Source organism: Misgurnus anguillicaudatus, chromosome 13 (assembly GCF_027580225.2).
Source record: "Misgurnus anguillicaudatus chromosome 13, ASM2758022v2, whole genome shotgun sequence".
Taxonomy (NCBI): Eukaryota; Metazoa; Chordata; class Actinopteri; order Cypriniformes; family Cobitidae; genus Misgurnus; species Misgurnus anguillicaudatus.
This window is the reverse complement of record NC_073349.2, coordinates 13466270-13531185: the sequence shown is the minus strand read 5'-3', so window position 1 is coordinate 13531185 and position 64916 is coordinate 13466270. Positions and strand designations below refer to the sequence as shown.

Here is a 64916-nt window from a genome sequence, read left to right as displayed (position 1 = left end):
CGAACATGTCTACAATAGCATTTGATATTTCCACCCCTTCTAAAGGTTTCACAGCTGCATGAATAATTAATTTGCTTACTTTTTTTGCATTTCTATTATATTTGTCCACAAAGCTTAACCTTTATAAATAAATATGCATTGTAGTACTTGCTGCTGTAAAAAAATGAAGCATGAAGTGTAAACAACTTAATCTACTTGATAAAACGTTGAAAAAAAACTTTGAAATTGTTTAACTTAATTTGTTTACAATGCATATGAGAAATTCTGTCATAATTTTCTCACTCTCATGTTATTACAAACTTGTATAAATTTCTTTGTGCTGATGAACACAAAGAAAAATATTTTGAGGAATGTTTGTAACCAAACCGATCAGAGGCCCCGACTTCAATAATAGGAAAAATAATACTATGGAAGTGACTGGGTGGACCTAACTAGGTGGACCGTTTTAACCCTTTAATTGCCTGGGTTTTTATATTCAAAGCTGTGAATGATCAGAAATTTATATTTCTCAGCAAATATACATTCTGACTACTGAAATGGATGATCTGAAAACATTAGCCGAGCTTTTTCATAAAGTGACAAATCAACCATTTGGTACAGCACGTTTTTGAAAAATTATATAAAAAAAACGTTTTTTCATGGAACCATAACATAATTTTGTAATGTTAGGGCTCCTACAAAAAATGTCAAAAAATATGCTTTCCTTGCAAAATTTCACCAAGAACAGTTCACATGGCAAGAATGATTTCTTTGTCTCTTACATCCATCTAAGAAGAAATGTTGTGACAAGTTCTGTTGATTGACACCCTGACATCTAGTGGATTTTTTGGTATAACTACCTTAAGCAAATAGTAGAGATAGCTCAGCTTATAGGTACTCTTTTCAATAAAATATATTGACAAAAATGTGCTCAACCATTTGGATGATAGTTTGGAGGTAGTTAAAGGGTTAAGAGGACAGACTCTGGGATATATAGTGATGTAGTTGAATACTTTGTAGTGTGTTTGTGCTAGTGACATGTATTCGTATTTTAGCTTTGTCAGGTATTTTTATAGCTGATCGGCTTTTAGAGATCTTCAGATCCCATGCAGAATCTTGTTTTTGACATTTAAATGGCAACTCACTTCTGGAAACAGCAGGACTACTCTTTACTTGCTCTGCAGGTGACGAAGGAAAAGGAAGCATGCTGCAGGTGTATTTGTTTTCATAATAATTTCATGCAAAAAAGAACAGAAATTGTGATTGTATCATCAAAGGGGAATGCAACATTTCTGGAATGAGAACTTGGAACAAGATCAATGCCTATTTAGGGCATCTTTATTTTTATGTCACATGCATGAAGTCAGAGCCGGCCCTAGACCTTTGGGGCCCCTAAGCACAATTTGGTCGGGGGCCCATTTGACCGAAGTAAGGCCTAAAGAAAAGAAATGACTACCTTATAACTATACTGTACATATTATATCTACTATGTTTTTTTTATTTTGTCTTTTAAAATATGTTTTTTAATTATTCTATGTATACTGTATGTTAATGATGTACACTGCTGGTCCTGAGTACGTTCTTATGTGGCAACATGTAGCCTACAAAAAAAGACCTTGGGGTGGTCCCGGACAGGGATTATCTTAAGCCAGGACTCTGCCTTAGTTTAATTAGAAAACATAACCAATTTTTACAAACATGCCTTACTAAAAACATTATTTGTGTGCATTTTGAGGCAAAACAAATGGCACTGGTGTATTTTAAGATATGTCAGTGCAAGCTTTTTTCAATTTGGACAGCTCTTAGCCTACTTTTATTTTAGTCCATGACTAGTTTAATTTCTGTGAGATCTTGATTTGAGTTCCATGTTTGATGTCTAACAGGAAAAATATAATACCACTGACTGAACTGAATAGCAGTGCAGTGCAACGAACACACCCTGATGAACTTGCTGAATAAAAAGACGCATAAAGTTATTTTCACTGACCATCAAAGAAACATCTTTAATTGACACCAGAGTTTAAGAGGCACAAACAACAGCCTACATATATATATATAAATAGAACACTTAAATGTTTACATTTGTCAAAAAAACAACATTAACCATAACATCTAAAACACCACAAACAAGATAAAAAGTAGCTAACATTCGATATACTGTAACAACGGCTTAACTATATATTATCTCTTACGTAAATAGCATAACAAAAGTTAATAGGCTTGTTTGATATGAGCTAAATCTGCGCATAACCGATCACCGGTGATCAGCGCGAGATGCGTTTTTCTTGACTTATGACATTCATATTTTTTTATTAATTCCTTTAAACTTTTGTATTGGCGTTGGATTAGTTGTACTGTGAGCTGTTTATATTTTACACAAAAACGAATTTAGACTTAGATTACATCCCAACATTTACTAAGTAGCCTTCCAGTAATGAAGAGTTCACCTTTGTTGATTCTCCTTATAAACATCTTAATGTAAATGCATTTGTTGGTATTTCAGTTGCGTCTATTTAATCCGCGATAAAATACGCGATCTCTTCCATTGCTGATGTTTACAGACCACAACAAAGCGAGATTCATGAAGCGTCCGGCTTACCTACAGTTTTTTCACTCCTCACCTTACTGCAGCCGTCTGCACTCCTCTAAATTCCAGGCAAGGCAAGCTGAATCTAAAACAAGCCTTTTCTGACAGACATTGATCAGGTGTTGTGTGAAATCATTGGGTCAGTCAGGGTCAAGATTCGCGGGGAACTCGCCATAATAAATAAATAAATAAAAACAACTGTGCTTATTATGATGCCGGATAAAGAGCGCTGTAGATACATTTCTTTTTATTTATTTTATGTTACTTTTGATGTATAATTTTTTTTCAACCACTAGCTGGCAGTGACTCTATGGGGCCCTCTGCTGGCCACGAGGCCCTTTGCGATCGCAAGGGTTGTTTAGTGGCTGGGCCGGCTCTGCATGAAGTAATGAAATTGTTTTTGGTGTTCTGTCGCATGGGTGCTATCATGTGTTGCAGGGCCTGAATTGGGAAGAATCGTTTGTAAAATAGGTGCAGCAGGACTGCAAAACCTCTATATGTCAGCGTAAAAACTTAAACTTTGTAAATGTTTAATATGTTTTGTTTAATTCAAATTTTAAGTTTTATGTCGTAAATTGTTTTCGAGGTACCACCAAGGGATGCACAATACACAAGTTACATTTGCTGTAATTGGGTAAATTATGTGGTTACAGGCTTGCAAACAAAACATGAGACGTACGCTTTATGTTTTTGGTGATTAAATGTTCTGTCATTTTAGTTCATTCATTCTTGTAACAATGAGTCAATAATTACTGTTAGACACCTGCCAGCGATTGCTAAATCGATGGTAGATTGCACCTGTTCACACAAAATGATAAATCAGAAACAAACAGCCTCTTTCAACCAACCCATCCCCATCCCTCACATACACTTTTACTGATTCATAAAACTATTGTCATTATAACAATTATAGGAACATCAGATCTCTAACTACATTTTGTGCAAAACCACACCATATAAAATGCATCGACCAATGTTTTAGTCTTTATTCACTTTGATACCTCATACATGCGTATACATGCATATTGTTTTGGTTAAAGGTTGTTATACTGTAGGTTTAGGGTTAGTTATATTGTCAAGAGTGTAGTTTAAATGGGATACTTTACATCTAAGTACAATTTAACATGTATGCATGTATGTACACAATCTTTACATTTTATCATTTTTCTCTGGAAAGAAGTCACCAGGCTGTGGGACCTACAGTGAATGCCTTTATTTGGTCAGCATAGTCATGTTGCATCTATCCACCCTCATGTAAACGTAAAGGACTTTAATGAAATCCTTTACTATCACTGAATCTGGTCTAAGTGGTCAGCTTCTTAATATGGGATCGTTGGATCTAAGACAAGCCATGTGGAAAATCCAATAATGGTTCTTTGATTTGCACATAATGGATTTATTCTCAGTCACATCATGTTTGAATCAGTGAAATGAACCCTGAATGACAAAGCGGCAGAACCTGACACAGGAGAAAGAGAAATTTTGACATAGAAATTAAAAGTTAGTTTACGGCCACACTGTTAAAGAACATTGGTCAAAAAATATACCCCAGGGGCCTCATTTATCAAGCGTGCGTACGCACAGAAGTGTGCGTAGGAACAGTTTTACGCAAAGTGTGGAATTTATCAAATTGCACTTATACGTAGAAATCTGTGTAAATATACGCACACCTCTGAGTATGCGTACGCAGAGCATCTAGTGGTAGAATAGCGATACTACATAGGACCCTGTTCCAGTGAGTAAAGAAGTGTCTATTTTTTATCCACAAGCAGGTGTTAAAAATTATTAATGTCAGTATGGTAACAGCAAATAATTATAATGATTTATTTGTGATATGTATCTGTAACTGTGAAAGCTCTACATGTGATTTGTATAAATGAAGTCTCCGACAAATGCTTGACACAGTGCAATGGCTTATCTTGCGTTATTGGAAGACTTGGCAAATAATACATTCCGCCGGTAGCGCGTTTTCAAAGATCGCGCCAATGATGCTGGTTATATATGCTGCTGTCCAAGGTGGAAAGTTGTCTGTCCTCCTCCAGTTGCACTCGTTTCACGTCGGTGTGCTGTGACGCGTTTTTTTGCTGATAATTTAATGTCAACCCACTTTTTTATTTCTGGAAGTGTTCTCTCCTCATATTCAACGGAATTAAACTCAATGGTAACATGTAGATTTGTTTTCTTTTGTTAGTCATTCCTCCCGCACTAAGTAAACCAAACAGGATGTGTTATTAGGATTTAACCTCATCCAGCAGTAACTCAATTTCTGTGTCTGTAAAATTCCTCTTTTACACTCTCTTTGTCATTATTGCGATGAGGGAAAAAGCACAACCACGTGACATATAACGGGAGGTGTTGTCACCATATATGGTTCATTGGAGGCGTTTCGGAATGCAAATGACTATGAACGTGCACGAGCATGGAGCTTAAGAACAAGTGGGATTTATCATCAAGCATTACTTACTGATGTGCGTACGAACCACGTGCGCACGTTTGATAAATCCCGATTTTTTTTGTACTTAGGCACATTCTAAATTTCATTCGTAGGTACAAATATAAAACATTTTCTACGCAATGTTGATAAATGAGGCCCCAGGTGTCTCTGGGGCAGGACCCTTTATATTCATTTTTTCTATACTTTGTCTCCTCCGTGGGTAGATTTTCTCCAAATCTTTCTCTAAAATGGTTTAATTTGTTCTAGCAAACACGTAGCACAAATCTAGCCAGCTGTGTTTTGAAAACACAGTGAATTTGTTGTTTACAGAAACTTTAGGCCCGTCGCGTTTGAAAATGTGTTGTTTGCTACTTCACCCATACGCATCGTCATCTCTTAATGTGCATCTCTCGAACATATATGGGTTAATCTCTCAGGTTTCCATTCTTCCACATCGAACGTTTTCAAAACAATTCCCCACGTTATTACGAAGGATTGAAAGCTAGCTTACTACAAAAAACTGTTCAATCCAATCATAGCAGTGGGCCTTTAGTTCCAAATCTCAATGCGGCCCGCACATCAAAACAGAGCGTTTCTTCAGCCAGCCTCAAAACCAGGGTACAAAATAGTCTATTACTTATTGCTTTTGATGTTTATGAATGTAAAAAATACGCAAACATCATAAGTAGACCTTAAACAACAGTATAAAACAATATAAATCCCAGATTTACTGCACCTGTTTAAAAAATGCTGCCTTTTTCTTTGTGTTATACTAAATTTCTTAATATTCCCAAAAACAAATACGGCAAAATATATATTTGATCACGTTAATGGTATCTGCTATTGTCAGTACTGTATGGCACTAAACACTTACAAATTTCAAAAAAGTATATGTTTAGGCCTCAAAATGTCAAAATTTTCACCAAGAAAAAGTGGTGACAAATTCAAATTGTAATAAACATCTGCTGGGGTGTTCATAACATTTTCCAGCAAAAATCATTCAATTATCTGTGTCATTAGTAGAGTAGGGGAGTAGTTTGACTCATTAATTCTTTATAAACAGCCAAAGCCTTGGCACAGCAGTGAAACACATTTACTGTAATGAAAGCATTATAAGAGTTATTTTTACAGGTCAATTAAAAAGGGCAATGCTAAATAAAACAAAGCAATTAAGCAGATTTGAAGTAAAAGTATTTGATGAACGTTTAATGTGCTGAAAGCCAGTGGCGGCTAGGACTGCTCATCCGACGGGCGCATATTCAAAATATGTGTTCGGAGTGTCGTGTGTTGCTCGTATTTTCAAAATATGTGTTTGTTATGTCATGTGAACCATGTGCATCACATGTTTTGTCAAAATGTTTATGATAAAAGAGACGCTCATATTCACAAAATACACACAAGACACTCCCTTAACAGTAAACTCTGATTAAACATGAGATTATGCGAGTATCTGACAAACGCAAGCTTTTCTTATCATAAACCCTTTAGACGCGTCTGCAGCAGGCACTTATGTTGACAAGACACATGATGCACATAGGATCTCTCGACGCACAGAACACATATTTTGAAATTATGAACCACACACATGACGGGCTACATACATGTTATGACGAACTTCGCATCGAGCGCCCTCGAAATAAGAAGTCACCGGCCGCCACTGCCAAAAGCATTCGGTTATTATCATTATGTCATTATGTTTTGATGGAGGTTTGCATCTGAACTCCTCAGTTGTAATGTGGAAAAGGTGAACAAAGTTTTTGCAAAACAAAGTGTGATGCAATGCAATAGTTATCAGCTGGAGTGAAAACTGTAGAGCATGTCTGACTTGATCAGTTCTCTCATTTCTTTTCATTCTCCTCAAACTTTCAGATCTAAGAAAGGTAAATAAAATCAGAGCTCCAGAAGAGATGAATGTTTAAACATTGCCTGAAGTTCTCATGTTTTGAACAACAGTCATGCATCTGAATAGAAAGTGACTGTTTTTGCCATAATGCAATTTCAGTAGATAAATATCACATTCTTTTCCCTTTTCTCTCTGTAACACAAATACACACGCACGCACGCACACACGCACGCACGCACACACACACACACACACACACACACACACACACACACACACACACACACACACACACACACACACACACACACAAACAACCCTGAGAGGTGTGTGAGGTAAACATGAGATAAAAAAATTCTCCTCTTTGAAAATGTGTATCAATAGAGCCATTAGAGTCCATAAGACCCTTTGACATGCATGCAGATATTGGCAGATATGGTAATCGTTCATCCACATCTAGTTACAGCACATGGTTGATGCTATTTTGCAACATAAAATTGGTCTTTTACTTCAGTTCTGCTTTTGTTTTCATCTCATAAATAAAAAGAGGCCATGACACTTGAAAGTAAGACGATATGATGAAAGTGAACAACAGCTTCAGGAAGTAAAGATGACAACAATTCGAAATGAGCTATATACTAATTTTCAGCCTTGTTTTATCTGCACTTTTGTATATAAGAGTCCTTATTGGACGACGCAACATTATTTGTTCCAGTATCATGGAGTTAATAATCATTCAGAAGCATTTTTACTGCTCTTCACTTATTCATAAGAGTCTCTTTTAAGTCACACAATTGGTTCTTGAACACTGGGCACTTTAGTTTAGCACTCTTATTATTATTCATTGCTTCCATATGGATACTGGTCTGTGCATTGCGGGGATGGACATGTATTTTTATATAAAATAAAATAAAATAAATTGGATCAGTCTTTTAACTTTGCAATGGGAAGTGTATACTTGTTGTGCCACTTAGGCTCTTATATAGAAGTAATAACAAAAACTACAAAAGTTGTTATTGTGGTGGTACCCTTTCAAAAACTACAACTTTGTATCTAAAGCACAAATTAGCACATTACAGGTACCTCAATGGTACATATCAGGACCTTTTTAAAGGGGTGTGTTTTTTGGATGTAAGGAGAAGAAAGTCAGCCTTATGGAAACGTTTTTTGGAAAGAGTTTTGCTTGAAGAAAGAAAAGTGAGCAAATTAGAACAGGATTTTAATATTTCCCTATTCTTTTACATTCATTTGTGGTAAGATAGCACTGACAGCTTCAGGTTACAAGAGGCACTTTGTGTTTTTATCTAAAATCAGATCAGACACAGAGATGGTTTATCCCACTACTTGATCCAATTACAGGACTCTCTGCTCTTTAGCCTGAAAGAAACACACTGACAAATGGTTCAAGAAATAGTATCTATGATGCTCAGAGGTCGTTGAAAACATGATGAGCCATGATTCATTAGACTTCACTCTTCTTTTAGATGGCAGGTTATTAATTTACATTACAGATTTAAGGAATTGCCAGAATGCCACTCCGTTGGATTTCTTCCTCTGAAATCAGAAAAACTTTTAACTTTTAACCTTAACTGACCAAATAAGCTGTATTTGAAAAAAAGAAAATTAACTGTTTGACATTACTTCCATTTCCTTCTTACACATGCTTATGATTTGATTCCTTTCCTCTCTGTCTTTCCTGTTACAGTATATTAGAATATATTTACAGTTGCGATCTGAATGGGAAAATTTAGTAGGCAATTTAGTAGGAAATCTGACCTACTTGAATAGGATTTTGAAGTGAACTATTGTCTCGGGCCACTCAAAAGACTTTTTGTAGATGATCATGTTAAGTAATTTAGTACAGCGGTGCTGTTAGCGGTTTCTGTGTGTGCGTGAAGTTTTGATATATAATGTAATTAACTATGTCTAGGCAGATTTCAATTCATAACATGCACACCTGGGGTGTTTTTCAAAGTAATAATATTCGAAGACTTCAATCTCTTCACCAGCGATTCATGATCTCTTATAGCCTCTGTCCTATTTGAATACATTGAATCCTCATTAACATACACAAACACTCCTACTTCAAATCAAATTAATTTCTCTCTCTCTCTCTCTCTCTCTCTCTCTCTCTCTCTCTCTCTCTCTCTCTCTCTCTCTCTCTCTCTCTCTCTCTCTCACTTGTCTAGTTATAATTGTGGCAGAGGCTCTTGACCTCTTCCCACACGACTTTTACTGTTTGTGTCGCTATTGTCACCGGTGAGAAATATCTATACAGCTCTGGAGGCGTTAATTGACTTATAAAACAAACCGAGCTGCCACTACATCTGTCTGTTTGGAGTCCTGCTCAGAAGGCAAGTAAAGATCACAGTGATACGTATTGACAGACTCCTTCGTTTTCATTGCCTCTATCTCTTGCTCTCACATTTTTTTTACTTTAGGTACTTAAAGATCAATGTTGGGGTAACGCATTACAAGTAACGTGCATTACGTAATAAAATTACTTTTCTGAAGTAACGAGTAAAGTAACGCATTACTTTTTACACATTAATATCTGAGTTACTTTTTTAGATTAATTAATTAGATTTAAAAAATGATGTACTGAATAAAAACTAAACATAGTCACATTATGCACATACACGCCTGTGTGGGAACAATTTGAGTCAGAAACTGAGATGGCAGGCCAGAGCTCGAAATTTTTGTGATGAAATACGCAATTTCTGAATTCAGAACTTTTCAAAAACACCTGCAAGGCCTGAAAGAGATCAAGCCTCAGCCAAGAAAAAGTAACGCAAAAGTATCTAAAAAGTAACGTAAGCATTACTTTCAATGAAAAGTAACTAAGTAACACAATTAACTTATTATTGTAATGCATTACTTTTAAAAGTAACTTTCCCCAACACTGTTAAAGATAATAAATACAAAGACTACATGAAAATGGCAAAAGACGCAGGGATATGGTGACCACTTTAACTGAAGGGAACACATTTACTACTTTTTGAGGTATAATCTGTAGATTATATAGGCTACATTATCAGTGCACTGTACAAAAAGGTCAAAAGCTGTCACTGGGACAGTACCCTTTTAAAAGGTCCGACTATGTCCAATTTAGGTACAAATAACTTACATGAGGTGCCAATATGCACCCTTTAGGTACTGCCCCAGTGACAGCTTTTGTATGTTTTCTCTGAGAGCGTACACACATAAATAACTAAATGGACATATAAATTGGCTATATGAACAGTAAAGACAGGCTTCATAGAGGCCATCTTTATGAGACGTCAGGCAGTCTGAAATGAGCTTGAAATCCACTTCGCTTATACAGCAGTTTGTGTTGTTCAATATGCTATAAGTCTTTGTAAATCAATACACTTTTTACAAAGGCAGACAATTCCAAATGTTCAAGAAACTGCTATTTGATCTGGGAATGCAGTCTTTTTATTGTCTTCTGCTTTTAGACAACAATTATAATTTCTGACTTCAGTTGAGACCTTAAAGGCAGCAATTGTGAAAAAACAGTACCACAGTCGCAGAGTTCTCAGAGAATTCAACCTAAATATGTATTAGTCATTTGATTTAAAAAATTTAATTGAACACACTGCATTTAATTAAAGAATTGGCATATCAGTATTTGCTGAGATAAAACCTTTTTGTGCCGAATGAATTCATTTAATTGACTTTACGTAAAGTGGTTTTAAAAAAGCCAATATTTTATTTGTTTAATTTCCACACCATTGAATGTACTGATTTGCTTACAGTGCAGATATTTTTTTCCCAAAAGATTTGTGCAAGATTTAAAGGTGGGGTCAGTGTAAGAATTAATTCTCTGTTCCCCACACCCACTGTTTTTCACTTTTTATAAGTATAATGCAGTTGTTTATCATTTTATATTCCTCATATTTTTATGATTGAGCAATAATCGCTTTCACATGTCCTACTTTAAAAGTACCAAGCTTTTGTAACTTCTCTATATGGTTTCGAACCTTGTTATAAATGGATTAGTTCAGATTAGGTCAGCATCTGTTGTACTCTTGTGTACCCAAAGTCCGTGGATGAACTTCTCCTTATGGCCAGTGTTGATCAAGTCACATAGGCCTATCGAACCCCATGACTTGTCCAACTCCTTGGGGCTACTTCTCAAATTTATGAGACATCCTAAAATGTCTAGTTTGCAAAAACATTGGACATATGCTTAGGAGTTATATCTGCGGAGGGATTATGTGACTCATGCCAGACACCTGCATGAGTGGTCTCATCCTGTCCCAGGTGACTCTTGTACCGCTATATATTGAGATGCTTTATCAATAAATCTTTGACTATGATTGGAACAGAACCTTGCGTCTGCGTCTTTCATAGCCCCTGATCAGACTTTCTGCTGCTCGGCTCAGACCTCCAGACAACAAAACATATCTCTAGACCTGATTAGAAAATATAATCTAACAGCCAGTAAATTGGAAAATGCTAACTTTAGCCCGATAGTACTGAAGGCATACGATCCAGCTTCCTGCAAATCGGCATCCAAAACCACGTCACCTTCAAAACGTATGAGCAATGTTACTTGACAACATCATGTGCCATTCACAGGTGAGAAAACTTTATAGTTGGTTTACATTCTCGCTCACAGTGTCTGCACACAGTGCCGTTTTTAGGCATAGACCAGAAGTGGTGATTGAATAGGGTTAGAGCTAGAGAACCAGGGGGTCGCCTAGGACAGTGGTTTTCAAACTGGGGGCCGGGGCCCCCAGGGGGGCCGCGAGATGGTGCCAGGGGGGCCCCAGTTTTATGACATTTTATAAAATACATTAATTTATCATGAATTCTGTGTAATTAAACCTTAAAAAATAAGGCTACTAACCAAAAGCACTACTTTTTTGTATAATTTAATAATTTTTTTAATGAAAAAGTTGAGTTTTAGAACAGTTTTTTGTCACAAATTTTCTTTGGGGGGCCGTGAAGGAATGCACCGTACACAATGGGGGCCACATGCTGAAAAAGTTTGGGAACCACTGGCCTAGGAAGCCACCAGCTGAATTTAGATCAGTTAACATAGTGATTGCTATAGGAATGAGAAGACTTTCAACCAGTAAAAGTTACAGTATTGTAGAAAACCACCTATTGCACCATTACGATCAGTTCATATTCTATGTGCTATTTTTTTTGTCCATATACAAACTGATAATCATCGATTCGCACTGAGTCCTGAATTAAACATAAAATAACAGTTTTAAAGAAAAAACATGTTATCTAGCTTTTACTGTTTTTGTTCACACATGTTTGAGCTAAGTTTTTAATGATTCATTCGACACACGCAGGTTCACAACTAATCAATATCTTCTTTTGTTTCTTATATGTTGCGTCAGTGTGATGGAGAGATCACCATTATTCCAGTCATGTTTTTAATCGTGGGTGTAGAAAGAGTTACTACACGCACAACATGTATGGGTTTACATTTCTCTGCTTGTCTTAAAGGGACAATATGTAAGGTTTTGCATTGAAATATCCAGAAACTACTAGCACGGTGTAAAATATTTTTTTTTACATGTGTACTTATCCCAAATGTTTGAATCCAAAAAATGTGCAGTTCCGCCCCTCTTCATAGGGGCGCTTATCAATGCCGTCATGTCCATGACATCATTGGTTTCTGCAGAGCCGGCGCCAGACCATAGCTAAAAGGGGGCACGCGGCTTCCAACAGGGGGGCATGCAATCAGCAACAATAACTTGCAATAACAAGGCTGAACAACAACAAATACAGTGCAAGCACTCATAAAACACGTTGCTAGTATCAAGTCACATTAATATTAATAAGACGTAATGATGCATGAATCAGAGAAACTGCTCTATTTTAATTTAAAAAAGCATATATCAACTATATTTTCTTCATTTTATAACATTAAAAGTTATGAAACATATCATGTAATTTTTTTTAGTTATTCTTGATATATATTAAATTAATAAAACACCGTGTAAGGGTGCACAACAACCTCTTTGGGGGGGGGCACGGCCCATGAATGCCCCCCCATGACGCCGGCTCTGGGTTTCTGCTTTTGCTCCCATTAAAACCATTAGTGTGTTTAGGTGCAACTTTTCCATTTGATTTCTCAATCATGTCAATTCTTGCAGCACTGCATGAAGTTCAACAAGCCTTTTGACTTCATGTGACACTGTGCAGATTGATCGGCATATTACATTTTGCGAGAGTATTGTTTCGTGATAGTTTGATTTCAAGTCTGCCCAGTAGTAGTAGTAGTAGTTCACATGGAGAAGTATGCTAAATGCGGAAGTAGTCAAACAGAAAATTTAGCAAATAAGGTTATGCTTTCCATCTCAAGAGGGGACGGATGATAAACCATCTCCAATATGTAAGGAATAATTGACGACGGGCTGTTGAATTATAAGAAAATAATGCACACCAAAGGTAGTTCGCGTCATGCCGTTACACCGCGGTTGTGCATTATTTTCTTATGATTCAAAGGACCGGAGTCAATTATTCCGCTTATACCACAGTTACCAAAAATTTTGCTCTGGTGCCTATTTTAAAGACATTTTAAAGGTTAGGTGTGCGGTTATTGAAAAATAATCAACATGGAACATTTCTAAACCAATCAGAATAAGGCATTCAACAGCACCATGGCATAATTGAATTTAGACTGCAATACCAATTTCAATGTTACATACAGCTCCTTTAAGGATTTCTTGACATGTTTTATGTTTATTTCCTTTCATCAATCAAATATCTTGCTTTTACATAAACCTTTCTTTGTCCTTCTGGATTAAAATGTCTCAAAGTTCTTCTTTATGTTAGGTCTTGTAGTTTCAAGATGGCCAATTAATTTGAAGTTTTGCTAAGTAATAAGTGCTTTCAGCCCTTCTTCATAGGGATGCTTATCAATGCCGTCAAATCCATGACATCATTGGTTTCCGATGATGCCATAAAACCATAGGTGTGTTAATGCAGTTAATTAATTTAAACTTGTTTTTATAAGTTAAATTAACATAAAAATATGTTGAAATGATATCATGTTTTTACAGTGCTGGAGGTGTACGAAACGTTCTTGTCTGGTTAAAATGTCCCGATACTATTTTGCATTTGATCCTTTTTTAAATCAGTGTCAGGCTGGACCGAACTCGCCACAGACAGACAGATATTGAAATCGAATACAGCTGTTCATGCGGTTTCCCGGACAGGGATTAGACTAGTCCTAGACTAAAACAAATGTAAGAGCTGTCCAAACTGAAAACAACTTGCACTGACATTTCTTAAAATACATCAGTGCTCTTTGTTTTACCTCAAAAATGCACACAGGTAATGTTTTTTAGTAAGGCATGTTTGTTAAAACTAATTCTATTTCCTAATTAATCCTAGTCCTGGTTTAAAGGGGACATGTCACAATAATTTTTTAAGATGTAAAATAAATTTTTGGTGTCCCCAGAATACTCATGTGAAGTTTTAGGTCAAAATATCATATAGGTAATTTATTATAACATGTTTAAATTCACACTTGTAGGTGGGAGCAAAAATGTGCTTTTTGTTTTTGGGTGTGTCCTTTTAAATGCAAATGAGCTGATGAAATGCAACACTGGTCGCAATGATGGTGGTTTGATGCAATTCAAACTCAATTGTGCTGTCAATAATTTTTTCTTTCTCTCTGCACTAAATGACAGTCCTGTGGTTGGATAGTGCAGATTAAGGGGTGGTATTATTATAATGAGAGATCCTTCTGACATCACAAGGGGAGCCACATTTCAATTACCTAATTTTTCACGTGCTTGCAGAGAATTGTTTACCAAAACTAAGTGACAGGGTTGTCCCTTTTCACATTTTCTGGGATGATAGAAGCACTCATAGCACTGAAACATGGAAAAAGCCAGATTTTCATTCCCTGACCCCTTTAAATCCGTGAAACCGCCCCAAAATGTCCCTTCTTACTCAAAGTGAACTTGTTTATTGTGATTTCTCCTAGAGGACGTGATCTTAATTCAACATCTTCAACATCAAATTAAATCATGCTTTAGGATCAGGGTTTGATCAAATTTTTCCCTCTCAATGATCCCCTGTGATTTTAAGAGTAGGTAAAGATTAGGGATAAGGTTAGGATTATGTCTGTCTGACATCAATGCTGTTTCACAGACATCAAAATGTTGCAGTGGTTCTTAAACTGGGGGCGTACGTTTTTTTTAAATACATTTTATAACAAACATTAATTTATCATAAATTCTGTGTAATAATAAACCTTATACAAATAAACACTGCATTGTATAATTTAATATATTTTGTTCAATTCAAATTCTAAGTTTGAGATTGTTTTATGAAGCGATGTCCTATGGGTGGTTGTTTGAGACAACCGTTTGAGAACCACTGCTCTAGAGTTATCATGGTTAACTAGTCTGCATGTGTTTATCTTCATCTTTTGGCTCAGGTTATTTGATCATTATAGAGAAGGTGTGAAAACATGTGTGCTGTGTTCAGAGGGGAATTGGTTGTCTTTCTTGACGCTCTCTAATCTTGATCACACATTGACATATGGAGCGGCTGTTGTGTGCGGGATTGACATGAACGAGTTGACCTTTACAGCCTGCTTTGCAACCACCATAGATCTCTAATACCATTAACAAAACATGTTTTGTTGTTGACCATAAGAAATGGGTTTTTGTGTGTCTTCAGCTGGATTCGATTTCAATATCTTTCTGTCTGTCTGTCTATGGCGAGTTCGGTCCGGCCTGCACGAATCTCTGACACTGAATTGAAAAAGGACCAAATGCAGAATAGTATCAGGACATTTAACCATACAAGAATGTTTCGTACACCTCCAGCACTGTAAAAAAGTATATTATTTCAACATAGATTTTTGTGTTCCTTATACTTATAAAAACAAGTTTGAATATAATATGTAAGCATTGCTTAAATAATCCTGAGAAATTCATATTGATTCAAGGTCCCTAGAGTCCCATTATTGTTTATTGTATGGTGATAGGCAGAGGGAATTTGCAAACCCAGACACCCTCAAAATATTACATCAATGCACTTCTTCATAAAGTGGATTGTCTGTAGAGCACAACTTCCAATTACAGATGCAATCCCATATTTAAATAATACATGCGCACACACACAACAAAGACTACATTATACACCCCCTAGGGAAAGATTCATTGCCAGACATGGTGTATACATGACTTCATCATTAATTATGGGTATTAAATCAACTTTTATTAAAATAATGGATTGAAATTCATAAAGCGTCTGTCTGTAGCAATGATGCAAAACAAGTGTATTTAAAAGAGGTAACAGCAGGCAGGTATCTGTGCCTCTCGGCTAGTCCAATTATTTAGATTAATATTTGCTAAAAATGCAGAGATGCTTTCTTATCTAAGTCCTTTTGTAACTAAAACCATTTTGTTGATCTGAAAGACAACCATTATTTGTTTTTAAGGGGCACCATCCAAGTGTAATCCAGTTTCTCTGTGAGGCAGATTCTTTCATTTCGCAGTCCTAGGTGCATATATTCCCTTGAATTTCTTTTCGAAAGATAATGTACAATTACTCCATAACAAACATGCAAAGTGTGTCTAGTCATATTGTCTAAATGTATTATACTTTATGTTGTGATACTACATCCAGAATGAACTGATTTGAACAGAACTGCATCACCATCTAGTGGTACAAATAAATGATAAACAGTGTAATGGGATCTAAAAGTCAATTCAAAATCCTACCTGAAAAAAGAATGGAGAAATATAAAAATATAGAGATATTAAAAGATCTGAATAGTAAACAAGAAAAACTTGACCTTGAAAAAATTAAAGATTCAAGGTTTGGGACACTTATCAAACAAGCAAAACCGTGACAATGCTGAGGTTATAGTAATTGTCACATTTCTTGCTTTTACTGCAATGTTTATATTAATTTGTCTAAAAAACAATTAAAAATACAATAAAAAAGCTATTTTACTAGCAGCGCACACCCAGACCTTCAGACTCCATACTGTAAAAAGGATTTGTTGGTTCAACTTTAAAAAATAAGTTACCTAGTTGCCTTAAAATTGTGAGTTGATTTGACTCAAAAAAGTTGGGTAACACTTTACTTGAAGGGCTGTTCATAAGACTGACATGGCACCTTAATAATCATGACACAACACGTGTCATGAACATGAAGGAGATTTTATGCACATTTATGACAACTGCTATTCAGTATCATTTGTTTAATTATGTCATTTTTAACGCAAAGATGACATTGTTTGAAATGTCTTTTTTATGACAACTTGACACAATACATCATAACTTGTCATAAATCTGTCATAAACAGACTACTTAGCTTTGTGGGTTAACATTACATTAAACTGTCGTTTAAATGTCATTAAGTGTTAATACGGTCAAATAATTTGAAAAACCTTAACAAAATGCAACAGACACGTCAAAATATTACACTTAACTTTATGTGTGAGCACAATACATAAAAAACAGATAACATAACTTGTTCTTCATCACACAGAGGGTTCTGAAATTTTCTGACACAAAAGAAAAAAATACCAAAGTATTTAATTAATTATTTTAATGTATTTAACTGTTTATCTAGCAATATGGACCCAACGCTGCACGGCTTAACCCATCATTGTATCTGTCTCCAAATGCAATAAAATATAATTTTATCAATTTGAATTATTATTGGATGATTGATTTGATTTCTTAAACACATGGAAGAAACTTAAAAAAACATTATGAACTGAAGAATATTCATGACGCTGTTATAAAACTATTTGACAGAGTATTAACACTTAATGATCTTTTTAATGACAAATTCAATTTGTATCACTGGTAAAAAGTGGTCAGTTATGTTGTCTTGGTAATGTCAAGTTGTCGTGACAAGTTATGATGTATTGGTTTATGTCAAGTTGTCATAACAAAGACATCTCAATGTCATTTTTGCATTAAACATGACATAATTGAGCGAATGACACTTTATGATAGTTATCAAAACTTGCATAAAATCTCCTTCATGCTCACTGCACGTCATGTCATGATTATGAAGGTGTCATGTTAGTCTTATGAACACCCCTTCAAGTGTTACCAAAAAATTTGTAAAAATATTGTGTCAACTAATATTAAGAGAACCAGGTAACTAACTTTTTTAAGTTGAACCAACTTTTTTTACAGTGCACTGTATGTATACAGTCAGCAATAAAGAGACATTTCTTTGTTTTCTTTCTTTTCTTGTATTTAGGTTGTTGCTACAACTTTTATCAAAACTTTTGCATAAAAAGTACTTAACAAAAAGTACAAAAAAAAAAGGAATTACATTGTTATGAGTAACACAGTGACAAGAAATCTCAATTCACATGAAAAATATCAATAAAGACAATAACAGGCTCACTCCACACAAAACAGTCACCTATAAAAGGATTTGTTATTTCTTTCAGCCATTACGGGTAAAAATACACATGACAGCACACAAATACAATGACATGTCACAGTTATCTTGTTGCATGTTCAATTAAATTGTGCAAATATTTCATTTCCGAGTGCATTGTTATCATTCATAGTTTGTCATGGGAGAGTAAACGATAATTTATTCAGATATATTTTACATTAGAGAAAAGTAACAAAATAATAAGTTCCAGCTGATAAATACATTCATTAGAACAAATGCATTAAATAAATAAAAACCTCAAATGTAAAATATCATTACTAAGGTCTTGATAAAAGCAAATTATAAAGCAGATTTTAGTTTTAACTTTCTATATATTTGGCCTTTAGCATCTTAATTGGTTAAATTAAACAGGGTGCTACGCTCAAACCCCGGTTAAGAGATAAAATCTCTTGTGTGCTCTTTAATTTTAGTTAATTGTACATGGTTGAATTATCTTTTAACCATTTTTTCAGTCTCATTTAGACACAATGGATATTTTTCTGTATAATCTGATTGTGAAGTGCTTTTCATGAAGGTCCCATCATGGACAGTAAATACAGTACAAGTTTCTCTTTATGGAGCTCAGATGCAAAACCTTCTGAGTACGTCTGACATGTTTTCTGTTATCAGGCTCTTAATGGATTCTGAAAACAAAGTGGTATTTTTCAATGGCCTGAGGCCAGGATTAAACGGATTTGAAGCTAAATTAATCAATGAACATATAATACATGCTGAGAGCATTCGGTTACTATCATTATCAAATTTTTGACAGAAGCAGCGTTTAGAGGGCTTTTCCATCTGAGCTTCTCAAATGGTCTCAACATGTGATTACAGGTCTGTTTGAAAACCGACTCCCTCTTAATCTCTCATTTACATCTCTGTGATCTGACATTAAGAAGCATCTCTGTCGTGAGCTGTAGTATTCTGGCACATTTTAGTGATAACACGTGACCCTGCCTGTGAAATCCAGGCTAAAGTCTTATCAAAAGAAAAAAAACATTGATTTCAATCTTTGACATGACCTTAGTCAATATTAAAGATTTCAAGGTTATATTTTTTCAGAATGTTCTTGGCATATGCAGGATGATTTTATGTAGAGTACAGTAAAAAAATGACTGTAGCAGTGTTTTCACAAACTGGATCACAAATGTGAAAAAATCAAATCAAATACAATTACGCAACTTTAATGGTGGCAGAATGTGAATCAGTATTGGTGTAATGTATGAAACAGAGTACAAAACTTGGCACATATTTCATTACTGTACATGGCTGATATGTTTGTTTCCATCAGTAAAGTGCAATTTAAAGAGATGAACCTTAAACATCATTAACAATGAACATGTGTGAAATTTAATCTGTAAATTGTAATTGCGCCGATTGATGCTAAACTCTTTTAAGGCACAATTTTTTTCTGTTGTACTGTGGAAATTGAGTTGTATATATTAAGTGCTCTTTTCTGTATTATATATGGCTTATTTAAAGTCATAAGCTGTCATTTTCCACTTTGATTATTTCAATAAAAATGATCTCAGATTAAACTCACAAATTATGCATTTTCACAATAAGATTACATTTGTCTCTGTTATGTTTTGTTTACATAACTCATATGCTCTGGTATTCTGAACATGTAGATGAATGTGAAGCATATGACTAGGGATGCACCGAAATTAAAATTCTTGTCCGAAACCGAAACACCGAATGAAATTATTATGCCAATTATTAGTACCATTGCATTAATGGCTATGACTGTGTACTAACTTTACTAGGGGTGTGACAGATCACAAAACTCACGGTTCGGATCACATTACAGTTTTTGAGGCACGGATCAGATTATTTTTCAGATCTGCAAAAAAGGGGTGGGAAAAATAAAGGAAACAAATAAAGAAATTACTATTAATTATAAAATAAGAACAAAGTTGCACATTAAGTAAGGTCTGAAATTAGCATTAGGTATATAATTTGAATTAAATGAATCATAACACTGTCTTTATTGTATAAATGAAATATAATTATTATTATTTTAGAGCTACAGAAGTGATTTTCTCTTTGTCTTGGGTTGTTTGATTAACTTTAATGACACAGACTTAAGTTAATTGAGGTTACTATCTCTTTAAGACCAAATAAGCACGGACTGGTTTCTGACTGTAATCTATAAATACACTTAAGACATAAACACATGTTTTTATTAGAAAAAGAATACTGTGGAGATCATTTTGTTTGTATGTGCCCTGTCAATATCAGAAAGATTTTATGTTTGCTTGCTTTTTAATACGCATCTCTTCGTGTATGCACTACTGAGTGCACTTAAACGCGCACGCACACACAGACAGTCGCTCCACATAAAAGCATTACGTTGTTTTTCATTGCTCTATTCGCGAAATGTATTTTAATGGATTACATTTTGAGACACAGTAGCGCAACTGTTTCTAAAGTTTACACATCAAGAGTTCTGGGGCCGGATTCACGAAAACATTCTTAAGACAAAAAATAAAGATAAATTATAAGAAGTGCGTAAGAATGTTCCTAAGTGCAATTCTCAAACATTTCTTAAGAAGTTCTCAATTTTTTTCTTAAGAATATCTTAAATTTTTGTCTTAAAAATAAAATGACAAGCTTATAAATTAATTATGATACCCTGCTAATGAGGTAACAATAAACTTATCCATTAATCTTTTGACTACCTTGCGATCATTAATGCGATACAAATGAGTGATGCATTAAAACTACTACAGGATGTTATTCGCTGTTGTAACAGAGGCCAGCTAGTATTAAGGCGTGCGGTGCGTAAATATAATTCCATAATGTCCTAATCAGTCCGTCATGCGGGTTGAGCACTCCGGGTGTGCGTGCTTCACTCTCCATGCCCACGGCTTCGTCTCCCGCGACCCGCGCTCACGCGTCAAGAGACGGACGTGGAGGATGAAGCATGCCCGCGGTTTCGGAGCCCTCGACTCACATGACGGAGCGATTACCGGTTCGCCTCCCGCTTAGAGCAACTTTTAGCTGTTAATTCACAATGAATGTAGGCTATTACGGAAGAAGTTAAATGTTTGCTAATATTATCACTAATACTTATTTGTGTTTCATGACATATTACTGAGTAAGCCATTAAACTTCATTATATGAGTGTGGAATTCCTCTTTAAACTAATCTATGTGAAGTAAACTGATTAAATTGCCATTTCAGACTACAAAATACAACATGTCACATTTAAAACAATCACATTAACTTATAAAACATCTTATATTTTGAGATTTAAGACTACTGTAAGGTTATCCTAACTTTAAGATGTTATTTAAGACAGTTTATTTTTCGAGAATTGGAATTCTTCTTAAGTTTTTTCTTAAGAACATACTTAAGGAAAAAAATAAGAACTTTCTTAAGAAGGTTTTTTTTGAGAATACAAAATATTCTTAACTTTTTTCTTAAGCTTGAATTTAAGATAAAAATGGCAGTTAAGAAGATTTTTCTTTTTAAAAATGTTTTGTGAATCCGGCCCCTGATCTTTGAAGGGCATAGGGATCATCACGTCTGACTGGAGCTGGACCTGACACATTCAACCGCATGTGCGTCTGTGCCATAGATCTGTGCATACAGAAAGCTGCTCACTTTAGCGCCTTTTTGCGGTTAAATTGTTTAAAATCACTTGAATGTTAACATTTGCAAGCCTTTAAAACACGTGCAAATGATAATCTTTCCCTACTTAAATTTGTGTATTAATCCTCGAATCGCATGCGAGTCGATCCGTGATACATACTGATTCACGACACAGAGACACAGGGATACTGAAATACATCCACACTGCAGACATGTTGCTTTAGACAAGCACGTGCAGGTCGCAGTTTCTGTTCTGCGTTATCACAACATTACGGCTGTATTGTTTCAGTGATAACTGAAAATGCTCTTTTGGGCCATTTACGCGGTGGCCGAATATTCAGTGCATCCCTACATATGACTCAAATAGAAATCTTTGAAAACTATATTATGGCGCTTTTTAGTTGTAACAAATGTTCCTATCTAGAATGAAATCCGGTCGAAGGGGAGTTCAGGCTGGTGAGGAGATCTATGAGAGCATTGGTGCATATGACACAACCGCAGTGTATGTGCTGTGTATCTGTGGTCATAACTGTGCGTGCGGGTTGGTGATGATCTCGGCGGGAACGTGCTTGATTGGCAGGTCTCTGTCTTGCCCGCTCGCGTCTGTGCTCTCGCAGCTGCTTTGAGGAGATTCAGGTGGAGGCTTATACAGAACAGCGGCCAGCAGAAAGAAGAGAGAGCCTAAAACCTACATCACATAAGCAGAGAAACAAATGTTTACCAAATACAATAACTTTATGAAAATGATTTGATAAAGCATTGGCTTCTCTGTGATATCTCATGTCTACAGTATGTGTGTTTTTATCTACCTTGTATATGATGCCAGCGATGAGTGAGTACTGACTCATGGATGAGTTGTGGTATAAGTAACAAGAGCCGTATTCCCCACGCTTCTCCTCCCACAGGAGGCAAGAGATGTCGATCATTGAGCCGAACGCTATAGGCCCCGGGATCCCACCTAGTGTCCTTACAACAATCCACTGGATGCCAAGTCCAAATGATCTTTGACTGTCAGGAACACACCTACAGGGTAAAACAGAGAACGTGGTTAGAATGTAATGTATGTCAGAAACCTTTTGTGAAAGCCATAAAGGCTGAAGTATGGTCTATTTTGTTATGCGTACGTGAGGGTTTGTGCATGGACAATATTACAGAGATCTGTCTTTTTTTAATAAGTATTCCTACTACTCATCTTATACACAACTCAACTACATACAGAAAATAAGCTCACAGTGCACATAATACACAAACCGAAATAAAGAACAAGAAACTACACTGAACAGATGAAGCGAGTGTGTGTGTTGTACCTCAGTGTTGCAGTTAGTGCAGGGATACTGCAGAGGAACGTGAAGAAGATGACGACAAAGAGAAAGCTGAGGAAGGCTGGCATGTGATTGCAGGACGAAACACACTTTCCTTCTTCAGCAAATCCCACCTCACCCCATGACACATTTCCTACCACACAGCTACAGCCAGAATACACCTACAAATGCAGAAACATGAAGACATGAACATATTTAAGCCTTATATTATGTTCCAGGTCAATTTGACCCGTTTTGATATTTAACCATTTATTCTTGAAATGTTGTGACTTTATCTCATTTATGGCCATGAACATGCATGCAAAGTTTGGACATGCTGATATGTTTTGAAGTGTACCCAACTAATTTTGTAACGATTTTGATGTTCGCGGGTCAATTTGACCCACATTTTTTTTTTGTTACAAAGCAACTGTACAAACCCAAATTAAAAATATATTTCAGTGTTTGTTGCTATATTGAGTTTTACTATCCTGAAAAATGGGTAAAATGCTTCTCCTCACTCTTTTGAGTACTGAAAAAGACTTTTACAGACACAGATGGTAAAAGTGAGCTATTATTTCTATTTACAAGTACATGTATATGAAATACTACTTAAGTTATCTATTTCTTACAGAAATTTTGTGACTTTTTCTCATTTAGGGCCATGAACATGCATGTAAAGTTTGGACACGCTGATATGTTTTGAAGTGTACCCAACTAATTTTGTAACGATTTTGATGTTCGCGGGTCAATTTGACCCGCATTTGTTTTGTTACAAAGCAACTGTACAGACCCAAATTAAATATATATTTTCAGTGTTTGTTGCTATATAGGAGTTTTACTTTCCTGAAAAGTGGGTTAAAATGCTTCTCCTCACTCTTTTCAGTACTGAAAAGGAGTTTTACAGACACAGATGGTAAAAGTAAGCTATTATTTCTATTTACAAGTACATGTATATGAAAGACTACTTAATCTAGTATTTCTTCCAGACATGAGCATGCATGCAAAGTAAGGATGTTGAAATGTTTTTTTTTTACGCAAATAATGATTTTATTACGATTTTGATGTTCGCGGGTCAATTTGACACATATTTTTTGTTCCAAGGAAGCTGTATAGACACAAATTAAATAGATTTATTGCGTTTATGTTTTTTGCTACCCTGGAAAGGCAAAAGTGAGCTTTTATCCACTATTTTCAGTACTGATAAAGACCTTCTTAGACACAGAAAAGTAAAAGCGAATAGAAACGATAATTTCTATCTACAATGTATATTAAATACTATGTAAAGCAGATGAATTCAGACCCATAGAAAATCCAGAGGTGAATACAGGTGGTGCCAGTTGTGCCCCACAAAACATGACACCAAACCAAGCACCATTTGTTAAAAATGCAAGAAGTCAAAAAGCAAATGCTTGCTGTGTGCACATCATGTAAACAGTGATTTCTTAAATTTGTACAAGAAGCCTCAAGAACAAAATATGAACCTGTTTAGGAAAAGAAAAGCTTCATTTATTTTCACAGTAATATAATAATATATTTTTATTTAGGATGTTTTAAACATAGGTATGTTAAAAAACATGTTGCATTTAAAGGTGAAATGTTAAACGTTACAACAGTTTATTTTCAACATTTGTTAAAACAAACATGTTAAAAATTGTGGTTAAATGCATTTTTAAAAATCATCCTTTTTAATATTAAAGGTGCAATGTGTAAATTGTAGCGGCATCTAGTGGTGAGGTTGCGAATTGCAACCAACGACTTCGTCTACTGCTCACCCTTCGCTTTTGAAACACATAGAGAAGTTACGGTAGCTGCCACCGGACAAACATGTCATTGTCGGAGACAACTTAGTAAAAAAAATTGTCCGTTAAGGGCTTCTATAGAAAAATGGCGTCACAAAATGGCGACTTTCATGTAAGGGGACCCTCAGTGTATAGATAAAAAGGTCTCGTTCAAAGGTAATAAACACATAACGGTTCATAATGAAAGGTCTTTATACACGCCTGATAATATAGTTTTGTATATTATTTTGCATTTCTGTCAAGAGATCCTTCAAAAAATTACACACTGCACCTTTAAGTGTTTGTGATGTGTGACAAAAATTGATACTAAAATGGTCCTGTTTATATCTAATTCCTTCTTGTTTTTATGATGTGATATTTAGGGAATTTCATTGAATCCAATGCGGGTCAAATTGACCCGCATTGACCCGCTCCATTAAATCCGTCACAAAAAAATCTAAAACAATACAAGGACTAAAGGGACCATATCCTACAATTTATAGTTTCACTTTTCGATCTACTTTTAAAGGAATAATCTACTCATTTTCAATAATAAACTATGTTATTACCTTAACTAAGAATTGTTGATACATCCCTCTATCATCTGTGTGCGTGCACGTAAGTGCTGGAGTGTGCTGCGACACTTCGATAGCATTTAGCTTAGCCCCATTCATTCAATGGTACCAATCAGAGATAAAGTGACCAAACACATCAACGTTTTTCCTATTTAAGACGAGTAGTTATACGAGCAAGTTTGGTGGTACAAAATAAAACATAGCGCTTTTCTAAGCGGATTTAAAAGAGGAACTATAATTTATGGCGTAATAGCACTTTTGGGAGTACTTCGACTCGCCTGAAAAGTCCGCTCCCCTTCTCACTCTCATAATGGGAGAGGGAGGGTGTTACTGCGCCGAGTCGAAGTACTCCCAAAAGTGCTATTACGCCATAAAATATAGTTCCTCTTTTAACCCTCTGGGGTCCGACCATTTTGGGACACTCTCAGAGGTTCTGACATGCTCTTACATTTGGTCTTTTTTCAGTTGCTTTAAAACATAATAATGGGAAGTGTCTCATACCACTGCGTTCAGCACGAACTGGGCTAAGATATTATATGAGCTACATGTATGTACATGTTTGTATTTTTGAGAGAAAAATGTTTATGCGTGGTTTTTAAAAAAGCAAAATTTTTAAGTCACTGATATAAGTCCACAAAACCCATACTAAACATGTTTTAACAAGACTTTCCTAAACATAATCTAGTAGTCTAGAGTTTTTTCTTTAAAATGATGTGACAATCACCATGCCTACTTATTCACATAAAACAATGTATTCATTTAGAAATTGTAAGACACTTTTTGTTTAGACGGGCTGTATGCGAGAAGGATTGATTGACAGCAAGCAAACAAAGGCTTGCATAATGAGGCAGGAATGTGAGAATGAACTACAGTAAAGAATGTGAGGACAAATGTATACATGTTTGTTTGAGGTTTATTAAGTTAACAATATAATCAAAATAGAAATGATGGTTAGTAGGACATTTTAAGTTTATTTGGAAACATACCCTATTCCTAAAACTTTGTATAAACTAAGAAACTGATACACAACAGAGCTGTAAACTTCATGTGGCTCATGTTACCATATAACTTTATGTCCAAAAAGTGTTTTTCCACTTCATAGTTTTGTACTGATGAGAGAGATGCAGACCTCTAAGAGAGTTATATACAGCTGTTAGCATAAATTGTCCACAGAAATACCCTTACTTATATAACTGATGGGTAAATGTCACTGATACTAAGTTACATTATACTATCTTGTACATAAACATAATCTCAGATAAACATCTGCAGCAATTAATATAAAAAGCTGTTTTCAGATGTCCATCCCTTATCGTCTAGCTTCTGTTTTAAACGTGTTTCTGTAAGCGCGTATGAACTTTAAAAACACATCGCATGTGCGCAAGCTCGCGTCTCCGTGTAACACGGCGCTCATAAAAACGGTGTTGTGTGTAAAGCGCAATGTATGGAATAGCCTTGCATGTAAACAATATGGAATCATTTTACAGCAAATCCCGCAGCGCAGCATTACTCAAAGTTGCCATGACAGATACGAAAGGGAATAACTGTGTCTTAACACTGTACAACATGTAACAGATATCCGCCATTATGGGAGGTCACGCGTACTCGTTTGTAAATAAGCATGTAAACATGGAATCATATTACAGCACACACTTAAAAGATACAGCAGTTCAGGCTTACTGAAAGTTTCCATGAAGGATATAAGTGAATAACGGTGTTTAACACTGTTACAGCATGCTTCAGTGAAATCCGCCATTACGTGAGATCGCGTCCGTTTGTAAACAATGCGAAACTTTTTCAATCCGAAGCGTGTAGTCTGCTAAGGTTGCTTAACGTTACTGTATGTAGGCTGAACTGCACAAGCCATGAGCATATTAAGTTACATGATAGCAAATATAAATGGTATAAATTAACTGTTAACGTTACTTACTTCTAATCCAGCAGTGCGTTCTTCATTATTCTTCTTAGGTAACGTTAAAGATAAATGCTTCTCTTCCTCAATGTCCAGACATAAATGAAGATATTCCTCACGTGTGTGAATAAAGTTTATAATCCAAACATGCGGTAAAAAGTCTTTAAATCTGATCAAACTTTACGCTTTGCTTGTTATGGTTGAACAGCTTGTGTCTTCATTACCATGTCAACAGCTGTGGGCGTGACCAAATTAAAGATAATGAAGTCAGCCAGGAAAAACGGTACTCTCTTTACTTCAATGCAGATTACATAAACTGGCAATATTTGTTTTCGATTATATTTAGCTTGTTTAAAAGTAGACATTTCAGGCTTTCTTTGGATGTGTGTATCATGCTTGTGTGACGAGTAATCGCGGAGTTTCAATTGATTTTTGTAACGTGTTTTGAGAGACAGCTGGCAGAGACAGAAATGTCTGGATGGACACCCTGTTTATTTTCTTTATTTGACAAAAACACAAAGATCTGTTGTTATTGTGAATGAACACATATAAAAGAAGACCCTTTACCGTTTCAAATGATGTCAAACACGTAAGTGTATGATTATTAATGATGGAGTATTTTAAGTTGATTCTGCCATGATAAGGAAAAAACACGTCAAATCCGCTTAGAAAAGCGCTACGTTTTATTTTGTACCACCAAACTTGCTCGTATAACTACTCGTCTTAAATAGGAAAAACGTTGATGTGTTTGGTCACTTCTAACTTTATCTCTGATTGGTACCATTGAATGAATGGGGCTAAGCTAAATGCTATCGAAGTGTCGCAGCGCGCTCCAGCGCTTACGTGCACGCACACAGATGATAGAGGGATGTATCAACAATTCTTAGTTAAGGTAATAACATATTTTAATATTGAAAATGAGTAGACTATTCCTTTAATGTTAGTAAACCAGTGTCCTGCTTACTTACGTGTTGACATACAAAAATACGTCATCCCTGTGGCACTCTATATTAAGCTCTTTACTGTATATTGGTATATTATTGGTATTGATGATGCCTGCTTATTGACTGTCTATGTTATGACCCCTTTAATGCAACATTTAAAATAAATAATTGTGATGAGTGTAAGTGAGATGGAGACAGGTGTAGCAGGTGTGTTTTGTACCGGTCTGCCTTTGGCGTTGTATGTTTGGTTGATGGAGCTGCAGCCAGCGTGGCAGGGAGAGAAATACATCACTCCATCTGCACCGCACACAGGGTTAAACAGCTCCTTATCACAGTGACATCCCACGTTACAGCTCACGGTCAGGTTGCCCAGCTCTGAGACGCTGCGAGAGAGATAATCTCCAGTGTGAATAAATTTAGATCTCAGCCAAATAAGGTGTTAATACATTTGTTCCTGCTGTAAGTGTGAATGTTAATCAATACCTGTACACATGTCAGACATAAATAAAGATAATGCATTATTTAAATCATTATTACTGTAACAGTTTCTTTCCCTGTCATAAAAAAGCTAAATGAAATTCATGATAAAATAAAAGAGACTGAAATGCAGTTGATGATGTTGTGTTCAGTACCTGCTGTTGTAAATTTCTGTCTGCAGGTAGGGGGCGCTGTAATCGTGGTTTGGCAGGTTGCTATTGTAAGGGACGGTCACACCAGCCATCGGCACATTAGGACAGTGTAGGAGAAAGATGAAGATAGCCGACAGGCTGACCAGTGCACACACCATGCAGAATCGAATTATACCTCTGCAACGGAGGTTGAGCTTATTTACAATGTATCCACCAAGAAATGTACCACCTCCACCTGCCGGCACCACCATATAGCCTAGAATAAAGAGAACTTTTAGATGTACAGTATATACAATAGCTGTTCTTTTGGACATAATACAAAAAAATTGGTCACTCACTGTTACGCTGGACCACAAAACCAGTCTAAAGTAGCAGGGGTATATTTGAAGAGTTTGGTTCCAAAACGCGATAAACGCCATTTTTGAAAAAAAATGAGTGACTGACAAAATCAGTATTATATCAGGTCAGTATTTAAAAGTAAATTCTTAATTTTACGCAAAATCCAATATCCGCCGTGTTATTCTGTCATCTTTTCTTCCTTTTCCCCTAAATGCGATAAACGCCACTCCTCCTTTTTTACAGAACGCAATAAATCCGCTCCAGAAATTACTTAATATGACAAAGTAAGTGTTTTGATTAATGCCATTAATGTTTATTTTTTTTAGTCAGTGTGTACAACTGTTCAACTAAATGAATATAAAATGGCAAAGATGAATGCACATTTGTGCATTGAATTAATAGATTTCTAGCATTTTGAAACAAAAACTGTCATGGATTTATTGCATTTTGTGGAAAAAAATAATTCGTTTTTATAATAAATCTTTAAATCAAGTTATGGATTTGAATTTTTTATGTTTTTATAACCTAAAGATGCTATTTGTAACAGAAAATAGTGGTTTTCATCTTGTCACTTTCTTGGTATAGAAAACACGTTTTTACCGAAATTTGTCAAAATGGATTTATTGCGTTTTGGATCCAAACTCTTCATAATAGCCAGCAATACATGGCCTTGGCCAAAATGACAGATTTTTTTAAATGCCAAAAATCATTAGGATCACGTTTCATGAAGATGTTTTGTAAATTTACTGCCGTAAATATATCACAAATGTATTTATCATTAGTAATATGTGTTGCTATGGATTTTTTTTGACAACTTTAAAGGTAGATTTTTTGCACCCTCAGATTCCAGAATTTCAAATAGTTGTATGTCAGCCAAATATTGTCCTATCCTAATAAACCACTCAGATGATCTATAAATCTCAACTGAACAAAATTGACCCTTATGACTGGTGTTGCGGTTCAGGGTCACATAGGTCTGGTAGGTCACAGCAAACTTTCAGGTGTGACAACAGCATTTAAATACGGGAGTGATTTAAGAGTGTTTGTACGGAACAAGACTCACTCCCGAAAATGACCCAGAGATAACATAGCAACGTTCTGCCTCACAGCTTATCACTCACAGCTTTGACCAAAATAATTTAACAGCGTTATGTTTTGCAATAAACCTCTGTCTTGGCGTTGTGTGTTGTATGCATTTGTGAGGCTGTTCCACAGCGCGCTGTCTTGCAGTGTTGCCAGGTCCTCATCTTTTTTGTACTTGCATAACGTTTTGGCACTTAACCGTTTATGGCTTTTGAAGCGATCAAGTTTTTGGTGTTATTAAAGTGTGAAGATGAAGTCCACAAATCTAATTCCATACCAGTATGAATATTTTGATCTTTAAGTTAAAACATTTGGATTTATTTTGGTTTATTGTTGGAAGACTTTTCTAGGCATTTATTTTGTCAAAAGAGAGACCTGTCATGTTCATGATGCAAGTTTAAACACTTTATTAACAACTAGTTGTTCAGTTCAGTTCTGTACACACTATGTAGAGTTTCTGTAAATGCGGGTGTCACTACCTGCATTTCGCGGGAATTAATTTGGTTGTAGAATGCGGTTGTCAGTCTCGTAAATTACTGAACTGTGTGTGTACAGAACAGGATTAAGCATTAAAAGGTGAAGTGACTACCGAATTAATATGCAGTGTGTACGGGAACATATATTAAAAATGTAAGCTTGCAGAGAGGGTGTGGTGATTCATACCAAACCAAGTCGCTGCCTCTGATGCACTGAGATTAAACTGAGATTCAAGAAATTTGGGGCCAAATGTGGACATCCCAGCTATAAGTGTTGCCTCTGTGGCCCCAGCCAGACACAGAAAGATGAAAGTAGGGTTCTTCAGAAGAAACAACATGGATCTAGAGAGAAAAGAGGAATAAAAAAAGACAAAAGATAAGAACGTTTTTACACATTAACGTTTTAACTTCACACTGAAATGTATCCTGAATTAGTGTTGTCACGGTACTAGAATTTCTAATTTTGGTACTATACATGGAAAATTTCGGTACCACGGAGGAAAATCTGCCACAGCATTTAGGCCTTAAACTTTTTTAATTATGATTTTATTACAATACAAATATAACAAGGCAGAATTCTTTTGACTTTCACATTTTTAACATGACTACGAGGTCATTGCAGATTTATACTCCTCTGCTTCTGTCTGATGCTATAACAGAAATAGGCCCACAATTTAGGAAACATTTTTGTTTTTCAGGTCTTCACGGGTCCAAAAATTCCTATCCGAACCCAAAGAGACCTGTAAATGTACAAAACTGAACCGACCCGGACCTGTCTGTTATTTTGAAAGCTGGACCCGGAACCGACCCGGACTCGTCTATTATTTAAAAGCTGGACCCGGAACCGACCCTCGAAATACCGATATTTTTGACAACACTATTCTAAATGTATGAAAATGCAACTCTATAATTAATCACATACAAAAATATAACAATATATTATTAAAATTGTGTTTAATATGTTCATGTAGCTCTATTGATAGAGCATTGCGTTAGCAGCACAAAAAGTCATTTGGGTTTGATCCCGGTGATCACACATCCTGATCAAATGTATACACTGTAATGCCCTGTAAATCACTTTGGATAAAAGCCTCTGCAAAATGTAATATTTTTATTATGTATTTGATAATTTCTACACATAAAACTACTGTATTACTTACTTACTTATACAGATGCATATAATAAATGATGGGGTAATTTTCATTTTTTGGGTAAACCATTCGTTTAAGTGGATGTCTGACAAATAAAACTGTAGGAGGTTTCTTATTTCATTGTCCAAATAAAATCGACCAAATTAAAATCGACAGCCTGATCATTTAAACGTGGCAGTTTGTCGAGTTAGCAAGAGTGAAGTGTCAGTAAACTGTGCTAATTCTCTGTATCGTACAAAAGTCATCAAGGGACCCATCACACCTCTGAATTCGCTGAACTTCACAAACTTGATAATTACAGCCTCAGTATTTTCCATCAAGGGTGTACAAATATACACATGACAGCTACTTTAATAGACAGCGTGATACTGTTTAGCAAATGTGGCCTGACAAACCACATACTGTGCATTTACATTTCTGTATGTAACAAAACGCAATTTATGGTACAGAGCTTTCACGGTCCTATACAAAGTACATACAGTACAGATAAATTTACTCTCGCTCTGATCATGTGTTTATACTGTACCTGGGCATGTCCTTTACTGTTTTGCCAAACTGAGGATCAGATGCTGTGACCTGGCTGCCATCTTTCAGCTGGTGAGCCTCAGAAACGCGCATGGCCACGTATCGCTGAGAGCCTGCGTGATAGAGAACACAGAAAAAAAGGCAATCAGATACATACGCTGTGTGTGGTGAAGCTGAACCTTTTTTAACAGTGCTTGCGAGTAGTACCTGGTAGCTGGCGTGGGTAACCCAGTATAGGCAGAGCAATAAGCAGAGCTGCTGCCCCTCCAGCTAGAAAACCGATCCACCAGGCCCCAACCCACATTGGGTTTTCAGGAGTCAGCTCTGTTCTGATAGAAAGAAAGAGATGAACATTATCGCAGTTATTACATTGACCGTCAAAATGTGTCTTGAAGAGGTTTTGCTCATAAATGCATGTAAAATAAAGTAATGTGAACTTGAGATTTTTATACTGTTGGTAAGCTTCCCACTATGCGCTGCAAACACAGCAGGTGTGAAAGCACAAAGGTCACGCGCAGCTTACGTTACGCCTACGTGCTACTTACATGTGTGGTATGAAAAATAATATTGTATGGACATTAAAACTTTGCCAAAGCTGGTGTGTAGTTTGCATCTTCACATCAGTTTTCCCAGTAGCCACTTACGTCTGGTCGATCTCTGTGTAAATGTTAAGAAACATTCCACCCAGCAGGTATCCGGCCGCTGGTCCCACAATAGCAGCTGTGTAGAAGATGCCTGGGAAAACACATCACATGTGAGGTCTACAATAGGTGTCTGTACCACCCTTTTACTGCCTGCCGAGTCATATTAAAAGCTGGTCTGGGTTCACACTGGTTCATGTTTTCTTAATTTTGATCAAAAGCCCATTGAGATCCAGTTTGAATTTCCAGTGCCTATGTCTGAAGAGGAGGCAAGCAGGGTAGCAATTGTCTACGGTGGCCTTTGAAAATTGGATGGTGGAGAGAGAAACAATTGAAGGAGGTTTTATTGATGTCTGAGGTGGAAGCCAGTGGAGCATACTGATAAAGACAAAAGAAACGTCTACTGTAGGTGCGCCGGTGAATGAATGGGACAAAATTAAAGGGTTCAGTGAGGTCATTCTGAGTGTTTTCTATGTGGCATAACATTATTCACTCAAAACCATTTTAGATTAGTCTTAATTTAAAGAAAGCCTGTTTTAAAGGGAACATTTCACAAGACTTTTTTAAGATGTCAAATAAATCTTTGGTGTCCCCAGAGTACATATGTGAAGTTTTAGCTCAAAATATCACATAGATAATTTATTAAAGCATGTTAAAATTGTCACTTTGTAAGGTGTGAGCAAAAATGTTGCGTTTTGGGTGTGTCGTTTAACATGCAAAAGAGTTGATCTCTGCACTAAATGGCAGTGCTGTGGTTGGATAGTGCAGATTAAGGGGTGGTATAATCCCCTTCTGACATCACAAGTGGAGCCAAACTTCAATGAGCTATTTTTTCACATGCTTGTGAAGAATGTTTTACCAACACTAAGTTACTGGGTTGATCTTATTCACATTTTCCAGTTGATAAAAGCACTGGGGACCCAATTATAGCACTTAAACATGGAAAATATAAATTGTCATTATATGTCCCCTTTAACACATTAAATGCTGAAAGATTGATCCAATTAGTCTGTAAGGTAAACAATTTGTGCTCTAAAATCACAAATAAAAAGCGTTAACAACCTATTACCATCATGTATTTAAACACTGCCATTTGTGACTTGCCATCTGTGTCTTTGAAATCCAGACTGCAGTTGGGTAATATAATTTTGAGATTAGGAGCATCAAAGTGTGATTTCACTTCAATCAATAAGTGAAATCACACTTTGATGCTCCTAATCTCAAAATTATTACACTTTAATTTCATGATCTTACTCAGTCAATATTATAGAAATCAAGCTTATGGATAATTTTATGTAAACAGTTTATCACAAAAACTACTTTTTGTGATATACACTTCATAACTCTTTCCCCGCCATTGACGATCAAGAGAAAATGCTTCCCTGCCAATGACGAGTATTTCCGTCTTTCCGCAATAGTGCTATTATCCACTAGTTGGCAACTTCCGCAACTTTTTAAACCCGGAAGTATTGCCCTATGGCAAGCTGCTGCATGTTCGTGTCTGTTTTAAAGATCGCTCTGAATAGGATCTCTATGAAAAGTCACAAAAAAGGAATTATCTCTGCTTTTTGCTCAAAATGTGGTGTTTTTGCAGAAACCTACCCATATTCAAAAGCTGATTACAAAAGAATCACTGAAGGTAGGATGAAACAGTTTTTTTTTTTTGTTTGAAAGCAGAGGGTCTGTTCTTTCATTTGGTATATTGTATGTTTATATATTTGAAGAAGAACATTTTCTGGAAGGCATTAAACTTTTGTGAAAATCATGAAAAACGCTGGCTGGCAATTTAAAAAAAAAAACGCTGGCGGTGAAAGAGTTAAATGAGTTTTACCGAATGCGTCACGTCTATACCCTTTTTCCTTAAAATATGTAGTGTTCAAATGGACACTCACCTATATATACAGGTGCGTAGTTTGACTTCACATTCTCATCTAAGTATGTGACCCCAAGTGTGTACAAAGGGGTCGCACCAACCCCATGAAGAAACTGGCCCAGCATAAAGACGAATCGGTAAGAAGAAAGCCCGCCTTGCTCGTCGTCACATGTCTCCGTGTGATTGCCCGAGCAAAGTCCCATGCGCTCCGGAACTCTCACCTGATACGCCGGCGTAGTAAAATGGGGTAGGGCAAAGACCAGTGACCCCAGTGCCATGATCAGCACGCCCCAGCCCAGCCATCGTGGCTTATGGCCAGTACCACCAAAGTAGCTTACGAACGTCAGGCACACACAAGCGGCGATGTCGTAGGAGCTGGCGATAAGTCCTGCCTGAACAGTCAAAACAAAAACAAATTTCATTCGTAAGGTTAAGAAACATCATCATCTGTGCATGTGGGAAAAACGTAATGCATACTGACAAACTGCCTGGTAGCTGCGCAGGTCGAAGCGTCTTTCGATAGAGGTGATGACAGTGTTGATAAAGCCATTGATGATCATGCCTTGGAGGAAGGAGGCCACACAGAGAAAGAAGAGAACCCAGCGTGGAGTATTGAATGTCTGGATAAACCGGGGAGTCAGTGCTCCCCATCCACACAGATTTTCTGTGCCCGTGGGGACAAACTTTACTCGAAGTGGTGGCTCTGTGAGATCAATGCCGAGTTTGCCAGTGTTTTGGATTATAGTGCTGGCATCTCCAAATGGGCTTCTTGGACCAGAGCCCTGAGACTCCACAGGGCTGGGAGTATCTAGATTGGGTCCCAGGCGGCTGTTATGTAAATCCAGAAGCTCTTGCCTGGAGCTAAAGGAAGTGTCATTGTTCAACAGGTGGGGCATGGCCCCAAGGGGGGCACAGTTAGGGACTTGTAAAAATTAATCAGGAAATACTTTACACAGTAAAGCTTGATTCTGTGTCCAGCTGTGCACAGTGGTAAAGGTATTTTGGAAGAAGATCTCTGCCCAAAGACGTTTGCAGTTTATACTGAGGATGGCCGAGGTCCAACAGTGTACTTCTTGTAAAACGTAATCTGTAAAGAGGTGGGAGAGAGAGAGAGAGACAGTTTTAAAGTTCAGGTATATTTAACCTCAATGAACTATTACAAATATTTATCCAAAGAAAGAGGGAGTCAAGTGCAGATTTTTTAGGGTCAATAACTTTTGCTGGATCACTCAATTTAATTAAAAATATATATTAATTAAAGGCTCTTGCGCTGGAATGAGCTTCTCTCCCATGTTGACACAGATTCAGGATTAAACTGGAATTTTAAAACTGCCACTTTTAAAATATTAAAAAATAAAACATGAAGTGCAATTTTAGACATTAGGAGAAGACTGGCTATATATTGTGAATACTTGAAATGTAACAATTTATGAAAGCTAAACAGTTATAAACAAAATAAGTTTAAGAACTCTGCATTACAGTTAGTGCTATACAAAAATACATGTGTTGATTTACACTTGCACTTTTTTGTGCAATGTGCAGAGTTAAACTATTAACATTTGCCTCTTGCAATGTTAAACTGCAATTGTTTTTAAAATATTAAAAAAGAAAATATAAGTTTTCAGTCATTAAAAGGCGAAAAACTGGATACAAGTATTTTTTTGAAAATGCATGTATTTTAATATATAACCTATAACAAAAAGTTACAAAAACAACATAAGATATAACATATAAAAAATAGGTAAAAGTAAAAAATACATAAAAGGTAAAAATAGGGGTAAAAGTTTGGCCCGCAACATATTTACATTTTTAAAATCTGGCCCTCGAAGAAGAGTAGTTGAAGACCCCTGATCTATACTGTGAAACCATGATTTTTCAAAGATGATTAGTTTTGTTAAAGGCGGAGTGTACAATGTTTGAAAGCCAATGTTGATATTTGAAATCACTTAAACAAACACGCCCCTACCCCAATAGAATCTGGACCTTCTTTTAAAAGACCCGCCCCACGCATACGCAACCCGGCAAGGATGTCGGTTAGTAGACACGCTCCTTACTGCTGATTGGCTATAAGTGTGTTTTGGTAGTCGGCCTGTCTCCTTTTCCAAAGCGTTTTTCAAACATTGTGCACTTCGCCTTTAAGAGAGCAGACACTAAAAACTGAATGTGTCTTCTGCCTGAATTCAGTGCGAGCTGAACGCGCGTCACATTAGGAAGAGATGCAGGTGTCAAGATTTCATTTATTACCGAGTGTGTGAGGCGACCAGACTGACAATGACAATTATGTATGTCATTATGTATGCAAGCGCTGCATTTAAACAGTTGCGTCTAATTCAAAAGTGAAAGTAAAATGCACACGGCTGCATGCGTATTTATAAGCCCCTCCCACACGTTTGTCACATGCTGATTAACCGGTGGGAAAATTCTGTCCCTAGCGAGTACACTACATTCTGATTTGGAGACCTATGTATGTATGTATGTATGTATATTTGGCATTATATATTGCATTTATTTAAATGCATCACTGCACTAATAATTACATCAATATCCTCATTAGATCCAGCAATTCATTTTTGCACTCTGTAGTGGACATCTCTGAGTTCAGACATCTAAGTCAAGCATTTATTCAACCTATTTGAATCCTACTGTCATCCTGGGCTTTCTAGTAATACCATATTTGTGTGGATATATTTGTACAAAGCACAAAAACTTTCTTTTCAAAATAACGAGAATTGCAATTTTCACATTTTATGACAACAAGAGAAGTAATCCTTTTTTTTTTGCACCATATGCGTTTTCTTGATAATCATTGAGCGCGTTTACATGCACAGTCTTACGCCGATTATAATGTAAACGCGTAAAACTGTTTTCTTTAATCGGGGAAAGCCCATAAACAGCGTAAGCTAAAACTGATTGGCACAGGTAGTTTTTTGCTCATTACGCCGATTTCGCGTGGCATGGTAACACCTTAACCGGCTTTCTCACGGTTTTGTCCATGTCCGCATGTCTCCGCTAGTGATGGTCGTTTTCGAAGCACTGCTTCATGAGGCTTTGAAACATTTACGAAGCTTTTGTTTCGAATCAGTGGTTCGGAGCTTGTTTCAAACTGGCCCAAGTCACGTGATTTTAGCAAACGAGGCTTCATTACGTCCTAACTGTTTCGAAACGTTTCGAAAATCCGATGGTTTACCACTAGGGGGAGTTGATCACATGACCAGTGTCTAATATGTTTAGGTGAACTCGGGTCAGTTTTATTATGAAAGTTCATAAAACATTTATCCTTCTGACTAATAACACTGCCATTTTGTCAACTTTTTGTTTATAGACAGATTTAATGACAAAAATGTGCATAATTAAAAGGGTAGTTAGTTTTAATCATTTGTTTGCCTAAATAAAACTAAAAACACATAATAGACTTTTTACTATGTATTAATTAAGTTAAATTATTTTTTAACATATTTTAATACAAATCTTGCTATTATTTTGTGAAAAAAAGTGTAAAATGTTTGGACATATCTGCTTTTACACTATTTTGACCAGCAGGGGTCACCAAAGTGTGTGGTGTTTCGAACTGCTTCGAAAAACTGAATACATTTTCGAAGCAATTGGTTCAATTGATTCGAAGCTTCGAAAAGCTTCATTTCTCCCATCATTAGTCTCCGCGTATAAAAAGATAAACGTCATACGCGGAAGTAAGCGCAAAGTAACGCATAAAAGTCTCCGCTCGACTAAAGCAATTGGCAGAGAAACTAAGAAAATAGAAGCTCATGTTACATTTACAGGTTCTGCAGACCCGAGAAGAGATACAACAGCACAGCTTAAGACAGATATGCCATTGACTTTTTAAACGACTATTATGTACTATAGGTGGTGACGTCAATGCCTGCGAGAAAACTGATAATTCTTCAAGTCCCATGTTAACGCAGTTGTCTGCATAGCTGGCTTATTGATATGCATGTAAACGCATGAAAACAGTTTTCTGTAATAGGCAGATTTTCGATAGTTATCCGCTTATTTTGTGCATGTTAACGTACAGGTACTCATTGTTTTTTCTACTGAGAGTCTAGACTTAAAATTTAGCAGTATTTCAGAAATGTACGATAATTCTGACACTTTCGAAAAATGACTTTTATTTGATGTCCTTTGTAGCGGACATCCGGACTTTGTTCTTATGTTTGTTTTACTTCTTGTATTAGAAAGTTTTTGAATACAATAATTTGTAACCCTTTACATTATTAAATGCATTAACTAACATTAACAAAGACTAATAAATGCTGATAAACTATATTGCCCATTTTTGGTTCATGTTAAATGATTATGCATTAACCAATGTTAACAAATACAACCTAAGTGTTACCAAATAATTCAAAGAAAGCCACCAGATGAGAGAATTTAGGAAATGTGGTGCATGACCCATTTGCCTCAAGCTGGACATTCCAAAATGTTTCTAGATGCAGAATGCCCGGATGCAAAGCAGAACATTTGTGAGATGGAATAAGAGCAACATGTTCCTGTGTCGCCAGGAAGTTAGAATGCTACATATCATCTTGGAACAAGTGTCCAATTTAAAACTAATATAAAACAAATGTTAAATTAAAGAAATGTGAAGAATTTATACAAATGGCAAAAATGATCCTAAATAAAAAAACTCATTATTTAAAAATTTGCATAATATGTATTGTTTGTTATTATTACTTTTATGGATTTGACAGACACTATTATCTAGAGTGACTTACAGTTGAGTTGACCCAAGATACATTTTATCAGTATGTGCATTGTCTGCATATCAAATCCATGACCCTACAATGCATTGCCATCTGAGCACTATACCTTGCATGTCCCTGAAACATTCATAAAAAAATATTACGCTTTGTAAATAAATGCATTACACAAATAAAAGCTCTGTTACATTAGTTTCACTAAAAGACCAACAAATAACTATTTACTTTTCCTACCTCAGCTCCTCATGATACTGCACATCGCTCTAACTCAGTCTGACAGAGTCTGATTATGTAGCAAAGAAGAAAGGGGAAGAGACAAAGAACAACCGAGACAGCCCAAAACGGGGCGTTGCATTTAGTCACTTTCTGCTTCACACATCGAGGAAAAGGGTAACTGACCCAATTCTAAAAACTGGGAGACTCCTTGTCCTTAACACTACCTACCTTACATATGATAATCAGGACCTCAACGTCTCATCTGATCACATTTTATACACCTACAGTTCTGGGTGCAGGACTGTATTAATCTTTATTAACCTGCCAGGACTTAAATACTGTATAGTTGACTGTAATACGTCTAACACAGTAAAACAATACTGCAGCAAAGGGCTGTATTGTATGACAGCAATTAATCCAACTAATAGTATTAGCAAAATCCCTTCAAGGAAAGTCATCCATATTTATGTGCAGCTATTTCAGTCACACAAGACCAAGTCCCATCTACTTGAAAGAGGAAGACCCAACATCTTTAAAATCGCTGGCTAAGGTCACAATGAAACAACATATTTCACACCAACAATTAAAGCTGACATAACCGGACTATAAATTTTGTTTCTTAAGCTCAAATTGCACTAAAAACCTTTTTTTGCAAAGGTTGGCAAGTACTTTATATTCTTTTCCCCCAGAGAATCACCAGTATTTTACAATTGACAACTGACTCTTTAACTGGGCCCGTATTGACTATTGCATACTAATGCCCTGCTGCATCCTAGTAGTAATATCTATATCCTTAAGTATTTGCTATGTAACAACTGCACACAATAGAAAAAACAAAAACTGAGACAGGTAATATATTACCTACCTAACATAACCTTATTTCAGAAAACTTATGTTAACACAAATATTCAATTTTCTATTAAAGCTCTCTATTCAGAGTTCATACCAAGAGAATAGCTACAATAGATGTAATCGCTGGCCACTAACTTCTTAAGCTTTTTTAATCATGCAGATATGATCATTGTGAATTATTTAATACAGCGAAAACAGCTTTCTTTCTTGGGTAAAAATAATCAGCTTGATTATAGCTACCAAAGACCTCAGAAACTTACCAAAAGATGAAATCGGGGCCCTTGTCGAATACACTGTGACAACTAATACAACCAAGACCTCCAGGGACCCTCTGGAAATACAGTGGAAGCTGACCACCAGGACCCCCGTTTGAATATAGCACAAGCTGACTATTAAAGGGTCAATTGGCTTCACAAGAAGTCAATGTGTCACCAGGATTTGTGGGGATTACTTGTTTTTGGATTAATCTCCTTTTTGAACTCTCAAAGTACCTGTTTACTTGCATTACATGGATCACAAAGCAATGCGGTTTCAGCAAAATATCTTCTTTAATGTTTTACTGAGGAAATAACAACATATCGGATGGCCTGAAAGTGAGTTAATAAACAACAAACTTTTTTTGTGTAAACTATCCCTTTAATACCTGGGTATTGTCACTTTTACGTGTAAGTGAGGTAGGGCTGGGGAAAAATCGATTTGATTTTAAAATCGAGTTGGTAGGTCAAATCGATTCATATTTTCAAAAAATAGATTTTTTTCTCCCCCTCTGCAGTATAGCGCAGTACATACATTTTGCATTCGCCAAAATCTTCCTTCAGGGTTTCCGTAGCACGCTCCTTGTGGCGCAGCCCTCTGCCCCTCCCCTCTCCCGAGAGCAGCGCATGCATACACAAACAACATGGCAAAAACAGCCGGCGAAAGAGAGCAGCTCCTTTCAAAAAAATGCTCTTTGACTTCAGTCGTGTGGAGTTGGTTGGGATTTATGGCAATTTTATGTTGATGCATTTTAATTAAATATATATTTTAATAAATATATGTACAGTTTGCATTTATTTTTTTTTAAATGGGGGCAGGGGAAAAAATCGAATCGTAAATCGAGTTTTTGTCGAGTTTTAGGGGGACAAATCACCCAGCCCTAACGTGAGGGACAGCTTACAGTATGTGTAATGCAAACTTCATCATCAGAATAGTATGCAGTAATGGTTTTTAGTTTTTTAGTTATTTCTTATCATGTATGGCTGATGTACTTTTAAGTGTTCGTTTTTCTATTAAGCTTGGTTTTAGTTAGTCATAAGATGTTATTAAAAAAGGGGTGTGATGACTTGATTTGTGTGTCTGTGATGAACAGTTAAACAGGAAAATGGGTGAGGCCTTGATACCGTGGCTCCACCTTATGAGAACTAGGGCTGCAACTAACGATTATTTTCATAATCGATTAATCTGCCGTTTTTTCCCCCGATTAATCGACCAATTGGATAAAAACCTAAATATTTACTCAATACGAATTTTCACTTATTATAGTTAAATAATGGCCTGGTTCTACCAGACTCTCATACATTTCATTTGTACAGAGAGTCTGGCCTTTCTCCATTAAGAAACGTTTACTTCCTTGTAGGCGGGTTCTCTGTTAAAGTTCAACACTATTTTATCTGCCCATAGTCACTCAGGATCTGCCATAGGCAATCGCTAACGTGTGGTCGTGACATATATCATGTACCGAAACCGGCTGGAAACAACAAGTGCGAATGATCAGACCAACAAAACATAGGAAACATTGTTCTTGCTCCGGCTTTAACTTCTGTATATTTGGCAGTTTTGCAACAACGAACCGAATAGCTTTTCTCACGTCTTTCTCCGCTGCCATTACAACTCAAACTGACGCACAGCATCATTGTTCCCAGCCACTCCCTCTCTTCGCTGATTGGTCCTACAAAAAAATGAAATTGAGCGGAAGTGCGTAGGAGGGCGCAGCCAGGCTAGTTAAATAAGGCACTAAATTAGGGTTTTCACGTGTAGAAGTAAGGGCGTCGATTTGGGAACACCAATGTCCAGGGAATACTCAATTGTCCCAAGCAATAACTAGACCAAACGTATATATGTTTACATAAAACCACTGATGTCTGTGTGTGTCTTGTGCTTTTTTACTTATTTAATTTAAATGTATTTAGCAAGAATTCATTAATTGTGATTTAAAATATTTCACAACGGTGTTCTGTAAAAATAGCGCAACTTGTGAAAAACAATGGTTAACAGATCTCTTTCCATGCAATGAATCCCGCATCTGTAACTCGCCCATCTAAAAGGGTTGGCTTTGCCTTTCTTGAGTCTTGCCTCTCTTACCCACGTCATCCCGGATTTCCACTGACTGTAGTCAATCGGTTTCCATTCAGGTCAATGTGTGTATTTCCACTGACTGCGTTCCGAATCCGTCACAGCTCCGGCCATCCGCAGCCCTCCGGGACGAATACGCAGAGCTTCTATTTTTGATGGATGCCGGACAGCACCGCAGGGTGGAGCCATGACTATATCACGTGATCCTACCTGAATTAGCGAGATCTCATGTTGTGATCTGGGCTGGTCCAGCAAAACGTCATAATTTAACGTCATAATGGGCGGAGACAGAACTAGATATCGCGCGATCATCAAGTGAATTAGCGAGACCTCATGGGTCCTCGTCACTTCAGCACGCAGCCGCTCTGCAACAAATACGGAACTGGTGGGTATTGGGGGACGGCGGAATGCGGAGCCGTAACGCAGCGGAGCTGACCTGCAGCCGCTCCGCAGTTGGTGGAAATCCGGGGTCACTTTATGATTGGCTTTTTCTTTCTTGCTAACGTGTTGAGGTAGGCTGCAGCTACAGTTGTATGAAGCACCAAACTTTGAGTCAAGATGCAACGTGATTATACGAAGCTACCAGTATGTGAGGAAGAAAGTTTTCTTATAACAAGTTTTATGCACAAAATATTGGGCATCTTGTGTCACATACTGATTTAGGGACAGTGGTTTTTTTGACAATACATGACAATCCCATATTAACCGGATAAGTTGCAAACTTATCTATGACAGTCACTTAAATAGTGAAATATGGACTGTTTCATATGCCTTTATTAGTTTAAAAATACCTACAAATTGTGTGTGTGTGCGCACGCGTGCATGCGTCTATGTGCGTGTGTGTGTGGTAATTAGGCTAATTTGGTGATGTGATGCTGAGGATGGAGTGAAAAGAGAAAGTAGACATTTGGAGCTAAAAAAACAATGTAAGCCACTTCCTGCTGTAGACAGCAATAGACAGTGTAACAAAAGAAGGTGCTGTATCGACGCATCACCAGGAGTTCATGACGATGTTCCAACGTATTGATATTTTGAACACAGCATTACACTTTACAACTATTAGCATTATGTGCGAGACGTGCTTTCTTTATTTCGGGACGCAGCTACTTGTCCTCGCCTCAAGAGACATCTGCAGGCGAAAGAGACCCTTGCAAATTACTTGTTCATTGTTATGAGTGGATTATTTTACATGTTTCTCCATCACACTCAGTCTAACATGCAGGAGTGCTGAGTTAAGGGCCGTTCACATTATAATGATAACTAGTAACTAGGGGTGAGCGATAAACCGGTAGTCATAATTAACCGGTAGAAATTTGTCAACCGGTAGAGATTTTAGACTATCGTTTCTATTGAGGTTTTACGCGCCCACGTCACGCTCCCGTGTGTGTGCGTGGTCGCGAAAACGTAAAGTTTGTACACGTATTTAAGCACTGCAGTTTTAAAACAAGTTATTTTAAGCCATTGAAACACAGACAACAGATCTGTATGTGTGCGTTCTTTCTGTGTGTCAGGAGCGGACAATCGCGCAACAGCTGCTCTTTCTGTCTGTGAGGAGCGCGCAAGTCGCGCGACCGCTGCTCATTAACCTCGTGAACGCTTAGGTTTCACTCACGGTCGAGCTGTTATCATGTGTCTGCCTATAAAAGATTAAGCATGTCAGCATTATGGAAGTATTTTAAAGTTTCAGATGAGGACACCACAATATGCAACATTTGTCCTTCAAAAATATCAAGAGGGGGTGCAATGCCAATAAACTTGTCAGGTTTGATACACCACCTGAAATCACAACATCCAATTGAACATGAGACGTACCACAAAACAACACTGCTTAAAATAACCCAACTACAGTACATCACAAACACCCTTTGTTGCCACACTCTTTGAAAAGTCTAGGAAATTGGCAGATGACAGTGCCAACGCATGTGCATTACTGAGAAAGTAATGGAATTCATTGCCTTAGATGAAGAGAAACTGTCTTTCGTGCCAAAAAGCTAAGCAACTTTTGTTCTGGGGTCTTGTCTGATTTTGCATCCTTGAACAGTTTTGACCAGCACTGACATTTGTGCTTTTTTCAGTTGCTTAAAAACATAATAAATGGCAAAAGTCTTATAACACTGTGTTCAGCACAAACTGGGCTACAATATTATGTGAGCATTACAACATGTATGTACATGTTTGTATTTATAGGAGAAAATCACTTATATCAGTGACTTAAAACTTTTGCTTTTTCAAAAACCACAAAATCCTAAACATGTTTTCACAAGATTTTTCAAAACAGGATCTAGTAGTCTAGAGGTTTGCTTTAAAATGATGTGAAAATCATTCTGCCTACTTATTTGCATAAAATAATATATTTATTTGGAATTTTCAAGACACTTTTTGCTTAGAAAGGCCATATGCGAGAAGGCGGGAAAGCTCCTGAATAAACTGTGATTGACACTTGAGGAAACAAAAGACTTGCATAATGAGCCGCTTAATGAGCCTTTTAGGTATAAATCTGAGAGGAAACTACTGTAGATAGATGGATAGATGGATAGATGGATAGATAGATAGATAGATAGATAGATAGATAGATAGATAGATAGATAGATAGATAGATAGATAGATAGATACCGTAGTGAAAGGAAGAAGTGCCTGATAAATGTGCAGCTCGCATTGTTTGAACCAAAGTGCCTGACTTTGAGCGTGTAGCTCGCGTTGTATGCTTCACTGAGCATGTAGAATGCATTGTATACAGAAACAGCACCCGAACTTAAAGGAATAGTATGTAGGGCTGTGGCCAAAACTGGTATTGCAATCACAAAACTTGTGGCTAAAACTGGTACTGCAACTGGTGGGCAATACACAAAATGACAACATAAACATCAGTTGAGGGCTGCAACTCCACTTTTTAAATGACAATATCCTGCCCAGACCACTGTTGTCAGTGATATAAGTATTTGAAATGAAAATTAGTTCTTAATGTCTAGTGACATATCAGGGCCATTTTATGATTAATTGATATACATTTCTTACATACTGTTCCTTTAAATTATAAGCGCACAGAGGTAGCTTTATGAAGCATTTGCGTGTTGTCATTGACAAAAAAAATCATAATCGATTATTATCGATTAGTTGTTGCAGCCCTAATGAGCACTACAGCACAGACTTATTTTTGTAACCGCATGTACTTGCGCACTTGTGCACCTTTTCCTTTATTTTACAGTAATTTGTTTATCCACAAAGGCGGCAACCGTTCCATGGGTGTGTCAATTCACAAGTGAAGATTATAGACCCCTGTAGGCCAGAAGAGTTATTACAATTCTTTGCAATGTCATGCGTCAAACGCCTGTGTACACATACAAGCCAAATAAAGTATACTTTGCAAGGTTGTACGTATGGTTATAGAAAAACGAAGTATACTCAGGTCTTTAGGGCCTCTGGCCATTAACCACCGAGCCCAACTTGATCTCATCTAGACCCCATGGTGATATACACCACAAAATCTACAATTGGAGGAAATAGGATAATAAACAAACAGCAACTGCATGATGAGAATAGCCAGAACCTAAAGCTTTTTATCAGGAAATACTCATATAATCCAGTAGGGCTGTGTAATGGCAAGGGCGGTAAAATACATGTCACGCGATACATGTACCACGCCCACAATACAATCTATTGAGATATGTTCTGATACAACTGATATACACTGTAAAAATAGAGCAGAACAAATTTAAACTAACAGGGTTAAATTCATTGGCAAGGTATTTGCACTGCCACAATGAACATACTGAAATGAATGAAATTTATTTTGTGCCACTGAACACTTACACTGTAAAAAATAGAGCAGAACAAATTTAAACTAACCTGTTTAAATTGATAATCAAAGGTATTTGCACTGCCACAATGAAGTTTATTTTGTGCCACTGGACACTTAAACTGAAAATGTAGCTGCCACAAAATCATCAATTAACTGAAATAGCATGCATGTTGTAAACAGTAAGCATATTAAAACAGGATTTCTGAAAACTACAATCTAACTACTAAGTCATTATGGTCTTTCTTTAAAGATTCAAAGGTGATTTTCTCTTTATCTTTTGTTGTTTGATTACCTTAAATGAAATTGATGGCAGCAGGTTATAAGGAGGATACTGTCACTTTAACAGCATATACAGGAGAGATGATCGACATCCGTTTTTTTTTTCTCAGCTCTATATGTTCACCTAAGACAAACAATTGTGTTAACCAGAATATTTGCAGAGACTATGGCTATGTTAACATGCATGTACATGCACCCTAAACATTGCAATCTGATTAAAATGTTTGTTTACATGTACATACTATAAAATCCGAACCGCTGAACCGAACGTCAGCGCACAGCCAGGGTTGCCACCTTCACGTAGGGCTGCACGATTCGGAGAAAAAATCTAATTGCGATTTTTCTGATCAAAATTGTGATTCGCGATTTAAAGTGCGATTCATTAGTATATAATAAAAGAGCTACATCCAGGTTTGTTGTGGTGGTTTTAATAGCACCAAAGAAAGATGCTGTGCTACTGTTTATTTAAAACCTCTTAAACATTGTACCAAGTTCTCTGCAGGACTTTGCTCTTCTGCAGACAAACTTTTTTTTTTAATCTAAGAACATTAAAATACAATTTAACAAAAATGTATTGAAAGTTTTATTTAAAATAACATATAGGCCAATGTATTTTGGCTGTCACTACAACAATGCTTCTGACAAGCAAATTTTTAGTTTTTTCTTTTAATCATAAGACTATACTCATCTTGTTTTACTTTTCAGGCATCTGTAATAAATGTAAATATATTAGTTATTAGAATTTATGATTTAACATAAGCAAAAAATACAAATAAAACACTGCACAGTCCTCACTGTAGGATTTTAAATGTGGAGCTGCAGAAGCTTGTTCAGTTAAGAGTAAGGAGTGATTTTAATTTTTGGTGTGTAATAAACATTTCTGACACAGAAAGCACCAGGTTAACGTCACTTTAAGACACAAGACAGCTTTAAAACTGCTCTGCTTCAATATACTGATAAACATCCAGCTGTTTATGTTCACTTAGACAAGAAAGAAAACTTAAGTTTGGTGATCACGCGTGTGCTGACTGCTCTCTGTGTGCGCGCTTCATGAACCCTCATGCCTGTAAATATTCAAAGCGGTGCAGATGTGCGCGTGCAAGAAAGTATAATGTACCTGTTTCGTCTGCTGTGTTCCGGGCTTTAATGAAACCTGCTTATAGTCTGATGAGGCGCTTGTCATGTTTGCGATGCATGACGAGAAACGGACGTATATACACCTTTCTTTAAGTCCAACATTACACAAAAGGGAAATGTTTTCGCGCATTTCTGTCCTTTCATTTGCCGGTTAATGAGCTATAATTGGTTTTTAAAATGACTGAATCCAAAATCTGCCAACTTCATGACATTCCGCGTTGTGCAGTTAATTCCATTTGTATGCATTTCGCGATTCTGTCCGTGTTTTCCACATCGCGGAAATCATATGGCCGTACACTTTGTTGAGGAGTTGAACTGCTGCTCGCTCATGTTTTCCAAATGGTGTTATCTGACGTGTAGTCAGTACCTCAGTGTTAATGCACTCTATTGGTTTAAACGGCATCAAACGTAAAATGCGCATGAAGCGAACTGTCAAAAACTGCGTACTAGATGATTGTTATATTTGATAGTTTTGAATCGAAATAATCGCAGCTCTTGCGATTCGAAAATCGCATCCATTCACATCGGGATTTCGGTTTAAAAAACGATTAATCGTGCAGCCCTACCTTCACGTATCAAAACCATCCCAATGGTTATTCAAAACTACCCCAAAAACATCCCAATGACTATTCACACCCCAAATACCAATAACTATCGAACAAATCCTTTCATCTTTAAACTGCTGGAAAAAACAACCCGCACAGACAGTTGAACTTGAAAAAAAGCAGAGGACTTGGCAACGCCACCTAGTGCACAGCATCTCTCATCGAGTTTACACTTTATCTCGGGATAAATGTACAAAGCTGAGTTAGAGAAAGTTTTTTTTTCAGATATAGGCAATGAAAGCACAATATTCATAAGGCACGACGCTATTATATTGCCATTGTCTTGCTATTGCATGTTTCTGTGACGAGAATTACGTGAGACGTAAATATAAGACGTGCACTTGAACACAAATGTTCTGCGCAGGTGCACAATTTATTTTTGCATCCGATTAAGAAAATACTACGATTCACGCATTTACATGCATACTTTTCTCCAGCTGATCGGATCACTGATCGGAGTACACCACACCTTTTAATACGATTCAAAATTGCATAGACCTCAATCGTATTGATTAAGATGTTTACATGAAGGCTTTTCAATATGATTGAGCCATCAATATGATTGCAAACTGATTATTTGGTTGCATGTAAACGTACCTTGTGATAGTTAAAGGTCATTTTATGTGTGTGTGTGACCGGTCAAGCAGGGAAAGACATAAAACAGAGTAACATCTGTGTGAGTACTGTACATACATCTGATGTTGGGGCTTTATTCTGTAATAGCAATCCTTGGCAATGATATTTATGAGTTTAGCAAACATTTTTCTGTGTCTGGCTCCTAATGAGGAATGTTGCTCTATAAGGTATAGGTACTAGAGGTTGGACTCTTAATACAATATCATGAAAAAAAAGATGTTAAGCTGAATTGATAATTTTGCACAGCCCTATATTTCCGTAGTGTGCCTCAATGCACTTCAGACATAATATTGGATGGTGTTATAAAAGTTAGATGGTAAGAAAAGAGTAAAATACTAAATAGACTATAGTGGATTCTCAAGGTAAACCAATATCATATCTATTTTTGTAGAAGGGTGCCTATAAAAAGCCTGTTTAGTGTAATTAACACATGATGCATGATTATTATAATTACATAATGTTGCTGTGAAAAACAACAGAGGAATGTAGGTCATGGTACTGCAATCAATGGAAAAAAAAATATATGTGGGAGTTTACATTTTTTGTTTCATTTGCTTCTATGAGTAATGTACACATGACTCTCACACTTACTGAAACATAACACAGTGGTATGAGTACAGAATTAATGAAAAATGAAATTTCCAAAAATAAAATTCTGTCACCCTCATGCTATTTTAAACATGTATGCCAAAAATAAGCCTTTAAGTTTATACATAAAGCACAAGTCCAAGTCACAAAGTCACAAGTCCCCATCTCTGTAAAATAGGGTCGGTTAACGCTTCTGAATTTCGGTTTCGGTTATTTTTCGATTAATCGTGCAGCCCTATTTTTCAGACAAACACATTTTACATTTTAGTTATTTTACAAAATGTTTTAGATCCTTAAGTCAATCAAATGAAAAGTTACGGGGCCCACGTCCCCCAAGTCCAAAAAATGTGCATATATCCCTCCCCAAAGAAATCCAACCGGCTCCAGGATGATAAACAAAGGTCCTCTGAGGGCAATCCATGCGAGTTGTTGTAGAAATATCCATATTTAAAACTTTATAAACTAAAATTGTTGGGGGGGGGGGGGTGTCGCAGAGCAGCAGCAGAGAAACCTCCGTAAACTGTGTACGCTCTCATCTTGAATGCGGACGCGATGATGGCGGTGTTACCGGAAGCTAGTTATTTTCATTTATAAAGTTTTAAAGAACAGTATGTAAGAAATGTATATCAATTAATCATAAAATGGCCCTGATATGTCACTAGACATTAAGAAATAATTTTCATTTCAAATACTTGACAACAGTGGTCTGGCCAGGATATTGTCATTTAAAAAGTGGAGTTGCAGCCCTCAACTGATGTTTATGTTGTCATGTTGTGTATTGGCCACCAGTTGTGTGATTGCAGTACCAGTTTTAGCCACAAGTTTTGTTATTGCAATACCCGTTTTGACCACAATCCTACATACTGTTCCTTTAAATGTGGATATTTCTACAACAAAACGGCATGGATTACCCTCAGAAGACCTGTGTGAAGGATGGATGCACATTTTTTGGACTTGAAGAACGTGGACCCTGTAACTTTACATTTGATTAACTAAAAAAAAATTTCTAAAATAACTGAAAATGTGTTCGTCTGAAAAATGATGGACATATCATTTTTGGCCAAACTATCCCTTTAAGAACAACTTTCTACAACTCAGCTTTGACTTTTATCCATAGATAAAATGTGAACTCGATGAGAGATGCTGTCGCGTATGCTTTTTTCGAGTTAAGATATGAGCTATTTTTAAACTATTTCCACCAGTTTTGTTTCTGCGGGTTAAAGATGAAAGGATTTTGTTCTTTAAGCATTGGTATTTGGTCTGTAAATAGTCATTAATAGTGATTAATAGTCATTGGGATGCTTTTGGGCTAGTTTTTAATGTCCATTGGAATGGTTTTGACACGCAAATCTGTCAACAATGGTTGTGCGCTTGCGCAGACCTTTGGTTTGGATTATATATAATGTACATGTAACAAACATTTTAATCAGATTGCAATGTTTAGGGTGCATGTAAACTGTATTGTCATAACCTTCAATTGGTTGAAATTCCTTCGGATTGACAACATTTTGTGCATGTAAACATAGCCACTGTATATCAGTGTTATTGGTTTTTCTTAAGATGCACACCAGTATTGTTTTTGTAAGACCTGTTTGTAAAAACTGCTTTAATGTCCTAATATTAAAAAAAAAATTGCCTGCAATTTTTTCATGCGAGTATCATCAGTAAAGCTAGTTCGGTGATTAATAGTAAATCGTCATCACCATCTTTCAGATGGAGCAGGATTTACTACACAGAGCCAAATTTCACAGAAGGCAAGGCAAAATCTTTCATTATGAACGCGATCTTCTCGGTGAAATACGGCTCTGTGTAGTAAATGCTGCTCCATCTGAAAAAGAAGGTGATGGCGATTTACTACTAATAACCGAACCGGCTTTACTGATGAGACACACATGAGAATATTCAGGGCGATTTTTTTGTCCAGCTCTACCTAATATAATTAAGGCCTAGTCTTGGAATAATCTAAGCCCTGACTATGAAACTGCCCCTTAAAGTTATTAATGAAAAGAGAACAGGGGCTCTTAAGAAAAATGAACATGAATAGGCCTAATACAAAAATAATTAAAAATTCAATAAGCATGATGTAAAATGTCTAATGAAGCTAAAACTCTGAGATGAACAGATGAAATGTAGGTACAGATTACAGAAAAAAATTCTTAGCGTTGAGCCCCGACATTTATGTAAGGAATAATTGACGACAGGCGTTTGAATTATTCGAAAATAATGCACACCCAAGGTGGTAAGGCACCGTAGGTGTGCATTATTTTTCAAATAATTCAAAGGACCAGAGTCAATTATTTCAAATATACCACCCCGTGGTATAATCACTTATATCCTTTACTTCTTAAGCTTGCACGTATTTTAAGGCAAACTGTTGCTTTAAGAGTACCGGTGGTGCAGTTCAGACAGTGTAAGTGAACTATTTCTCAGTTCTGTGTTAAAAAGGAACTGACCCGCGTATTCTCACAATGAGATTATTAAATAACTCAAATTATTTGTTATTGAGTTCTAGGAACTCTTTGATTTCTAATTTTAAAAGTGTGATCAAAAAGCGGGAAGGATAAGATTAGCAAGTTCAGACACTCAGGGTGGGAACATGTGTTTGTTCTGGGGTGCAGGTTCCTTCCCGTCTCTTTGAAACACGCTAGATGGTCATAGGATGCGATATGAATTACAGAGAGAAGAAACAAGGAAACAAAGCAAAGCAAAAACCACACTTTTACCAAAGGTTTACAGAAAGGAAACATTCACACAAACAAACATCCATTTTTAAAACTTGGTGTAAATACAGTACACAGAACATAGTACTGTACATATATATATGGCTCTTCCTGGATATGTTTCTTTAAAAAAATGTGTTTGTTTTAGTGCTGCACAATTAATCGCATCGCAATCGCGATGTCAGCCTGTGCGATTATATGACAGCAAAATGTTGCAATTATGTTAAATAAATGTGTGGATTTGATAACAGTTTGATGATTTTCCTTGCCGTTTAAAAAAAGAAAGAAAAATGAACAAAAAAGCAGTGAACGTGTGGCATGCACGTGTGTGGTGTGCGTCGTCACTTGTGTGTGCGCAGCGCAGAAATACCAGAGCGAAGATGGATGCAAAGGAGGTTGACAGTGATCTGGTAGCTAAAAAAAATCTATTTCTCTTGTATGGCGGTATTTTGGATTTAGGATTACTGACACTGAGCAGTTGTTACATCACTTGGCAATACGAAAACATTTCTAGTTTTACAAATACACATTTTAGCATTATCACTAAACTGTGTGTGGATTTTCCTTAAAACCCATCAAGTTGACTCATGATACCATTTATTATAATCGCAATCGCACATCGCAATATTAGCATCAATAGCCGCAATGGGAAAAATTACCCAAATCGTGCAGCCCTAGTTTGTTTATTCTGTTTCCTCAGCAATTGTGTTCCTCAATACACTTCTTTTGGTGTATTTTTATATTATGGTATATCTCTGGCTCCCTCTATAATGCATAGCATTTCTTAAGCACCCAAATGATTACATGCCATTGTATATATCTATTTTTGTCTATTATGCTCTTGCAATTGATTTGCATAAAATTGTGCTAATACTGCATTTACAATGTAAAGCTTACTAGTATACAATGTAAAGCTTTCATTGTATACTCAAGGTAGAATAAAACTTTTTTTTTAGTTTGAAAGCAGAGGGTCTGTTCTTTTATTTCATATATTGTATGTTTTTATAATTTTAAAAAGAACATTTTCTGAAAGACATTAAACTTTTGTGAAAATCATGAAAAATGCTGACGCTGGCAACATTTTTTTTAAATGCTGGTGGGGAAAGTGTTAAGTGGCAATATTCTGGACTGCTCAAGATAATTGCATAGACAAGTGAAACTGCTCCCTAACTTGTAGTCTGATCTTCATTCATGAACTTCAAGCATGACATTAACACAGCATACGTCCTAGACAGTCTGAGCTTGTGGTTTAAGAGAAATAATACAGTTGTGTTCAAAATTATTCAACCCCCAATGCTGTTAAGGGTTTTAGGGAATTTAGTGTACATTTGTAATTGTATTCAGAATGAAATCCAACAATGACTTCTTAAAGAACCATATGCAACTAAAATGTCATCAATTGGTTTTGTAATATAGTAGTAAATGTTTCTTTTGTGAATTCTTCATTGACACAATTATTCAACCCCTTAAAGAACTACCACTCTGAAGAACAGAGGTTCATTGAAGTGTTTTCAATCAGGTATTGAAAACACCTATGGATGTCAGGGAACAGCAATAAAGCCTAATAAGCACCAATTAGGCAGCTTTAAAATGACTGTGATACTCAACTCCTTCTAAACATTTACTGGTGTGGTTACAAACATGGTGAAGTCAAAAGAATGGTCCAGGAAGACAAGAGAAGAGGTGATTAATCTTCACAGGAAGGGCAATGGCTATAAGAAGATTGCAAAGATGTTAAACATACCAAGAGACACCATAGGAAGCATCATTCGCAAATTCAAGGCAAAGGGCACTGTTGAAACGCTTCCTGGTCGTGGCAGAAAAAAGATGCTAACTGCGACTGCTGTGCGCTATCTGAAGCGTAGAGTGGAAAAAAGTCCCCGTGTGACTGCTGAGGAACTGAGAAAAGATTTGTCAGATGTGGGTACTGAAGTTTCTGCTCAGACAATACTGCGCACCCTGCGTACTGAAGGCCTCCATGCCAGAACTCCCAGGCGCACCCCTTGCTGTCTCCAAAGAATAAGAAGAGTCGACTGCAGTATGCCAAAAGTCATGTGGACAAACCACAGAAGTTTTGGGATAGTGTTCTGTGGAAAATTAGAACTGTTTGGGCCCATGGATCAACGCTATGTTTGGAGGAGGAAAAACAAGGCCTATGAAGAAAAGAACACCTTGCCTACTGTGAAGCATGGTGGGGGGTCAATCATGCTTTGGGGCTGTTTTGCTTCTGCAGGTACAGGGAAACTTCAGCGTGTGCAAGGTACCATGAATTCTCTTCAGTACCAGGAGATATTGGATGACAATGTGTTGCAGTCCGTCACAAACCTGAGGCTTGGGAGACGTTGGACCTTTCAACAGGACAATGATCCCAAGCATACCTCCAAATCCACTAGAGCATGGTTGCAGAAAAAAGGTCGGAACATTTTGAAGTGGCCATCGCAGTCACCAGACTTAAATCCGATTGAGAACCTCTGGTGGGACTTAAAGAAAGCAGTTGCAGTGCACAAGCCTAAGAATGTGACTGAACTGGAGGCTTTTGCCCATGATGAATGGGCGAAGATACCGTAGATCGCTGCAAGACACTTGTGTCAAGCTATGCTTCACGTTTAAAAGCTGTTTTAACTGTAAAAGGATGTTGTACTAAGTACTAAGATTGAATGTCACTTGGGGGTTGAATAAAACTGAAAAGGATGTGAGCACAGAAAAGACATTTGTGGTTATTTCATTATAAATGTTATGTTATATTTGTCTGACCTACACATGCCTCTTTGATGTAATTGTAAGCAGGATGACTGAATGATCAAAATCAATGTCAAACCGGCCAAAACAATCAATTTCAGTTGGGGTTGAATAATTTTGAACACAACTGTATGAATCTCAATCTGTGCCTGTATATTTATTTTCTTCACAGAAGAAACACCCCACTCATCTAGAGAACATACTTCAGCAGCCCCCAAAGGAACAAACCAAGCTGTGGGAGACTCGAAGAGTGTCCCACCCAGGCAATTGTGAATAAAGTAGTCCTCCAATTCATTCCCCAAGGCTTGCAGCCACCCACCACAGCAACAGGGCTTCATTGATTTTGTGCAACATCTTCCAACAAATACAAATGTCATGAAACACAACTGTTGTAAAAAAGTCACAAAGGCCTCTGTTGAAACGAAAACTGCCCTTAGTGAAATTGAGTTCTTAGCAACACCATCAGACTGCTGGATGGCACACCATCATGGTTTCATTGGTGTCACTGTGCAATGGTTTAACCCCCAGACCATGCAGAGATTCTGTACTGCGCCCTAGCTTGCAAGCAACTTAAATGGTCCCATACCTGCTTTTGTAATACTTTGTTTTATTAATCGCTTGTCAGTAACAACCACGAGTAACGCACAGTATCGGAATTGGATTGGTCCTGTTAGTCCGATATCCAATCCAGCTAAAAAGCCCGGATCGGCCCAGATACCGATCCAGAATATCAAATCAAAGCATCCCTATACTTGTTACTTCTTACTTCTTGTTACGTACTTTCCACGCATTGATTGTGGTTGGATGAGAAGTCTAAACATATGCCATTCCGACAACCTATTGGTTTGCAAGTGATCTATCACACCTGCACATGACACAAATCACATAATAATAATAACAATTCTTTACATTTATATAGCGCTTTTCTTCAGCACTCAAAGTGCTTTACATATGACATTTTCACCAATGTGCAGCATCCACCTGGATGATGCGACGGCAGCCATATTGCGCCAGAATGCCCACCACAATCCATCTTATTAGTGGAGAGGAGCCGACAATTTGTATATATGGGGATGATTAGTTGGCCAATGGGCAAGTTTGGCCAGGATGCAGGGGCACACCCCTACTCTTTATCGAATGACATCCTGGGATTTTTAATGACCACAGAGAGTCAGGACCTCAGTTTAACATTTCATCCAAAAGACGATTATACTCCAGTTACCCCCAACACTGGATATAGCAGACGTAGCAAAGTATGAAGATGTCCGTGGCAGAGAGTCAAGAACTGAACTCAAACAAAATGTCCCAACCAAGCACCAGCGAGAAAGTTGGTAGCCAGGAAGACCAACCAACCTTTTATACATCCCTGGCCTTATCCCTGGAACAATTTTCAAAATGGTTGGATGGATGCAAAAACAAATCCTTTCTAATGCTCTGGGCACTCAAACTCGCCGTCTAATTTGAAAAAGCATATTATGGTAAGGTGAAATTTTTTATGCTCAGTCAATTATTGACATATTTGAAATTCGACTTTAGCCAAATGTTATCTGAGCTTAAATTTTCGCTTTATTTCTAAATTAATTGTGCAAAGCTAAAGTTTTTGTTATTAACTATAGTTTGTGTTATATCAGGGATGGGCAACTTCGGTCCTGGAGGGCTGGTGTCCTGCAGAGTTTAGGTCCAACTTGCCTCAGCACACCTGTCTAAAAGTTTCCAGTATGCCTTAGGGGGCGTGCACACCAACGCTTTTACGCCCGCGGCCGGCGCATGTTTTCAATGGAAGCTCAGCGTTTTTGTCAGTTCTCACACGGCCGTCCAATCACAGTGTAGGTGGGGCAGGACAAGTATCACAGCAACCAACCGTCTCACAGCTGACGTATCAGAGCTACCAAAGCGCTTAGCTGAAGAAAGCTGGCACTCAGCTGAAAAACAGCTGGCATTTGGCGTCCTCAAGGTGTTTTCAGCCGCGTTTAAAAGTTTTGGTGTGTCCAGCCCCTAAGACCTTAATTGGCTGCTTCAGCTAAACTCTGCAGGACACCGGCCCTCCAGGACAGAAGTTGCTCATCCCTGTGTTATATAAATAAATCACCCTCCAAATAGACCAAGCTGTGACTGGAAGTGTGTCCCAGGCAAGTGTGGATAAAGTAGTTTTTCAATTCATTGTCCAAGGTTTGCACCCACCACACACTGTTCAGCAACAGGGCTTCAGTGATCTTTTGCAAGATACATCTTCAGCAAGATACAAATGTCATGACACACAATACTGTTGTAAACAAAGCCACAAAGGCCTCGGTTGAAATGAAAAGAACATTGAAAGCTGCCCTTAGTGAAACTGAGTTCATAGCAACAAAAACAAACGGCTGGACGGAAATCAGCTGTGTGCTAGGGCTGCTCAGTTACGGGAAAAATCATAATCCCGATTATCTTTATAAAAATCATAATCCCGATTATTTTGATAAAAATCATAATCCCTATAATTTAACATGATTACTTAATGACTGTAAAACATGCACCTGTGCGCACACAATTGAATGCGCATTTGTTTAGTGTTGTTGCAGAAGGCTACATGTGTCAAGCAGTGGTGCCTTTAGAAATGCCTTTAGTTAGGGGTGGTTTAATGATATTTCATGCATTCTAACTTATTAAAAGTTATAGAGGTGTTTCCTTACGCTAAACGTAGGCAAAGTGTCAAAAAAGCTGTATTTCGGTGCCGAATGCACTTCGCCAGGGTTCGTACAAGTTTCGGAAAGTTTTTTTTTCGATTACGGGTCCAGCTGACGTTTCAGGGGTTACTATACGTATCACTTCTTTTTATGGGCACTTTCCCCGGAAAACCCTGTCCACCCGTCAATCAGCGATAGATGCTAGATCACATCATGCGACAAATACAGCTTTGTTTAATTTTCAAAACTCAACAATGGCATGAAAGAAGAAGTGTGTTTTTGGATATAAGGAGAAGAAAGTCAGCCTTATGGAAACTAATATATATATATATATATATATATATATATATATATATATATATATATATATATATATATATATATATATATATATATATATATATATATATATATATATATTAGTTTATTATCCAGTGTAGCAGTGGAGTTTTGCGTGTGTGTTTGATGTGCTGGATTTCATTGAAAAGTCCTAACCGGGTCATGAGTTGCATGCGGTAAGTAAGAATTCTGTCTTATGTTGGAAATAGGCACGTGCATATTATTTAAATGACACGAACATGTAGTGAATCATAAGTTAAACAGTGTTGTATAGTCGTACTCGCTCTTCCCGCGGTAGTAACTCCTCCTTCTTCATTTTTTTTGTACGTTATTGGAAAGATTCGGTAAAGCTAATCTTTCTTTTATAAATCTGGTTAAACGAAAGACTCTTCGAAGATATAAAGGATGTAATACTACTCTATAGGTACTCCAGATTAACATCAGAAATGCAGAAACAATGTGTGTTATACAGTATGAGCTTTAAAACATGCAATTCATATTTTAAACATGAGGGATAGTTTTGCTACAACTTGCTTGAAATGCATATAGCTTCATAAACAGAATTAATACTTAGTGAGCTAACTTCGGACAGATGCTAGAGTGCAGCTCTCTGCATGTGCGTGAAAAAGAGACAAGAGGTGCCAAGATGCAGTTGATTATATTTTACCATCATTTATCAAAATATCTTCTGTTAATCAGAAAAAAAGAAATTCATACAGGTTTAGAACACCACAAGGATGAGAAAACGACAGAATTTTTATTTTGGGGGAAACTATCCCTTGAAAGCTGTTTTAATACCCCAAGCAGCTGCTGGCATGACTGAAAGTACCATTAAATTAATTTTAAACATCATTTGGCTAATAGTTGGGAATATAATCTCTTTAGGGGCGGAAGGTTGGTGGTTCAATCCCCGGCTCCACCTGACCAAGTGTCGAAGTGTCCTTGAGCAAGACATCTAACCCCAGCTACTCCCGACGATGGCTTGTGTAGCTCCCATGGCTGACACCACCGTCGGTGTATGAATGAGAGTGTGAATGGGTGAATGTGAGGCAAATTGTGAAGCGCTTTGGATGGCCATAGGTCTGTTAAAAGCGCTATATAAATGCAGTCCATTTACCATTTACAAGGACCCACAAGGCCTACCTCACACAGGCATGTCCACTCTCATACACAAAGGATCATGACTATCCTTAGTACATGCTTAGTACATTGGGTGAACTATCCCTTTAGGTGCCAATATTCTGGACTGCTCAGAGAAAACATCCCACTCGTCTAGAGAGATACACACAACTTACTGTAGCAGCCCTCAAAAGAAAGTAATTCACTAAAGGTCCTTTGGCCCCACCCTCCAAGTAAACCAAGCTGTGGGAGACTCGACGAGTGTCCCAGACAGGCAAGTGTGAATAAAGTAGTACTCCAACTCATTCTCCAAGGCTTGCAGCCACCCAACACACATTGTTTAGCAACAGGGCTTCATTGATCTTGTGCAACATCTTCAGCCAAATATGTCACGACATACAATACTGTTGTAAACAAAGTCACAAAGGCCTCTTTTGAAATGAAAAGAAAACTGAAAGCTACCCTTAGTGAAATTGAGTTCTTAGCAACAACAACAGACTGCTGGACACCGTCGTGGTTTCATTGGTGTCACTACGCCCTGGTTTAACCCCAAGACCATGCAGAGATCAAGCAACTTAAATGATCCCATACCTTTTTGGCCCTGGTTGGTGCCCTAAATCAGGGGTCCCCAAACTTTTTATACACCGCGGACCTGTTTCAGGGGTTTCTGTGTTATTTGATTTTTTAATATAATGACGCATTTTCTGTAAAATAGCTTTGAAACAATATGCATTCATGTGTAAAGCACTATACAAACGCTCAAACATAGTATACATAAACTCCCGCCTTCTTTCATTTAATTGGTTGGAATGCTTCTCAGCTCTGTAATGTGATTGGCTTGAATTCGCATTTGTCTCAAGAAACGCAGACTTCTTAAAACTTAAAATTCTTGCTCGGTCGTGTAATTATATTGGCTGGGAGCAGAGTATGTCAGCGCTGCGGAGTGGGAGCGGAGCGAGGAGTGGAGTGCCGTGATTTTGCCAGGAGCAAGGAGCGGATTTTTTGAATGTCGGAGCGTCGTGATTTTCACTCGCTTCGAAAATGCTCCACTATCGCTCAATCACGAGCAAGAACCAAAAACACTGTGAGACAAGGGAGGGGCACTGAAAATGTTTCTAAACATATATTTTGGGCCCAATTGCATTTGTTTTGTATTGTTTAACTACACATACATTAATATAATAATATCATGTTATTTATTATGTTTTTAATTATATTTTACTGCCCCCTCGCAATTTCCGCCTATGCTGATGGACGAATTCATAAGTTATTAATAAGCACAGTTAAAGAAAGACAGAAATAAAGAGTTTCTGAAATACTACAGTGCAAGGGGGGAAATACAAATGTATTTTAAAAGGTAATGATGACAAAGAAGAACGCGAGGTGATTACAACATCAAAACAGATTCCTTGTGTAATCTTAAAAGGCACTTACCAAGAAAACACAAGTTTTCTGCTTACATTAGGAAAGAAAATCTAAAGGTCAGTTTTAATACAGCTTTAACAACCAAAACCACCAACACAGAAAAAAAGAAAAAAAAATTTTAATTTGTAAAAAAGAGCAAATTTTTTATTTTTCTTGTCAAAAATGACAATTGTTTCGCTAGATAAGACCCTAATGCCTCGTTTGGGATTGTTTATAGTCCTTTGAAACTCTGTTGAAAAAAACTGTTACGTGTTAAGTATTAAATGTTGGGCTCTATTAAAGTCCATTAAAATGAGAAAAATCATGCAATGTTTTCCTCAAAAAACATAATTTCTTCTGGACTGAACAAAGAAAGACATCAACATTTTGGATGACATGGTGGTGAGTAAATTATCTGGATTTTTATTTTACTATTCCTTTAACGTAGACTGTCATAACAAGCGGTTACAAATACAGTGGTCAATTCGATATAAATGTTAACCATACTATGATGAATACATTCGACTTTTAGCAGAGGAGCAAAACTACTTTTTAAATGGTTCCTTTTTACATTTTTATATAATATGATGATTTTGTGAAGGAAATTCCTCACAGAATGTGTGCACCCATTATTTTTAATCATACACATTTCATAATTTCAAAAATATAAAGAGCAGTTTATATTCATGTTTTTAACAAGCATTTGTCAGAAAGACAAGGATATACTGTATGTCCATGTTTGACATGTCAACATACAGGATAGTCCAGTGTGATGTGGTTACTTTAAACAACCATAACAATACACTCTGTACTACAAGCATTAAAAGTGCTATCGAAAAATCCCTAGAAACTTCTGAAGCAAAGGCTTTCCTGCTGAATAAAAATGGCTAAAAAGATAGTTAGCTGGTTTAACTTCGTGTCATGCGAATTTTTTGCTCGAGTTGAATATTTTCAACTTTGGCGGAGATGCGTTTGAGGCGAATAGTGTGTGTTTTCACAGCAAACGCGCCGCCCCACGTGAGGACGCGTCTTTGCATTGACTTTGTATGTAATCTACATAAATATAATTTGTAATTCAGTTTATTGATAAAACATTGTGATTGGTGAGCCATAAAAATACTGTAAACACAGGAAAAAATATTACAGTAAATCAAATCCGCTAGGTACCTGTATGATGATACTCAAGAAAGTTGTATTCTGTGCAAGGTATTACAAAAACGGCCAAAGATTGCCATGTCATTCTATATATTGCATCACATTTGTAATACTAAGACAAGCAATTGATATTTTGTGTGATTATTATTAGTGTTCAACAGTCTCTAGGGTAGAAGTTGGTAACGGCTGCTGAGCCACAATCTGTTATTAGTGAGAATCAGTTTAATTTAAATATTGTCCATACTGTATGCTTATTGGACCTTGGATAACCAAAACCCGTTTTACTGTCAGTGCAGCAATGATGTTCATGTTGTTGTCTGTTTGTACACCACTAAAGAAAGTCTGAAAACGTTCCATAAGTGTATTGGAAGGTATACATTACTGCTAAACACTTACAATTAGTCATTTAACACCATGTGTGTGTCATTTCTTTTTCAGGAAAGTAACAGTTACAGCAGACAATGAATTGATGCTTACCGGTGCACGTGGATTTCAGGTTACTTACGGTTTAATCCCAATTACTAGCACTGTTGCACTGCGCAGAAGTACGAATTAGCCTACAGTATGTCGTTTAGATACAATAGCTGAACAAATGTAACTAACAAGGAGGATGTTTCACGCGACACTGTTACAATAGCAGATTTACATGCGGAAATGCCCGAGCATCCCTCCCGCTACCTGCACGCTGTTCAAATAAGGAAACAGTTAAACTGCTGTTTACTGGCACGCCCTTTTTATCAATCTTAATGATGACTAAACATTACTTGACGACAGGCTATCGTGTCAGGTGCATAATGTAACCAGTCTCAACATATCCCGACTGACAGAACATAAACATTATAATGATAGCCTATGTTTTGCACGTATTATCTGTGTGTGTTGACATGAAAAATCGTAGTTGAAACAGGTGGAGGAAACACCAAATTCAGGCTCGTTTTAAAAAAAAAAGGAACAGTCATCTCTCCTCTATTTTAAGCAGTACTACACAATATCCGATAAATATAAGGAGAGAGACATCAGTGAGCATCATTCCATGTGACAAGAAAACCACATGGTTCGCTGCATTGTGATGTGCCTTCAGTTATCATGAGGATATCATTAAAGTTACTTACGGTTTCACTATTCAATTATTCAGACTCCTCTATTCCCGACAGACTGATTTTACTGCATTTCACGCTCGTGTACATGGTCACGCACGCGGTCTTTTCTTTCGTACATCCACGAATAAACTGATGATGATGATATTAATGCTCCTCAGCGCGTGGATTACGATGCTGCAGCCAATAAGAGTCCGCCCTCCATGGCGTTATGCTGCTGAACCAATAGCTGTCATCCATACTAACGGCTGTATTTGGTACACGTACTGTATCACCTGTATTTATAAAACCTGATTTTTTAAACCTGAATTTAAAATATAAAAAATACAAAGAAAAAGTTAATCCACATGACAACACAATCTAGAATACTTTTTAATTATCTATTGTAAACTGTAGATACGTTTATTTTTTCTAGATAATGAAGGTAATAAAGGGTTTTTTTAACCATATAACGTTAGTAAATATACTGTAATACTACTGTATAAATAAATATACTACTACTAAACTAATATTATATGTGTAATAAGTGTAGTAATTATTAGGCATTTAATGTACTACAGTATACCTCAATATAGCTACTACTGTTTAGTTAATACTATAGTTACGTGTCTATAGTATACACTTTTCTAATTTAATATCAGTTATTCATAACATATCATACAAACAATTAAGCACAATGACATACTTAAGATTAATGTATTTATCTGTATTTAGTTATTTATGTATTTATTTAGATTTTTAAGGTATCTGTTTTACCTGTTTAAAAAATGTCCAGTAATTCATATCGATTTGATGTTATGGAATGACTGACAACTGTATTCTGGTGCTGTGTGAATGTGGCCATAAAGATGTAGCCTACTTCATTTTGCTGACGGATCATGACCTTTTCTGTGGTAATGTATAGAAGTGTGTGTGCTCTTTGGTGGTTGAACTTTTTTGTATGCAAATGTGTGTGAGCGTTTTCAGGAAGTGAATATGCTCATAATGCTATTGGTAACAGGTGCATGTCTGTGTTGGGGTTTTTTCGTTAGTGGGAGGCGTGGGACAAACGTGGTCTGATCACTTAACATGACAACTTATGTGTAAAACAAATATTCTAATTTATCTTTTTAAGAGGAACAACATAGAGAAAAATTTTTTAATTTTAAGAGTATTTTAGGATATTGGTTGAGTGTTTTTTTTTTTTATAATTTATTATGATTTTATCTAAGTTATAATCTGTATTTTTTCTCAAACTATCTAAACCAAATAGAAAATTGGCTAGACATTTATAAACATGAAGGGTGGTCTATGTGTTTACAAGCAAAAGCTCAAATGATGAGCAAAATGCAGGTTTTAGAAAATTTTATTTTATGTGATCAGTGGAAACACTTTGACATTGTTAAGAAGTACAGTGTTGCCATCTATAGGCAGTTCATGCAACTGCAACATTTCAAAAGCATTTTT

General features: G+C 36.8%; 1 protein-coding gene across 5 annotated transcripts; it reads right to left on the bottom strand.

Moving 5' to 3' along the window:
* Window positions 1-18227: 18227 nt before the first annotated feature.
* slco4a1 (solute carrier organic anion transporter family, member 4A1) lies at window positions 18228-63641 on the bottom strand. Of its 5 annotated transcripts, XM_073875063.1 has the most exons (13): window positions 63486-63641; window positions 47282-47392; window positions 35562-36160; window positions 35093-35465; window positions 33204-33294; window positions 32767-32888; window positions 32561-32672; window positions 31071-31225; window positions 28989-29241; window positions 28577-28739; window positions 23151-23326; window positions 22653-22866; window positions 18228-22531 (listed from the first exon to the last, which is right to left on the bottom strand). In XM_073875063.1, exons 3-13 carry the CDS (start codon window positions 35967-35969, stop codon window positions 22367-22369), a joined length of 2232 nt encoding a protein of 743 aa, XP_073731164.1. In that variant the 5' UTR covers window positions 35970-36160; window positions 47282-47392; window positions 63486-63641; the 3' UTR covers window positions 18228-22366. The 5 variants fall into 5 exon arrangements, with proteins under 5 accessions (XP_073731164.1, XP_055044541.1, XP_055044543.1 ...); XM_055188566.2 differs by lacking the exon at window positions 47282-47392; XM_055188568.2 differs by lacking the exons at window positions 47282-47392; window positions 63486-63641 and adding an exon at window positions 62851-63015.
* Between the last annotated feature and the right edge of the window lie 1275 nt (window positions 63642-64916).

Bases quoted from the DNA above. Each gene is read 5' to 3' on its own strand.
- slco4a1 (XM_073875063.1), bottom strand. From the start codon at position 35,969: ATGCCCCACCTGTTGAACAATGACACTTCCTTTAGCTCCAGGCAAGAG. The intron at 35,466-35,561 runs GCAGTTTGTCAG...TTGACTGTTCAG, and splicing joins TCGACCTGCGCAGCTACCAG to GCAGGACTTATCGCCAGCTC. The intron at 22,532-22,652 runs GTAGATAAAAAC...TATGTGATGTAG, and splicing joins TCGCTGGCATCATATACAAG to GTTTTAGGCTCTCTCTTCTT.